This window comes from Nuphar pumila, chromosome 14 (genome assembly GCF_984573655.1).
Source record: "Nuphar pumila chromosome 14, dmNupPumi1.hap1.1, whole genome shotgun sequence".
Lineage (NCBI taxonomy): Eukaryota > Viridiplantae > Streptophyta > Magnoliopsida > Nymphaeales > Nymphaeaceae > Nuphar > Nuphar pumila.
Genome location: NC_143262.1, coordinates 76179934 through 76252022, shown reverse-complemented (window position 1 = coordinate 76252022; position 72089 = coordinate 76179934). Strand labels below are relative to the sequence as shown.

The following is a 72089-nucleotide window of genomic DNA, read 5'->3' as shown; positions in this document are numbered from 1 at the left end:
GCAGGGGATGTTAGTGTATCCAGATCCAAATTCATTTTTGTCAAGCAAGAACTCTTCCCACACGTTGGTAGAGAATCTTCTCATAAAGAGTCTTGTATTACAGGTTTATCTTATATTAAAAAGTCTGTCATGTTTAAGGATTTTCAAATTGAATTCTTGTAATCAATTACTATACAAAGAAGCCTCTTCTCTCTTTGAAAAATATATAGTTGAGTTAAGAAAGAGAGTTATTCGTCCATGTAGGGACGCCCTGGACGAATCAAGTTAAAATCTTGTTCCCACCTGTGTGTGATTCTGGTTCTTCTCCGCCTCTCATGTTAAATAAAGTTTTAACATATTGGTGCAGTGTCAAAGTAGTTTATTTATAAACAATAACGATGGTCGGGAAAGCAGATGAGCGAGTGACCTTCAATTTGCTGTCAATGGTTCGTGGGACTGATAATTAATGGGTTGTTAACTGCGTTCAAGATTGGCAACCATTGGGTACCAGTTGGTTCATCTGCCCCTCAACAAGGAGTGATGCATCAACATGCTCATCCCAGAATGCAAGGCTGGCCTTTGTTCGAACGTAGAACCTGCCATTCGCCCTCCATCTTCACGTCAATGGGGGCTTGGACAAGATGAGGGAGTAAGACATACATGAGGGAAGTCCTTGTCTAGCGGTAATAAAGCCCATACCAGATTTGAGATGATAGTTGCCACATCAATGGACATCCTGTCGGTTCGGGGATTTCCAGTTAGGGTGGCAATCGGGTCGGGTCGATGGGTTGGTGGTTGGGTTAACGGGTTGGCGGGTCAGAATACCTCAACACGAACACGACCCGTTTATTAAACGGGTCGGATGTGGCAAACACGAACACGACTCATTTATTAAACGGGTAACCCAACACGACATAGTTAACCCGTTTAATAAACGGGTCGGGTCGACACAACACAATTACACGACACGGCAACCCGTTTATTAAACGGGTCACCCCGATAACATAGACACAATAACCTACCCGAGTAACCCGAATAACACAATTAGAAACACAAAAAAAAAATACATATTATACTTTTTTTCTGCAAATCTCAATATGAAATTGTACTACCAACATTAACATAAAACATCAACATAAAACTTCAACATAAAGTCATAAACATAAAGACAACATCAACATAATTGTCTTACAAGTTACAACCATACTACAAACATAAACACACAATCATCAAGATAACCATAAATAATTAAATGGGTTGACCCGCCGGCCTAACCCGTTTATTAAATGGGTCAACAGGTTGGCGGGTCAGGTCAGATTTTGCCACCCTTATTTCCAGTCTATGAGTTGGGGGCATGTCTGGTATTTTTCAAATCTTTTTCCCTAATAATTATGAGTTGCTTTAATCAGACTCCTAATTGGGGGAGTAAGGAGGTGGGGTGCTTATTCATGCCTACTCGTTGCCTTTTGCAAGCTCCAAAGGCTATGATTATGAACATGGTTTAACTCAGAAGCCCTTGATTGGGATATTGGCTAAGCCAGCCGTCCTCTATTTATCAAAAAATGTCCCGGTGGGGGCCTATTTAGGACAATATGGAGGCCACATCAGGACCAATGAGAGTTCTTCTAAGCTGGCCCATTCATGGTGTCAATATGGATCTAGTTTGGAGCTTCAAGTTCCTTATTAATATCCAATAAGAATCCTTTGATGACGCAAATTTCGAATGGGTTTCTAATGTCATTTTGGCGGTTCTAATCAGTTGGAGGAAGTCCCAATTCAGTCCAAGAATAATGAGCTGCATTTGTGGGTTGACCTATCGTGTGGTATGTAAGAAGTTTTGGGCGGCACCATACAATCGGATTCAATTTCAGCAGTAGATAACAGTTTTGGACCTATCGTTTGTTTGGAACATGATCTTGAATAATTCCATGGATGAAATTGTACATATCAAACAGGGGACATTGCAACTAAGAAAGGAAATTGAGATTAAGGCGCCTCTGCGGGATTTTGGCCAAAGTGGGCAGAACAAGGGGTTAAACCAGTGTTGTGAGAGGTGTACGCCTCAATACCGGAAGCGTACGCCTCAGAGGTGAAGCGCACGCTCAAGGTATTGAGGCGTTGCAGTGAAGCGTTTCAGGCTTGAAACACACTCTTCACTCATGTGAAGCGCACGCCTCAAGTTGAAACGCACTTCGCTTCTAAGGCATGCACATCATGTTGAATGTCGTCTCCGTCGGGTCTGAGTTTGGATTACCAGCCACCGACAAAGAAGAGCATCGAGCCCCTTAGAGACGGGTTCGTGGGGAGCAATGAAGGATTGGAAAAGTGATTGAGTTGCTTGGAGGAGGAGAGACGGAAGATCGATGCATTCAAATGGGAGTTTCTCTCGATTTCTTTCCCTTTTGGGGTTATGAAAGAACCAAAAAATTTGCATCTTTGTTGGTTTCAGAAATACAAATTGCACACCAGAAGGCCGAGCGTGGCCGCGCAGGCTCCATCGGGAAGCTAGCAATCGGCGCCAATGGTGCTGTTGGGCGGAATCTGGGTGCCCCGTGGCTACTCCTCCCTGGCCGTAAACCACAGCCCTTCTCAATCTGGTTCCCCTCAAAGCTCACTTCAGTTCCCCCCAAGGGCTACCAACTACAACCGAGATGAAGAGGAAGACGACGTCAGCGAGTCAGATATCAAATCCGAGAGCTACAGTTGGAAGGGACGCCTCCACGTTTCCAGATCAGAGGAAACTGAGTGATCGTGCTCTCCTCCACCTCCTTTCCCTCTGAGAAGTCTGACAGACAGAATGTGAAGAGAGACAAAATAACATCAGAAATCGAACGGTCCCGATTCTTAGATAGATCTCCGATCTATCGGTTTTTACCGGATCAACGTTTCTTATTTTCCCTTTCTTTTTCTTTTTTTTCTCTCTCTTCAATTTTTGAGTTATTGGTGAGGTTTTCTGTATCGTGTTCGAGTACATGGAAGAGATAACACACACTTTTTCTTTTTTCAGTTTATGCTTCGATCTCACCGCGGAAACCCTCGTCGACAAGGCCATGGAGTTGGACCATTCCAGCGGAACGTATGGTGGGAACAGGAAGACGACTCCTTTTATGTGTTTGGTGATGAAGATGCTTTAGATCCAGCCGGAGAAGGAAATCGTCGTCGAATTCGTCAAGAACGAAGATTATAAGTAAATGCCCCAACTTGCTTTTTTTTTTTGCTTTGTTCACTTGTTATTATTATTATTTTTCTTTCTTGGGATCTATAGAGGTTTTGCATTTCTTGTTCCATTGATTTTAAGGGTTTTCCTCTTATAGTGAATGGTTGGCTTTGTTTGTCTTCTAATGCAATTGCTAATGGTGAAATGAATGTATAATTGGTGCTTCACCTTCTCTTCTATTCCGAAACAGAAAAAGTGTGGTCCGGTGGCAGGAGCAACGCGCGTGTGTGCGTGCGTGCACCCTCACAGTGAACTCGAATAACTCATCCTTTCATTTTTTTATTCACTTTTGTTTTTTTGGGATTGTTTACCAGTTTATTTACGTGCTTCAAAGAAGAAATTGTCTATTTATTTTTTTACTTATCTTTTTTGGAGCTGTTGGATCGCTTAGCCGGAGGGTTGCCGACAGTGGAGCACTTGCGCTTGAGGGTGGAGTTCGTGGTTCTTGATGGATTTGGAACTTAATTGATCTTGTGAGGACACAATTTATTTTATACTGTCATTTATTATTTATTATTAGTTTTTATTTAAAATTTTCATTATTTTATTAATATTATATATTTTATTATTTTGATCATGAAGCTTACGCTTCAACACCTCGAGGCTTACACCTCGCTTCTTCATAACAAGCTCAACGCCTTGCTTCGCCTCATCGTATTTAACAACCTTGGGTTAAACAAACATTTTTACAATGAAGATTACAATGTGGAACATTAGGGGGTTGGATAGCTTGAAAAAACAAACATTTTTTTGCCAATTGGCTCAAACAAGAAAATTTTGACATGGCATATGCTTATGTGAAATCAAAGTGGAATGGTAGGGAGACCAACTTTTTCGGGCCATTTGGTAAGGGTCTAAATTTGTTCTCTCCATCCAAGGGCCGATCTCGAGGAGGTGGGTGGGGTGTCTACTTATCATGTAGAAAGTATTTCAGTTGATAGTGTCGTCCAAGGAGATTTCTCAATTTCAATGGATTTTGTTAAACAAGGAGTTGCCCAAAAATTCAAGCTTACCATTGTCTATGGGCCGGTCACGAGTCAGCTTAAAAAGACTTTTTGAAGAGAACCGAAAAGCCTTGTAGATCAGTCCTCACTTTCTTGGATAATGATTGGTGATTTCAATGCAACCCTTTCGGCTTAAGATTTCAATAGAACGCATGCATCAACAGGATACATGCAGAAGTTCAATGATTTTGTGATTACAAATGAGTTTTATGATATCAACATGGAAGGGGGACCTTATGCTTGGACTAATAAGCAATGCCCACCAATCATGACAGAGCTTGATAGTTTTTTTGCTCTAAAAAACATTTAAGAATTGTTGTCATGATATGCACTCCATTGACCATGCCCCCCATCATGTTGAATTGGAGTAATGGTTGGCCAAGGAGAAGGGCATTTCGGTTCGAATTATGGTGGCTTAAAGAGTTGGAGTTCATTGATTTGGCATCTACTGGTGGACTGCACAAGATGAGAAATTGGATGCACAATGTATCCTTAAGAAGGTTGACTTTTGTGAGAAGAAATATTATTGCTTGGGCAAAAGAAAAAGGCAAAGCTAAATTCCAAGGGGTGGAAGAGCTCGGAGTGTTGAAAAAGGCTATGGGTGAAGTAGTTGCACGACGGGCATGGTTTGAACCTAGTGCACAAGCATGAACAACTCACCTCAATGGTCTAAGAATGGTGAATCCATCAACCAAGCCGATTGAGACAATGCACACGTATTACTTGGCTCAAAGATGGCGATCACAACACAAGGTACTTCCATGCTTTTGCCTTCCATCGTAGAAGAATTAACCAATTTTCATTTATTATGCATGCTAATGAGCAAGTACAAGGGGATGAACTTTTGGACTACTTCTCTAAATTTTTTTAAGAGAGGTATAATTGTCTTAGCCAAGGTGCCCCTAATTTAGCACAAATGAAATTTTTGACATTGGATGATGTTCAAAAAGATATTCTTATGAGACCTTTCAGCTTTGAGGAGATTCACAATCTTGTATGGTCAATGCCTTCCAGGAAGGCTTTGGACCAAACAGTTTTCCCATTGAATTCTTTTGGGTTTTGTGAGAAGTTGGCAAAAGGGTGATGTATGTTTCCTAATGAGTGATCCAGATTTACGAAGCTTAATTATCACACTAAACAACAAGAGATCTTATAAAAGGTTTGCACTTACTGGTCAAATAGCCTAGAATAAATTGTGATTGTCTTTACCAAGTCATCCCGACTTAGTGCTGATGAATCTAGATCAAGAGGGTTTGTTATGTTTCCATATGCTGTCACTATGACACACTTAGATAAGAGTCCTCGAGAGCCTTGACATCACACCTGATAACACTACAAGAAAAATGTTAATTAGTGACGACAATTTGCGACAGATTGTTTCCATCGCAAATTTGCAACGGATTATCTAGAGAAAACTTGTCATCCCTAAAATTGAAATTAGTTGCGAAAATTAGCAACGAAAAAATCCTGTTTCAAAATTTGTCGCTAATTAGAAACAAAAACATTTCGTCTCAAACTCCATCGCAACTTCACGACGGATGAGTGACAAAATTTTTCCGTCGCTAATTTGCAGTGGTGTTTGAGACAAAATGTTTTCGTCGCTAATCCATCACTACTTTTTTTATATAAAATGGCCCACTAGGGTGCGAAATTCATCCCCTGTGAGCGACGCTCGAACCCTCTCCCTTTCGTTGCCTTTCCCGACCCGCCGCTGCTGACGAGCACAGCTGCCAGCAACAACATTGCCATACTCTCTCCTCTTCTTTAGCTCCCATTTTCCCTGCGGCCACCAAGGACCAGAGCCACCGACAACCGCATTGGTGACCTCTCTGTCACCGTCACCCCCTTTCCCCCTTTCGCCATACCGTAGCTGCCAATGACCTCTTACCATCACCGACAATCCCTCGCACCTCCTCTCACTTGCTCACCATGATTCAGCAAGCCTCTCTCGGCCGACAACCTCTTTTCTCTGGCAACCTAATCGACACGACCCCACCGACCTTCTTCCCTCCTTCTTTCCTCTCTGCTACCACCACCGACTAGCGCGATCAACGAAAATAGTCACCGAACTTCCGTTCCTTCTTCCTTGTATCCTTCGGCCAACTGAAGCCGTTCTCATCGCTTTTGTCGGAACAACCCTCGACAGAACCCTGAAGATAGCGGTTCTCAGGTAAAACCCCCTTTTCTCTTCTTTCTTTGTTTCTCTTTTCTCTTTTGGGTAGACGACAGGGTTGCCTTCTGCATCGCCTTGTCGGCTTGGCAGGGGTTGACCCCTACTGTTTTTCTTGTCATACGAGGGTTGCCTTCTTTCTGACCCGAGCTTGTCAGGCAGGAGCAGTCCCTTGCCTCCCCTTGGCATCGTGTCGGCAGGGGTTTTCTCTTGCGGCATGGTTCTCGGCAAGCTCTCTGCCTCTGCTACATCATGTCAGGCAGGAGTTATACTCCTGCCCCTGCTGCCCTAGCAGGTCGGGAGCAGAACCCCCTGCCTCTGTTGCCCTCAAACTCTGTCACAACTTCGCGACGGACGAGCAACAAAAATTTTCCGTCGCTACTCTGTTGCTAATTTGCGGCGGCAATTAAAACAAAATGTTTCCATCACTACTTTTTGATATAAAGCGACCAACTAGGGCAGCCAATTGGGGCGCAAATTATGCAGGGTTACCCTGCTGGATAGCAGATGTATCCTTTTGCATTGTCGATTCTTATTTTTTTTGTTCTCTTGGTCTGGATTCAATTCTAATGAGTATATATATATATATATTTCATTGGAATTGGGTACCTAGATGTGTGTGCCATCACTGGCTTGATGCACGGGCAACGTGCAACCTTAGAGTGCTGTCCAAACTTATTTTGAACTTGTTAGAGTGTCGCTTTGAGGTTTTTGCAAATCGGGTCACCAAAGTTTGTTTTTGTTTTTATCGCTCATATGCGAGATCATATTTAGATAAGTTGGTCATTGTGTGTGCAGCGGTAGTGTTCTCTCCTTGTGAGAGGGACAAGTAGATTGCATCATGTAGCACTTGCATTGAACTTTTAGGACTTCGAGCTTCATTTTACTTGAGATGGCGTCCACCAAGGCTCTCAGAGTTCTCCCGCAAGCATCAACTCTCAACGTCTGATTGACCCTGCTATTTCTTGGGATGGTGTCTGCCAGCTTCTTCAGGACACAATGCGTGACTTTTTACATGAAGCCATTCCCAACCTTACCCATAATGAGTTGTGCAACTTTTTTTGGGACAGGGGAAATTGTCTGCCTTCAACATGAGCTCCGGTGCCCATCATGTATGTATAACGTTTATTTCAATACATATCTAAAGTTTCATATCATTAGTTTCATGTCGTTAGATTTCAATACGTATATGCCTATAATATTTCATTAGTTTCATTCAACCATGTTACTTTGATTGTCTTAGATTAGGTGCATTGCCTATAATTTATTTCATTATATTTTGTTTATCAATACTAATATTTCGGTTCTCTTGTAGGATGCTGGAGATGATCAACGTAGAGCATAGAGAAGCTGATGGAGGCATGAATAAAGGGGCAGATCGAGACAATGAAGAGGATGATGCTCTGAATCTTGGCGAGGAGTAGCTTCATGTATTGAATTTGTTTCACGTACTTATTGTTTCAAACAAAACTCCTTGTATATGTTCATTTATAACTAATTAGAACTTGACGAGGATTATACTGGGTTATTAAATTTGTTTCACTTATAACTTGTGTTAAATTTGTTTCACCTACTTTGTTTCACCCATTTTGCCCTTCGTACCCATGTCGACATGCGCATCCCCATGTCAACATACGTCGACACCCGGACACTCCATTTTACCTTTCATACATACAAGTTTGTATTCAATTTATAATTTATAATTATATTTTCAGTTTATAACTACATATTTTTAGTATATAATATATATTTTAGATATAGCATATATATTTAAATTATATTCAGTTTATTTTGAATTTATTTTATATTTATATGATATATATAGTTGTGTCCATGTACCCACATTTTTTGGAATTGTTGCAACAAAAGTTATGTGGTTGGGATGGTTGCTAAAGGACATGTGAGTTACTAATGAAGATGCAACACCTTTGTATTGTGACAATCAAAGTTCTATTCACATAGCCAAGAATCCAAAATTTCATGAGAGAAGTGAGCACATTGAGATAAATTGTCACTTCACGCAGACGACCTATTTAGAAGAGAATATTTCCTTGTCATATATTGGGACAACAAGCCAGATTGTAGATTGTTTCACCAAAAGCTTGTCCTTAAAGACATTTCAACCATTCCTCTTCAAACATGGAATGCTTAGGCTCTCATCATCCCAAGTTTGAGGGGAAGTGTTGTGATACGTGTTTCACTGTATCATACTACTATGTGCTACCCTTCTTTGCTCATGTATATATGTTTATTATTGAGTTGCACTTTTGTATTTTATCCTTAGAGCCATAGCCAACCATTTTCGTCCTCTAGTGAAACCAAGAGGGGATGTTTTTTATGTTGTATCCTGTATTCATTTGGAGCTAATGAGGTTTCCCTTGCTTTGTGCCTTCTATTTCTTTCCTTAGCACCTCTTCTTCCTCTTGTGATGGTAGGAAACCGTTCTCAATATTTTGATGTAGGTGAGTAGTTAGTTACAATAATGAGTTTGGTAGTCAAATTCCAGTTGGTAAGTTTCTAGTGTATTGCTTGCAACTAAGTTTTTCACCTTCCACCATATATAATAGAAGTGTCCTTAGAGTTAACTACACTTTCCATGATGCAAAAATCAGACAAGAACTGTATAACATGTAATATCAATTTCTTTAAGGAAGCTCAACTTGAAAAATTGCTTTCTTTTCTTCCTTATTATGGAATATTCTGTTTAGCTGCAACCTTAACAATTGTTTTACAACCTAAAGAATGAAAATTCTAATCTGTTTAATTCTCTCACAGATATGTTTTGTTGCTTTGGATTATAGTAACGTTATCCACCAGCTTGATTGACAAAAGAAGAAAGAATTTGCCATATTACTTTGATTTTTTCTTCAATGGTTCAACTTCATTCTTTTTTCTTTAGCAGACACTTTGGGAGTTTTAGTTTTATTAGAATCATAGTTATCATAAATGTGGCCATTTTGGATTCATGCATGTGTAAATTGTTCTTTCTAGTAATGCATCAAACCACTTATTGTGTATTTTGTCTATATTACTCAATGTGGTCTCTTGTGAAACACTTTGTGCTAGCTTTTAAAAGTCATCTTTGTGTACTAGGGTGGTATGGGCCAACAGTTGTTAACACAAAATTGTTGCCCAAGCCTTGTTGATAATATTTTCATCTATGCCAATAAAAAAAGAATATTTTCATCTATGTAGAGTAAAATGATGATTAAAGTATTTGTGAGATCACTGAAATGCACCGATTGCTATAAATTGTTGCCCAAGCCTTTTTATGTGTACTTTTTATATGTACATAGCTTATATAAATTGTATAATGAGAATTTTTTTCTCGATATTAATATTTCAAACAAAATTGTTTTATTTTTTTAAATTTTGTGATGGATATTATCTGTCACTAATATTCAGCGATAGATTTTCTGACAAAATGGCGATGGTATTTGGCGATGAATAATATCCGTTGCCAATTTAGCGACAGATTAGGGACAAATATTTATCTATCTCAAAAACTGAATCAGTCGATGTTTTGCGATAGAATGTAATCCATCGCTAAATTGGCAACAAAATTTAGAGACAGATACATATTTGTCGTTAAATTTTTATGATGGATTAGCAACAGATATGTATCTATCGCAAAACCAAATCAGTGCTTATTTAGCGACGGACTCACGATGGATCATGACATTCGCTAATCCATCGTGAATTAGCAACAAAAGTAGCGACATATCAGTTCTGTCACTAATTAGCGACCAAGGAATTACGACAGACGCTATCCATCACTAAGCCATCGCTAAATAGTTGAACGATGGATTTATGATGGATTAGCATCGAATAGCGTCCGTCGCTAATTTGCAGAATTCTTATAACGTAAGAGCATCTTATTTTAGTTTTTGGGAAATTAAAATTAAATAGTTCAAACAAATGAGGATGACAATAAACTTCTCATCATCATACATAAGAAGTTCTGCTGCAGTATGAAGGTGGTATGTTGCTTTATCATCTTTCGATTCAGAAGAATCTGCTTCCTTCCCCTTTTTGAAGTCAAAATTTCCAAGATAGAGAATTGCTTCCACTATGCAAAATATAGTATCCTGCATCTTAAAACATTATATCTTTGCTTAGTGGTTGATGGCCGACAAAATTAGGAAATTCATATTAATTGGAAGAATAGAAAGGTGTAGTCCTACTTCCATTAAGAACTCACCTACTCTTCTTGGAGAATTGCTGCCACATCCATGGCATTTCTGGTCTGTAGATACTCCCTAGCATCATTCACATTTGCTACTTCACACCAATTGCTATGAGATAATGAAAATGATAAAGCACAAGAAAGACATTCATTATTGCAATTTGGTAATCAAACAATCCAATAGAACATAAAAAAACACTGCACAACTCAAATGCCTCTCTTCCTAAAGCTCCTGGTAGATAATTGATGGTGCTTATTTCAAAAGATGGTAATCAAAATTAGATAGATAACTTCCAGCCAATTGCTCTAAGTGGATCCCTCTACAAAATCATGTCTAAATTATTGGCCTCAAGATTGCAAAGGGTGTTGGAAAAAATTATATCGCCTAATCAACATGCATTTATTTTGGGTACAAGGTTAAATGAAGGTTATGTCCTAGCTCATGAAGTCGTTTGCACAATTCACTCAACCCATGCATAAACTTTCTTGCTTAAGTTGGATCTCTCCAAAGCGTTTGACACGGTTCGTTGGGATTTTTTTCTCGCTTGTCTAAAAAGGTTAAACTTTGGTGACAAATGGTGCCAATGGATTAAGGAGCTTCTTCGCATCTCAACCATGGACGTATTCATCAATGGCAACCAAAGTACATATTTTAACTTGAAAAGGGGGTTGCTTCAAGGTGACCTAATCTCTCATCTTCTCTTCTTGTTATGGAGGCATTATCTTTCATGCTAGATTCAGGCACCTGAGGAAGCATCTTTGTGGGGGTGGAAGTGACCAGATATCAACACTTCTCCCGCATTCTATTTTCCAACGATATTCTCATCTTCGGTCATGCATGTCAACTCAATATTCATAAGACTTGCTATATTCCTTTTAAGGAATCATATTTGGTGGAAACATTTTCTTTAAAGCTCTTTGGATGCCAACTTAGTGAGTTACCCTTGAAATGTCTTGGCCTCCCTCTTTATCTTGGTGTCTCAAGATAAAGATTTTGGAAGGTAATAAAAGAAAAAGAGTGGTGGTAAAAATAAACTCTTGGGCCGGGTTCAATTTAGCTCTTGAGAGAAGAGTTACACTTATTAAGCATGTCATATCTAGTTACTTGTTACATTATGTATAATTTTTTTCAATCCCACAAAAACTAGGAAGAGGATAAACAGAGCATTCCTAATTTTCCTTTGGTCAGAAATGCGCAAAAAGAAAAAATGCACTTGGCATCTTGGGATCTTGTCACTAGATCTAAGGAGGATGGGGGATTGGGAATTCGAGAAATAGGAAAATGGAATAATGCTCTCTTATTAAAATGGTCGGATCTTAAAGAGACATTTATTTTAAACTTTGAAATTGATGTGCAATATACCTTGAGAGTGATATCTCATTCTGGATGTATCTTCTTCTTTTACTTCAATGAAAAGCTAAATATTTTTCTTTTAAAAAAAATAGAATGTCAATTATCTTGGTCTGTTTAAATGAAAGTCTGCTTGCTTGGGCCTCAGCATAGCACCTCCCTCTAACTGTCATATGGATTTAGGCATGTATAGGGTTGCTCATTTTGCAGGGCTATTCACCAAACTCTGTCAAACTTTAACTTTAGTTGGACCTCCAATAGCATGCTATGCTTGGGAAAAAATTACAGTTACCAAATGTTTCTAAAAATCTCATAAGCTTGCTTTGAAAGTGTGAAAGAATGAGCTTCTTTCATGTTTCTAAAATTTTATGAGAAGCTCATTTATGAAGAATAGGGAACTTGCTCTTTTATAGTTTCATATATATATATATGAAACTGAAATTCCTTGATTTTCATGTCAAAATGATTAGACAATCTTTTAAAAATTTATGTTTTAATTTAAACTTACATATGTGATTGCTATTTTTGGTAAAAATATTGAAAAGATGCATGCAAGTAAAGCATATGTTTTATCATAACCCTTCAACATCTGGCAACCTTCATAGATAAAAATTGAGCTACTAAATTTCCTAGTTACTCCTACGGTTGAAACTTAGTTGTGTTCCTTTATGCTTTTTAAATGGTTCACAGTTCAAGCAATAACACATTTCTTAAATATTTGCTTCTTACTTCATGCATTCGTATTCTCGCACCCACTTAATTTTAGCAACTACTGGGGAAGACCTTGCTTGATTGCCCAACTATTACCAGATTTCAGTATCCAGTGGAAAGAATGGTGGAGTGAGAGGATCTGGGGTCGATAGAAAAGCAAAATCTGTAACTTAAAAGAAGAATGGGGAGTAAGGGAGATTTGTGGACCACAAAAAGGAAATTCTCTCGAACTTGGTGTGGATTCAAGAGCCAATTCTCTGGCTAGGAATTTTATCTAGAGCCAAGTGTCTCAAACTAAGCTCTCAATTTCATTAAGGTGTATATGATACTACAATCAAGGGATCAAGCCTTATTTATAGGATACTAAAGTCACAATGATCTTATTGCCTCCATACAACCCAACAATTCCCTTATATAATTTGCCCAATTTTCTCTTGGATTACATGCTATTTCTCATACAAGTCTCTTACATTTTATTTTCCTATGTCACAAGCCATCCTCCAAGGGTCGGGTTTGAAATTTTGCTGTCATTCCCACCCTCTTTAAATTCACCTTCTCCCATCCTAAGGAAGTGTATGAGTAGGGTTCTTCTATCAATATTGATTCACCTTCAACTTTGTCTCCAACTTCCAACTGCCACTAGCAAGACTGTAGCTGTTGGAAAATATGTTTGGATAGGATCTAAAAAATAACCTATAAACTTTACAAAATTCAAATATGACACATCAATTTAAATATACAAATAAAATTTCTATGACCAATTCAATGTTCTAAATTAGTATATATGATCATAAAGCTTTTTTAGATATTTCAAATTTTAAATAATATATACGTGTAATTAAAAACTTGTAATCATAATTAAGAATTATAAATATGATTTTAAATAAGATCAAACTTATGTAAATAAGCAACTGAATATGCCAAAACAAAAATCATTTGATTGTTTAGCAATTTTGGATATGATATAAGAAGAATTTGCTTTTAGCTTAAAAAGACAAAATTTAGAGAATTGAATAAGCTTTTCAATGCATTAAAAATCACTAAATTCTAATGTATGATTACAAAGTTATGCCTTCTGCAAGCTGGCTATGTCAAGTGATATCCAATTTTGAGTATAATTCGACCCAAATATATGCATAGGATCCAAGCACAAATTTAAATAATTAATATACATAAATTAATAATAACATCAAGATAGAGAAAAAAAAAAGCATACCTTTTACCAGTGAAAAACTCTTAGATTCATGTTGATAGAAAAAGAAATAAAAAAATAAGGTACAAGGCTAGATCAACTTCTCTTCTCCCCCATCGTCTCTCTCTCTCTTCTCCATTGATGCTGATGGTAGAGCACTACCGCCACCTTTTTTCTCGTGTTGATTGGAGAGCACAACCCAACCATAGAGGCAAGCCATCCCCCTCCATGTTTTCGACATTGTAGTGTAGTGGAGATATAATAGAAGGAATGACTGACAATGATAGGCCGACCCTACCCATCTATTCTCTTCTACTTCTTGCTCTTTTCTTTCCCCCCATTCTTTTTCTTATGTTTGATCTTTTTTTTGTTTGGGGCATCCTCAAGAAGGAGGAGAATGAGTTGCAACAAGAGGTTGCAACCTCAGATATATTTTGGAGGTTCGGAAGGATGGTACTTAACATTTGAGGCTTATACCTATCAAAAAATAGTGATTTAAGGTAGGATTCACCCCCCTCTTGTGTTGGCAGCATGTTAAGATGCGTAGCTGCGGGTTTGTCATGAATTATGTGTGTGTTTGATAAAAAAAAATTCATAAGTATCCTCTTGCTATCTTGTGTGTTTGATATATATAAAAAAGTTTTGATATGAATCCTTTTGTTGTCCTGTGTGTTTGATAAAAGAAAAATATGATAAGAATCCTCTTGTTGTCTTGTATTTCTGATTGGAGAAAAAATTCTGTTATGCAATCTCTATTGCTGTCATGGATTTTTTATTTGTAGAAAAAAATTTACTGCCATTTGTTGTCATGGGTTTTTAAGTTGAAAAAAAAAATCCCCAATGTCTGGTATGCAATCCCTAGAAGGGTTCTCAGTTATGACTAAAAAAATCATTTTTATAACTAGATCTTATCTTTCCAATGTCTATGAAAATGCCCATTTTCGAAATCAGAGCGTTGAGATACGATTCGAATAACAGAGGCAGGCCAATAAAAAAATGATTGTTTTCTTGATTTCAATGCATTTTTGAAGGCCTTAGAGATGGAATCCAAATCTGCGCCAAAATTGAGAAACATAACGGTGGTCGTTTATTTTTCAACAACTCCTAGAAAGTGGTAATATGACATACAAATAGAGGGAGAAACAAGAGGTCATCCTTTCAAAGCTACGTTCTTGAAGATGTCAATTTCAATGACTAAGTGAGTGGTCCCATTGTGATTGCCATTTTGTGGATCCCTATATTTTGAAAACCAAAAAAAGGGTTTTATTAAAAAAAAATTTGGATTCGAAAAACCGAATCCAAATATTAGAAACAAGAGGTGTGGGATATGCTCTTAAAGTTGTGCACCTTTTTTCTCCTCTGTTGAGTAGGGATCAACTGCACTAGGAGCTCGAAATCCTCAACGTCAGGCTTTTAGCTTCTGAGTAGTCATACCTAATGTTAGGAAAGTTTTAAAATATTAATGATTTTCTTTACTACCAAAAGTGTTTTGGAAAAGTTTAGTCCCATATCTAAGAGAGAAAAGTTTTTCAAGAGGTTTAAATAGAGAGACTGTTATCTATTCTTTACTTTGGTAAGCCTTGAGTCTTTAGGTGGATTGCTAATGTTGCTGCGCATCGTGTAGCAACGAACGCGCCATTCGCGCACATGCGCGCGTGCGTGCGCAAGGGCACTTGAGGCGCAATGTGGCATTTTGATGGCACACTTTGGACTTCGCACGCTCGCAGCAGTGCGAGGTGCAAATATCCGTTTTGACTTTTCGGTTTTGAGTTGTCTGGATGTTTGAAAAGCTTTAAGTTGCATGTATATCGAGTTAATGTTGCATTGTGACTGTTGGACGGTTTTGGAGGCTTTTGATTGACAATCAAAGGTGGCTGACCGTTCAGGTACCTATTCGTCCTATTTTCAAACCGTCAGATTTATGGCCATTAATCTCATTTATCGCAAAACGTTTTGGCTTCTCTAAAAGTTTATAAATATCTTTTATTTTCGTCTTTTGAAGGAACAAGAATTTTCTGACTCTCCAAATCTTCTTCTTCCTTCTTCTCGATTTGGCTTGCAGAGTACAAGTGTGGTAGAGATCATCTGTTCTTGCAAAGCAGTGACTCTCTGGAGGTTCAAGCCTAGTTGTATCCTGGGAACTCAGTCGCATAAACCCCTTTTCGCTTCTTCGGACTTCCCGAAGTGGGGCGATTGAAGTTCTAAAGATAGCGATCTTAAGAACGTGCCTCTAGGCTTGAGATCTCTTTTCTGAAATCCATTTTTCACAAGGATGAAATAACAATTTTAGAACTTCAATATGGCCTCTGGTTCGACATCCAACTCCATCAATCTACTTAGCCATGACCTTGAAAAACAAGATCGATTTAATGGGTCAAACTTCAAGCGGTGGCAATCAAAGTTCTCTTTCTTGCTGTTCGAGCTGCATATCGACTATGTCCTAAAAAAGCCATGTCCCACTATCGTTGCTGGAGAAGTTGAGACAGAAGAACAAAAGAAATAGCAAGAGAAGTGGCATACTGAAAACTACCGATGCAAAGGGCATATTCTGAACACTTTAGTCGATTCTCTCTTTGACCTGTATTCACCATTGGAGTCGGCTGGAGAGTTGTGGAATGCTCTTGAGATCAAGTACAATGCAAAAGATGCTGGTAACAAAAGGTTTATCGTAGATCAGTATGTTAATTTTTCTATTGTTGATGATGAGCCGATACTTTCTCAAATTCATGAGATGCAAATACTGGCCTATAAGATCAAAGGAGAAGGCATGTATCTTGATGATGACTTTCAAGTTGTTGTCGTCATTGAAAATCTGATGGATTCTTGGAAAGAATATAGGAATCACCTAAAACATAAAAATGAGAAAATCACTTTAGATGGTCTTCTTAAGGACATCCGAATTGAGGAGGAGACTCATCTTCGTGACAAAAAGAATTCGAGTCCTAAAGAAGGTTATCCTAAAGTGAATTTTGTTAGTAACAAGGGTGGCAAAATCATGAAAACCCAAAAAATCAAAAAGAATTTCGTGAAAGGGAAAAAGCCAACTGATAAAAAGAAAATTAGTTGCTATGTTTATGGCAAGTTTGGCCATTTTGCTAGAGAATGCATAGAACGGAAGAGGACTGGTCCTAAGCCAAATGAGTCTGAAGAGAGGCTTGTTGCTGTAATCTCTGAAACCTTTATGGTGGCTGCAAATAAGGACTGGTACCTGGATACTGGAAGCACTATTCATGTGGCAAACAACATGAACTTGTTCAAGTCGTATGATGTAGTGGGGGAGGGATGCAATCTCTTTATGAGAAACTCTTCCTCAACTAAGGTGCTGGGAAAAGGAAGTGTGAAAATTAAGTTCACCTCCGGGAAAGTCCTAACACTTGAGAATGTCCACTATGCTCCAGAAGTTAAGAAAAATTTAATCTCTGCAGATCTACTGTCACGAAATGGCTTTAAGATTGTTATTGAGTCTGGGATTGTAATTGTGACCAAAGGAAAAATCTTTGTAGGAAAAGGGTTTGCCACTGGTGGTATGTTCAAGATGAGCATAAATGAAGCTACTACTTATGTTTATATGGTTGACTCCTATTTTCTTTGTCATTCAAGATTAGGACATATAAATTCTCGTTGTATTCATAATATGAATAACTTTGGACTTTTTCCTTGTCATGTTAGAATAGAACATAAACATAAATGAGAGACATGCATTCAAACTAAGCTAACTAGACTCCCATTTCCTAGTGTAGAAAATAATTATAAATTGCTTGAATTAGTGCATTCTGATGTGTGTATGATGGATAATGTTTTAAGTCGCGGTGGTAATAGGTACTTCATTACCTTTATAAATGATTACTCGAAATTCTGTTATGTTTATTTGATGAAACATAAATTTGAAGCATTTTCCAAATTTCTTCTTTATCTTGCTGAAGTACAAAATAGGTTTAAAATAAATATTGTACATTTAAGAACAGATAGAAGAGGTGAATACTTAGGAGGCGAATTTGATAAATTCTGTGAAGATAATGGTATTATCCATCAAACGTCAACTCCTAGAACTCCTGAACAAAATGAAGTAGCAGAAAGGAAAAACAGAACACTTGTAGAAATGATGAATGCTATGCTGCTTAATACGAGTTTGCATTCCAACTTATGGGGAGAGGCTATACTTTATGCTTGTTATATTCTTAACCGAGTTCCTTATTCCAAATCTGATAAATCACCTTATGAATTGTATTTTGGTAAGAAACCTAATCTTAGTTATTTTCGTGTTTGGGGTTGTTTAGCATATGTTAAAATTTCAGAAAATAAAAAGAAGAAGGTTGGACTTAAAACATTTAAATGTGCATTTGGTGGGTATGCTGAACATAGTAAAGCATATAGATTTCTGGACATTGTTAATGATGTTATTGTAGAATCTAGAGATGCATCTTTTATAGAACATAAAAATGCATTTGATTCTCTTCTTGATGGCAACCGGATTATACTAGATGGGCATCCGGTTAATGACATGATTGAATATTCTAATGATTGTGCTGATGAACCAGAAACTGAAGTTAGACACATTAAACGCATTAGAAAACCAACTAATTTTGTAACACCCCATTTATTTTTAATGAAAATTCTAACAAATTTTTTTTTTTAAACATTTAACTAGATAAATGAAGAGCTACTAAGAACTTCAATCTTATTCCATCATAACAAAGTTTATTACATCAAGTTCAAATATCCAGAAACATTAAACAGAAAAGTAGTAGTGCCATGATCGCCTGACGATGCCGCCGCACTCACTCTGATTGTGCACTTATGTCTTCACTTGAAAGCAGTAAACCATAAAGGAATCAGACTACCACTGTCTGAGTAAGTGATACAGTCCAAAATACATATGTGCAGTGTCATGTGAACAAGTATGTATGAGTTATGATTTAACCAAAATTTAGTATTTATGTAATCATGTTTTTTTTTTAAGTCCATCATGTCTAATGTGGTTGCTGAGTGAGAACTTCTATGATTTCAACTTCCCATGTATTGTTCTACTAGACCCCTATCGGTCTCATTAGTTATCACCACTTTTATTGGTTTGAATCTTCAGTTCATTCTTACCCTGTGGGTACGCACAGGCATTCAACATCGTAGCGGACCGAGATTATACGGGGGTTCATATGACCCGTATAACTAGCCGTACGGATACCCAAAAGGGGCACGGTGCTCGACCGAGAGAGAAGCCCAATTGGCAAGAACTAGCATTGGATGCACCCATAATCTCTTCTGCAGAAGACTCGGACCCACCACCTAGGACACACTGGTAGTCCTGGTCCCCTAACTCCGAGGACTGGGGACCGGGGGAGACGCCTTGCTCTCACAGCACAAAAAAAATGTCCCACGGAGTGTGTACCACCCACTCTCTCCAAAGTGGACCATGGATCCGGTAACATACACTGTGATCCAGTGTACCCAGAATCCGGGAATCCAGTAACATACACCGCCATGGTGTACCCAGAAACCCAATAAGAACTAATAACATATACCCATTTCGGTATACCCAGTTCTCATAAAACTTTTATTCTTTATTTTATCTTATTTATATGTATGGCTAACCTGACGAAGTTTTCTTATGCCAGTTAGCTTATCGGATTCACATGTCTCTCTATTGACATATAATTCTATCTCGAGTTATACTGTGTTCAAGTCATGCTCTACGTCCCCTTACAGGTGAAGGAGCTTTCAAACTCTTCTGGTTCTTACAATCCTGTGCACTCCACCATGATTTACCCACATGAATGGTTCTCATTAAGGAAGTGGCTATTACTAGCTCCTTTCACGTAATACGGTAATGATTAATTCCTTATGCGACATACGGTGGAAAGGAAAAGACAATATATATATATATATATATATATATATATATATATATATATATATATATATATATATATCGTCAACTACGGTTGGTGTAGCACTCCAACCATCCACTTCATCTAAGCCACCGTAACCGGCATGAACGGTCAAATTGATTGATGTGGAAATACCAATAACAATGGATTTAATCCGCTGACTCACCTCTGTGAGTTTTTCAACAAAAGTCGTTGACCACTGTTGGACTCGGTTCTACTGAGCTCAACCATACTAACCACCATTATCCATCCAGAACTACATGCTGCTACAACAATTTTCAGCACCTAAGACAGACCCATTATCGTTTGGGTTAGATTTTGTCGGTCTCAACCCCAACCAACCACCTTGTCGTGGGTTTTATTTTTTTTTTATTTTTTTTTATATAGTGATGTTCTAACACCTGAATTAAGGTATTCTTACTCATTACTATAACTGGAAACCAGTTTACACTTTCCCAATTCAACCTTAATGTACGTAAGGGTGAATGGCTTCCTAAGACTATGGTTTAACCCAAAGAATCATCTTTATATCAACCCAGCTGATCTAAAAAAAAAAAAATTTTGTACTAATATTCACCTACGTGTACCTGTAGTGGTTCAAAAGCCTACCTGCTGTACTGGGATGGATGGTCAGCCAAGCATTCCCATATACGCTGATCCAGGTGGCCCATTACGCTGGACCAAAGTTAATTCCAGTTTTCTCTTTTTTGATGAAAATTCCAGATGTATAAGTTATTTATGCATCGCTCTAGTTGAACGCTAAATCTTTAGCAACTTGGATTAGTAATACCCCAGTGTACAGATTTGATCATTTCCATTTTTTTTTTCATCTATAGGTTGAGACCCCTACGATTTAACATTCAATGCTAACCATCGTTTAGCACAAAAAAAAAATGATTTACATCATCACTACACAAATCGACTGTCATATATCAAAATTTAAATTTATGTATTCATTTCTCAATTCAGCCACTAACAGTCATGGTCTCATGGTTCTCTTATGAGATCGGCCTAACCTAATCATGGTTTAACATAGATCCAAAAATGAGTCTAAGGTTGAGAAAAACTTCCAGAAATTTAATATGCAAACTGAAGTGCGCCGCTGCCTAACCTGATACTTTTGAGTATCGTTTTCCTTGTTAATATACCTTCAGCTGTATTAAAACTAATACAGTCATAGCCACGGTTGAAACACATCCTCTTTTGAAATACCATATTTTTTTTTTCTGTGTGTGTGGCGATTAAACCACGTGCCACCGATATCATCTAACAACCCTGATTGAATTTCCTGTCCACATCTCACGAATGAAATATCCCTCATGCGAGTATGCGTGATATACTGGAATGCATAATATGACTCCAATAACAGCAAAAAAAATGAATTTGACTTAGATGTGTATACACATAAGGAATGTGATAGCTATATCTCCATGGCTACGTAGACGTTAAATAAAAGCACAATCACCCTTACACGCATATGAACCAAACCAATGATTTCCCTATACATAGCATACAAGGTCAAATGGAGTTGTTCTCATGTGTAGCCTAACACGTATATGTTCAAGAATAGGTCAGACCTATCTTAACGATTTATAAAATTTTCGTTCACATACAATATCAATTGGCAAAGCCCATATATAAGAAGGGCCGGTATCACCTACTAGATCCTAAGTCGCTGCACATAGGTAGAAAGACTATGCCCTTCCATGTATAAGTTCAGGAATGAACTAACTTATCTTAATGATTATATATAACCAAATGATTTACATATGAGGTCAAATGACAAAACACACATATATAAAGGGACAATAACACCTACCTCGTGAAGCTGCGTATTCGAAGGTATGGCGCTCTTCCTCCTTCCGGACGTCGGGTACCCACGTGCGAGCTCCTCGCCGGAATCAATGGTGGATGGCGTCAACTCTTGCACGGCTGGCTGGGGAGAATAGGCGTGAGGGAGGGGAAAACCTGAGGTGGGAGATGATGTGTTGGCTAGGGGAAAATTGGAAGGATTTGTGAGAGTAAAGAGAGAAGAACGAATTCCAAGGGCTCTTTTTTTTTTTTTTGTAAGCTCCAGCCCACCATCCGTTCCCAGCCCCTTAAAGTTTCAATTTTCGTAACTTCTCCCAGCCCACCATCCGAATTCCCAGATTTTCTTTCCCTTTTTTTTCCATTTATTATTTGGTTGGGTTTCCCAATTGGGAAAAACGCCCAGCCCTCTTTCCTTGGGCGCCACCCCTTCCCCATTTAAGTCGTCTTAAATGGGAAAGGTGAAACGCCCCTGTTTGTTTAAATTTCAAAAAAAAAAATACGTTAATCGAATTATTGTGCAAAATACACTTTATCATAGGTGCCCTAGGGATTTGAACTGAGATCCTCATCCCAAGGGGTAACGAGCCCCTCCAGTGCACCAGCTTGCTTTTCGTTGCAATACCTTGCAACACCAATGTATTTATCTTCGTAATGCCGAAATGGCCCCATTAAATAATTTTCCTAAAATAAAACGTTATGTCACTCAGGGTGTTTGAACCTGTGACCCCAACTCTGTGAGGCGTCATCCTGCCCAATGCACCAACTCCTCTTTATTGGCACCTTCTTGCAACTAAACTACTTCAATGATGAGTGACGTTTTAAATCGCGTAAGTATGACGTATAAAGTGACGAGCGTACTGTTCATGAAGAACCAAGTCTCGAGAATTATAAATCAAATTCAAAATACCCATGACTAGTAAATCCCCAAATTTGGGACCCAAATGAGAAAAAAAACCTCGTTATTTCATGTGAATTACCGGAAAGCGTGTATAAATCGGGTATGGTTCTGACGATGGCGATATTCGCAAGAGATGATATTTTCGAGATGCGCTTTGTGAATGTAGTTGAAATTGACAATTTGAAACTGGATTTTTTTTTTTTTTAAGTGGGTTTCGACTCCATCCAAGATCTAAATCCCTATATACTGTTCGAATCCGATTGTTGGATCCGTTTGATCCATTTGGATCGACTTTTCATCCTTTTATCGTATCCCTTCCAACAATTTTAACCTTTATTAAATTTGAAAATTGTCAGAAATTTTGCAGGTTTTACAAATTTTGGTTCTGACTTTTACACATTTTTAATTGAGAATGATCCTGTGTCTTTTCAAGAGGCAATGTCTTCTCAAGATGTTGCCTTTTGGAGAGAAGCCATTAATGATTAAATAGAATCAATTATGTCTAATAATGTTTGGAAATTAGTGGATTTACCTGTTGGTTGCAAAACTATTGGCTGCAAATGGATTTTCAAAAAGAAATTAAAAGCTGATGGTACAATTGATAAATTTAAAGCTCGTTTGGTTGCAAAAGGTTTTAAACAAAAAGAAGGTATTGATTATTTTGATACTTTTGCCCCTGTAACCAGAATATCTACTATTAGAATTCTGATTGCCATGACTGTCATATATAAGCTTCAAATTCATCAAATGGACGTGAAAACGACCTTTTTGAATGGAGAATTAGATGAAGAAATATATATGGAGCAACCTGAAGGTTTTGTAGTGCTAGGGCAAGAGCGCAAAGTTTGCAAACTTGAAAAATCCTTATATGGATTAAAGCAAGCCCCTAAGCAATGGCATGAGAAATTTGATAGTTCTCTGGTACATAATGGTTTTAAAATTCATGATGCTGACAAATGTGTTTACAGTAAAGTAGATTGTAACTCAATTATCATTATTTGTTTATATGTTGATGATATGCTTATTTTGGGTTCCAATAGAGAATGCATAAATCAAACAAAAAGATTTTTATCTTCAGTGTTTTGTATGAAAGATTTGGATGTGGCAGATGTTATTTTAGGAATCAAAATTGTAAGAAATAATAATAACATTGCACTATGTCAATCACATTATATTGAGAAAATTCTTACAAAGTATGGATATATGAATAGTTCACCGACATGCACACCATATGATCCAAATATGAAATTGACTCCTAATGTTGGTGCAAGTGTTCAACAATTAAAATATGCCAGTGTTGTAGGTAGCCTTATATATGCAATGAACTGCACAAGGCCTGATATTGCCTATGCAATGAGTAAAGTGTGTAGATACACAAATAATCCTGGTCATCAACACTGGAATGCAGTGAACAAGATTCTTAGATATCTAAAGCATATTTTAGACTATGGAATTCACTATACCGAGTTTCCTGCTGTTATTGAAGGGTATAGTGATGCAAGTTGGAATACCGACTTTGAAGATTTCAAGTCTACGAGTGGTTGGGTTTTTACCCTTGGTGGAGGAGCAGTTGCATGGAGGTCTAAGAAACAGACCTGTATAACTCATTCTATAATGGAATCTGAGTTTATTGCTTTGGCATCTGCTAGTAGAGAAGCTGAATGGCTTAAGAATATGCTAGTGGATATTCCACTAGGTGAGAAGCCTATACCGGCTATTTCAATGTTTTGTGATAGCCAATCAGCTATATGTAAAGCAGGTAATATGAAATACAATAGGAAGTCTAGACATATTAGTCTAAGACACAGTTTTATAAGACAAATGATTGATGACAATATTATTTTATTGAAATATATGAAGTCATGTCAAAATTTGGCAGACCCATTTACGAAAGGCCTTTCGAGAGATGTCATCAATAAAACATCGAGGGGAATGGGAATTAAGCCAATTAAGTCATCACCTAAGGATACCCAACCTAGAGCGTTGGAGATCCCACATGCATAGGTTCAATGGGAAACAAATTGGTGAATGACAGATATTGAACATATTTATGTAAGCCCATTACTGATGTGTGCTCATGAGCTGTAACTAATATGAGGGTTGAGCTAATAGCTCTTAATGAGTTTGTAGGCCTTAAGGCTAGGGTGTGTGTTACAGTACACCTAGACAAACTCACCTATATGAGTGTAAGAATGTGAGCCGTTTCTTATGAGAATTGGCAATTCTCTAGAGCACTCATGAATCCAGGAAAACACAAGGCTCTAAATGTGCCAACATGAAATCCACACAATCGAACTTTTGGAAACCTATGTATGATAGAAAACTCCGTTAACAATATAAGGAGCTAAGTTCAAGGTAAGTCCACTTAGCACCTTGGTTAATTTAGGTTTTCTTTCAAATAGTGGGGGTTCAAGTCAAGCAGACACTCTCTCTGATGCATAAGTTTCTATGCAAGCCAAATATATTTTAAAACTAGTGGGGGATTGTTAGGAAAGTTTTAAAATATTAATGATTTTGTTTACTACCAAAAGTGTTTTGGAAAAGTTTAGTCCCATATCTAAGAGAGAAAAGTTTTTCAAGAGGTTTAAATAGAGAGTCTGTTATCTATTCTTTACTTTGGTAAGACTTGAGTCTTTAGGTGGATTGCGGACGTTGTTGCGCATCGTGCAGCAACAGACGCGCGTGCGCTTGAGGCGCAATGAGGCGTTTTGATGGCATTTTGATGGCGCACCTTGCACTTCGCACGCTTGCAGCGGTGCGAGGTGAAAATATCTGTTTTGACTTTTCAGTTTTGAGTTGTCTGGTCGTTTGAAAAGCTTTAAGTTGCATGTATATCGAGTTAATGTTGCATTGTGACTGTTGGACGGTTTTGGAGGCTTTTGATTGACAATCAAAGGTGGGTGACCGTTCAGGTACCTATTCATCCTATTTTCAAACCGTCATATTTATGGCCATTAATCTCATTTATCGCAAAACGTTTTGGCCTCTCTAAAAGTTTATAAATATCTTCTATTTTCGTCTTTTAAAGGGACAAGAATTTTCTGACTCTCCAAATCTTCTTCTTCCTTCTTCTCGATTTGGCTTGCAGAGTACAAGTGTGGTAGAGATCATCTGTTCTTGCGAAGCAGTGACTCTCTGGAGGTTCAAGCCTAGTTGTATCCTGGGAACTCAATCGCATAAACCCCTTTTCGCTTCTTCGGACTTCCCGGAGTGGGGCGATTGAAGTTCTAAAGATAACGATCATAAGAACGTGCATCTAGGCTTGGGATCTCTTTTCTGAAATCCATTTTTCACAAGGTTGGAATAACACCTAATGCATGAATCCTATGAAAGAAATGAGCTTGATGATGTGAGCCACAACCAAGGCTAAAAAAAGACATGAAAATACTAACAAATATGCAAAAGTTAGAAAAATCATACTTATAATAATGAAATAAATGCACAAAAAAGACCAAATCTCATCTCGGGCTTGATAGCCCTTTTTTATGATGATAACGAGTACAATCAAACTCAGGAAGCCCTTCAGCTAAGCACAGGATCCAAGAGGTTGGGTAAGACACGGGGATGTAGACCTACAGTACGCTAGGTCGGCAAAGCAAGGTTGAATGCATGTGGGCAAAGTCTAGGTGCTAGGTTCTAGAAAGTTAGGTCAGATGGTAGGTGCAACATATTCAGGTACTTAGGTGCTAGATGGCTAGAATAGAGGGGAGGACCTCTATTTATAGTTTTTGTAGCATCCATTTTTGTTAGGCAGCTAATGCACTCATTTTGCTTCATTTTCTCGTTTTGCCCCCATTAGGCCCCTTCAAAAAGTATAGTTTTTGGTATTTTTTCGCACATCTAATACCGTAGATGTGATCTATAGGTGAAAACCGACTTTTGGATCAACATAATCTGACCAATATATAGGCTTTTCTGGTGATCCAAAATCAATGGTTATGAAGGCATCAATTTTCTCAACTCATAAAAATACATTTTTTTGCCAACAAAACATGATCTAAGAGTCTATTCCCACTAAATCTAGCATGCTAAACACATCTAACTGTTCAGATCTATCATAAAACACTTCAAACTATGGGGCCTACTAATGCAAAACGAGAAAAGAGGGCCGAATATTTTCAGTTCTCTCTCTCTCTCTCTCTATATATATATATATATATATATATATATATATATATAGAGAGAGAGAGAGAGAGAGAGAGAGAGAGAGAGAGTAGCTGTCAACGGGATTGACAACCAACCCTGTCCAACCACCCAGTGTTATGCAATCTGTGATTATGGACCACACTAAGGAACCCCGTGCGCAGGTCGCACAAAACTGCATTAGTGGTTGTTGCGACCAGCGCTAAAGACCATCTCAGCGGCAAAAAAAGGAGCATGTTGTCCATCAAGCGCATGATAGATGTCATGCAGGCATTGGCCACCGTTGGCAGCCTCTCTCTCTCTCTATCTATATATATAGAAAAGGAGGTATTATTGAACCCTTTCGCATCGTCGGACGCTCGGTGAATGTCCAATTTACACTAAAAAAAACACAAAAAATGACGTTTAGCCAGTTGTGATTGCTGCCAAAGGCTGTTTTCCAACCCAATTAATGTGAGCTACTGATTGCGCACATCATTAGCAGTGCGCACTCATCTGTTGTAACGTCAAACATTTTGCATGCTCAATGTTGCACCCTTCTCTCTCTCTCTCTCTCTCTCTCTCTCTCTCTCTCTCTATATATATATATATATATATATATATATATATATATATATATATATATATATATATATATATATATATATATATATATATATATATATATATATATAGGGTTAATGTTTGTTACCGTCGGGGACAAAATGTAATATTAATTTTTTTAGTTTTTTTGCGCATCTGACCCTTCAAATGTGATCTATATCAAGTTTAATAGAAACTGACCATTGGATCATATTTTTTGATCTATATGTCAGATTTTAGAAGGGTTGAAAAATCAATGGCTTATAACGTACCAAATTTTCGATCCTAAAAAAACATGTTTTTATATCCAAAAACTTTGATCCAAAAGTTGATTCCTGCTACTTTGATGATCCTAAACTCATCCATAAGGTCAGATTTTGCCAAAACAACCTCCCCCATGAGTTCTGAGTAAGGGTTTAGGGCGTAACGTTGAACTCACAAGTAGTTTGACATTGCGTCAGATGCGTGAGTCGTGGGTCACACACACGATTAGCGGCCGTCACAACTGCTCTAAGAGCCTTATTTCTTCCCAGGCTTTTAACGGAAGTAAAAAACTTTAAAACATGCAATCAGACACGCTGTGTGCGTTCGACGGAAAGGCATTCGACATTACGCCCTTCCATATATATATATGTCAATTTATTAGTATTGTTGCCTCCGAATCTCTTATATGAAGCTATTTTAATCCAATCAAACCTCATGGATAGGTTTAGCATGCTCAAAATAGTGAAAACTGGTTTTGGATAAATTTTTTTTTATCAAAAAGCACAATTTTATGACCGAAGAAAGTATCACACATTGTAGGCAGTTGATTTTTGAAGCCTTATAAAATGCTGCCTAGTTATCATAATTGGATGATTCAAGAGCTGATTCGCACTAAGTGAAACATGTAGATCATGATAAAACAACTAAAAAATGAAAAAAAGGAGGCTGTTGTAGGTATTGGCAATAATATTTGTATATATATGTGGATTTATATTTAATATGGTCAATTATAGGTACAATCTAGTTGGAATCTCTCAATGTAAATTGTTTTGATTCAATCTAACCTCGTAGATGTATTCAACATGCTCAGTTTAGTGCGAAATAATCCTCAGATCATGCATTTTCAATGAGGAAACATTTTTTAGTTGAACAAATTCAGTACATTTACAACAATCAATTTTTGCAATTCCAAAAAAAGAAACCTATATACATGTCAGATTCTGGCATCCAAAAGCCAATTCCCACTAAAAAACTCATGTTGAAGTTCATCACTAGTATCTTGATCATGTAGTTGATGAATCTATTACATTAAAAATGTGATTAAACATACTATTTCATGAACGTAATAAAAATGCACATGAGAGAACAAGGTAGTAGTTTCTTACATGATCCAAAAATAAATCAAAAAATTTGGCCTCATGAATGAGCTCAAGTTCACGCTGACTCTAAAGTGAGATTAAGGGTTGTCTACAAGTCTTTCATATGAAACCAAAATCCATTTATGAAAAAACCCATATATCTCTTTGCAACTTTCTGAAGATACTGAGAAAGCCATATTAACTTATGTTGAAGTTCATCACTAGTATCTCGATCACGTAGTTGATAAATCTATTACATTAAAAATATGATTAAACATATTATTTCATGAACATAATAAAAAATGCACATGAGAGGACAAGGTAGTAGTTTCTTACCTGGTCCAGAAACTAATAAAAAAATTTGGCCTCATGAATGAACTCAAATTCACACTGACCCCTTGAACGCTGACTCTGAAGCAAGATTAAGTGTTGCCGACAAGTCCAAAATTTGTCCCAAACATTAGAAACTTATTTTAAAAAATTGCAAATAACAAGTGAATATAAACAACAATCGTAATCTTAAGCATTTATCATACATTCATTTATTAAATCAGATTTAGCGTACATTCATTTATTAAATTGCAAAAATAACTATTAAAATACTAAACCCTCAAAATCTTTGGCATACATGACAAAAAATAGATTTAGCACACATTCACTCAATAAAGTGCAAAAATCCGATTTAAAATGAAAAACCTATAAAATATAAAGCAAAACCCCCAAAAAAAGCAAAATTAACATTCATTCAATTATTAAATTGCAAAAATAGAGATTAAAATGCAAAACCCTAAAATCTTCTCTAACCAAAAATTAAAATTAGATTTAAAATGCAAAACCCTTAAAACTCCTAATAGCATGCGAGAGAAGAGAAAGCACCTTCGTTGAGGATGCTGGAGAGGACATCAGTGGAAGCGAAGGACACTGTAGAGAGGAGTGCAGTGGTGCCACAGTCAAGATAGAAGCGAGAGAGAGAGGTTTAGGGACTTTGGCCAAGGCAAAGAGGTGCACAAAACCAGCAGGCTTCGGTGGTCTGACGGTCCTCACCTGTTTACCGATTAATTGTTTGCTAGTGTGAAGAGGTTAGAGAGAGAGAGGTGGTGGGGACTTTGGCTGGGGTACCGAGGCACATGAAACCATAGGACATTGGTGGCCAGGTCACAATGCTTAGTTGTTCACCAAGATAAGGAGGTGAGAGAGAGAGAGAAAATGAAAAAAAATTATTTTAATTCAGATTTTTCACTAGTGCACTCACCACAACAAAGCAGTGGATTAGCGACGAACATATTCCGTCGCTAATCCGTCGCTAACCGGCTTAGCGACGGATTAGCAACGACGAGGCGACAGTATGCCTACGTCGCGAATTTTTCGACGCTAACTGGCGACAAAATAAAATCGTCGCTCGGTTCCTCGCTACTTGCGACAGAATAACAAGCGATGTATTCCGTCGCCAATCCGTCGGTACTAAACGACGACCTCGGCTTGGCGACGGCTTTACGTCCGTCGCTAAGCCGTCGCTAGATTTATATGCATAGCGACGACTGTTTCCGTCGCTAGGTTTATATCCATAGCGACAGATGTTTCCGTCGCTAATCCATCTCAAACACAAAAAAAAAATAAAAAATTTATTTGAAAATTAAATATCGAAAACGATACAATTTATATTTCCTGTAAATAAAAAACAAACTACACAAACATTTCCATATAAAAGGAATCTACAAACAATTAATCGGTCCACCTTAAAATTAACAAGTTTAATTATTTACAATTCAACAATTACAATTAGGAAACAAAAAAAATTAGAACTTCTTCAACACAATTCTCTAATCATCGTCAAGATTTTGTGCGTCTTCTTGTTCATTGCCTTTATCTGTCCGTTCAGCTCCGCTACGTTGATTATCACTAGCAGCCTACACAAGAAAAGAACAGTCAGTATTGATAAACAAAATATAATGAAATAAATTACACACTATATGTGATTCTATCACGTGCTCATATGTGTTCTAAGGCAATAATTTTTTTTTATATGTGATTATAGCATGCTCATATGTGCTCTAAGGCAGGCAAAAAACTCTATATGTGATTCTATCATGAATTATATGTGTTTTAAGGCATTAAATTTTTTTTATATGCGATTATATCATGCTCAGATGAGTTCTAAGGCAGCTAGAAAAACTCTATATGTGATTCTACCATTCTCATATGTGCTTTAAGGCAGACAAAAAGCTATATATGTGATTCGATCATGCTCGTATGTGTGCTAAGGCAGTCAAAAAATTGAATATGTGATTATAGCATGCTCATATGTGTTCTAAGGCAGACAAAAAAACTCTATATGTGATTCTATCATGCTCATATGTGTTCTAAGGCAGGCAAAGCAAAAAACTTTATATGTAATTCTATCATGAATGATATATGTACTAAGGCAGTAAAAAAACTCTATATGTGATTTTGGCATGCTCATATGTGTTTTAAAGTAGTCAAAAAACTGAATATGTGATTATAACATGCTCAAATGTGTTCTCAGGCAGTCAAAAAAATGAATATGTGATTATAGCATGCTCATATGTGCTCTAAGGTAGGCAAAAAACTCTATATGTGATTCTATCATGAATTATATGTGTTTTAAGGCATTAAAATTTTTTTATATGCGATTATAGCCTGCTCAGATGAGTTCTAAGGCAGCTAGAAAAACTCTATATGTGATTCTACCATGCTCATATGTGCTTTAAGGCAGACAAAAAGCTATATATGTGATTCGATCATGCTCGTATGTGTGCTAAGGCAGTCAAAAAATTGAATATGTGATTATAGCATGCTCATATGTGTTCTAAGGCAGACATAAAAACTCTATATGTGATTCTATCATGCTCATATGTGCTCTAAGGCAAGCAAAGCAAAAAACTTTATATGTGATTCTATCATGAATGATATATGTTCTAAGACAGTAAAAAAACTCTATATGTGATTTTGGCATGCTTATATGTGTTTTAAAGTAGTCAAAAAACTGAATATGTGATTATAACATGCTCATATGTGTTCTCAGGCAATCAAAAAAATGAATATGTGATTATAACATGCTCATATATGTTCTAAGGCAGTCAAAAAAACTTTATATATGATTCTATCATGCTCATATGTACTCTAAGGCAGACAAAAAACTTTATATGTGATTATAGCATGCTCATATGTGCTCTAAGGCAGGCAAAAAACTCTATATGTGATTCGATTATGCTCATATGTGTTCTAAGGCAGGCAAAAAGTTATATATGTGATTTGATTATGCTCATATGTGTTCTAAGGCAGACAAAAAACTGAATATGTGATTATACCTAAGAGGGACCTGAAATCGAAGATCCCCTGTTCAGAACAAGATTGTTGATCTCATTTTAGAGAAAGGGGGCGACAGTGTCATGGAAGTAGTTATTTAGTGATTCCATAATGATCTGACGTACATCATCACCGAAAAGAATAGTCTGCTGCTTGGAGCTTATGTCGACGCAAGAAGTCAATGAGCCGTAACTGAAAGAAATAATAACTGGTGAAGTATTCATATTACTTCCAAACCCGAACACGCGACCTTTTTTGGGTTCACCTGCTGCAGTCACCCATGCTGTAGGATAAAATGATGGATGCTGAGTAGCGTCATCGCCATATCGCTCTAACATCTGTTGCTCATATGCCTCCTACAAAATAATGTTTAAAGTATTCATTAATAATTAATGATAACATTATGATAACTTTCATATATATTGCAATGATTATTAATAGAATAAATATATACCGTTGTCGTTCTCGCCTTCTCTGATACGAAGACTCCCGTGGTTTTCCGTTTATGTGTTTCAACAAACACGTCCTTATATGGTACAATGCCTCCTTTTTCTGCTTCCTGCGAAGTTAAAGCACAAAAGATTTAGTTCACAAGTTTGCAACAATACTTATAAAATTAATATTATATATTGACGAGTTACCATTTTCTTCAGGTGGCTCCAAAATGTCTTAGATCCACCTGTGTGTAGATGGGCTTCGGGCATTTTCGCTCGATTTTATGCAGCCTTCACAGAGCGATTTCGAAATGCATCTCCCGCCCACTTATCGCATATTTCATCCCAATAATCTCTTCTGATAGTAATAGGGCCATGGCCCTTCCACTGTAGTGGATCATCTATTACGCCAAATGATTTTTTTGCTGCAGTCTTCATAATGTGCAACATGTCTGCAAATCGATTGGCAGCCATCTTCTGCCACACCTTCCTTGCATTATTTTCTTCTACCGTAGTTGCGAAGCGATTCGAAGCCTACAAATATTTTCAGAAAGTTAGTAGACATTATTTAAAAAAATTAAATATGAAACACATTAACTATGAGGAACAACTGTATACCGTGAATGAGGATCACAATCTGTCTAACACCTCATTTGGGTACTCTTTCCATTGAGCAACCGGTCCTGGTAGATGTTGAAGAAGTGAATTCCTAATCTCCCATACTACTTCTTGTGGCTCAAACCTCATGCTGCACATGAATTTTTACACAGTAAATATCAATATAGAATATTTATAAGATATGCAATAATTGAAAACGAAATACCTACAGTCGATTATCGATATACACTATTTGAATGAGTCTTCTTGTGCCAGACTGAGAAGACCCTGCTTCCTGTGTTGGCTCCTAACTTGTGTGGTCAACTAGTGTAGGTGGGTCGTGTATAGGCGAAACATCATCTGTAAAAAAATACGTTAGAAGTTCTCAGAATGCGTATTTGAACTAATCAAGCATCCAATTAGTTAATCAATATACCTATCACAGGAGCCCGTGAAGATGAAGGTTGGGCCTGGCTACTACTGGATGAACGACCACTGTAACCTCCACGAACCATATTCTAACAAATAACATATGTCATACAATACAATCAAATAATTCACATCAAGTATTATAATACATTCAAGTCATTCGCATCAAGTATTACAATAATTCAAATCATTCATATCAGGTACTGCATTGCATTCAAGTCATTCACATCAAGCATTGCAATGCATTCAAATCATTCGCATCAAGTATTACAATGCATTCAAATAATTCAAATCATTCACATCAAGTATTGCAATAATTCAAATCATTCGTTGCATAAATTACAATACATTCAAATAATTTAAATCATTCACATCAAGTATTGCAATGCATTCGAATAATTCGTATCAAGTATTACAATACATTCAAATAATTCAAATCATTCACATCAAGTATTACAATGCATTCAAATAATTCGTATCCAGTATTACAATACATTCAAATAAAATTTTTAATCATTCACATCAAGTGTTGCAATACAACTCATGCATTCGCATCAAGTATTACAATATATTCAAATAATTCAAATCATTCACATCAAGTATTGCAATGCATTCGAATCATTCGTATCAAGTATTACAATACATTCAAATAAAATTTTTACTCATTCACACCAAGTATTGCAATACAACTCATTCATTCACATCAAGTATTACAATACATTCAAATAATTCTAATCATTCACATCAAGTACTGCAATGCATTTAAATAGAGGTTTGTAGTACAAGATTTTTCTCACTAGCTTGAGAATTCTTTCTCGTCACCAGTTTGACTTTCTTCTTCTTCTTCTTCATTGTTTGCCCATCCACTTGGTACATCATTTGGATCACATTCCTCTATGAATGTTTTATCGGCCAATGGAGATATGACATGCATATCATGCGCAACATCGTGACCATAAGCGAAGTCATAGACATCATCTGATTGATAGTAATCGCTGTCTTCAGCTAAATCATCTTCCTGTAACTGATCATACTCGGGGTATAGTTTAGACTTCACCTTACAAACTGCCCACCATTCATTTCTATTTGACTTTTTTATACTCGGATATAAAGTATAATAAACTTGTTGAGCTTGCGAGGCTAATATGAATGGTTCATATGTTCCAAACCTAGATTTATGATTCACCTCCACAATGCTTGAAGCTTTGTCGAGTCTTGTTGCAGTTGGATCAAACCAATGACACTTGAATAAAGTTACCCTGTTATTTATGGCTAAGTAAGTCAACTTCATTATTTCCTCTATAACACCATAGTAATCATATTCATTTTCACCGTAGTTGCTACCCTTGACATACATGCCACTATTTATCGTTGATTTGTTTATACCATAATCATTTGTATGGAATCAATAACCATTTAGGATGTACCCGTTGTAGCATTGCACAACTTTGGTCAGACCATTTTCTAAATCACATATTCCTTGATCTTTAACATCACCATGGCGGACCTACGCACAGACATAAACAATGATTGTGATCACGATCAATTAAGTAACTTAGTGTTGTTTATAAGTACAAAATTTATGTTAGCTTCTTTACCAACTGTTTCAACCACTCCACAAACTTAGTTTCGCGTTCTTTTTGTACTTCTGCATCAGTGAGATGTGAAACTTCTCTTTGCAACTCTAGATCAAATCGTCTGCAAACCACAAATACTTATATTACTGAGCCATGTATCCACATATAGAACATAAAATGATTTATAATTGTGTTACATCTACATATACTTGCTCGATATATGGGTCGATCACTGAGCAATTAAAAAGAATATAGATGTGTGCTGCGTCTGGCTCTCGATCTGTCTATAGCCTTGATTGACAACTACCAAATGCATGCTCAAGTGGTTGAAATATCGACAACTTGTCAGCTACAGTTACTTGTTCTCCATCATCGTTACGGAGCGGACATGTGTAACGTGTTGGAATATGAGGTTCGAAGTACATGGATGAGAAATTTGAAATATCTTCTAAAGTGTACGCCTCACAAATAGAGCCTTCTACTCTTGCTTTATTACGAACCTTTTTTTTAGGTCGAACATGCATCTGACAAGAATATACATTTCAAATTTTAAATATCTGTCATTAAAGAGACAAATATAAAAAAACATATACCTTTCAAATGGGTACATCCATCGATATTGCACAGGGCCACCAACCCTTAGTTCATATGGCAAATGTATGATCAAATGTTCCATAACATCGAAAAATGCTGGCGGAAATATCTTTTCTAGCAGACAAACAGTGGTGATGACAGAGTCCTCGAGATTTTTTACATCTGATACTACGACCTCCGATGCGCACAATGTTCTGAAAAATCTACTCAACTCAGACAATACCCCCCATATAGGTTTGTCTAACATATCATGGAATGCTAGGGGTATCAATCGTTGCATAAAGATATGACAATCATGGCTCTTCAACCCATATAACTGTCCATCGTCAATCTTCACAGCCCGAGCAATGTTAGAGACATATCCATCTGGAAATCTCAGTTGTCTCAACCATTGACATACATGTTTTATTTGATCAGGTCTGAGCACGTACTTTGCCTTTGGTTTCACTACTTTGCCATTATACTCTTTGAGTTACAATTCTGGTCTTTTACATATTAATTTTAAATTCATACGGGCCTTCGGATTATCCTTCGTTTTTCCTTTAACATTCATTACTGTATTGAACACATTATCAAACATATTTTTCTCCACATGCATCACATCCAAATTATGTCGTATCAATAGGGTCGGCCAATACGGTAGTTCCCAAAAAATAGATTTCTTCGTCCAATTGTGATCCTTCCCAAATCCACGAAAGGGTGTAGGACTGCGGGCATCTGTTAATACATCTGGAAAGTATCACAATCTTCTTAGAATCTCTATGCCAGACAATCTTGAGGATGGACCTTCCGTTTCAGTTGTGCCTGCTTTAAACACATGCTTTTGTCGTCGGAATGGATGGTCACTGGGTAGAAATCGACGATGACACTCAAACCAGCAAGGCTTCCTTTCATGCCTCAATCTAAAAGCTTTGAAATCCTCCAAGCAGTACGGACAAGCCAACCTTCCATGTCTGCTCCAACCAGATAGCATACCTTATGCAGGGAAGTCACTAATTGTCCATAAAACATCGACCTTCATGTTGAAATTTTGTTTTTTGTGGGCATCATACGTGGTAACACCGTCATCCCACAATACTTTTAGTTCATCAATCAATGGTCTTAGATATACATCAAGATTTTGGTCAGGTGAGGTCGAACCAGGGATTAACAGAGACAAGAAAAGATTTGGATGTTTCATACACAAGCTTGGTGGAAGGTTGTATGGAGTTACAAATACTGGCCAACATGAGTATGGAGTTGATCTACCCCCAAATGGATTAAATTTATCGGTACATAGACCGAGTCTAACATTTCGCACTTCCATTGCAAAGTTCTGATGAGTACAATCAAAGTGCTTCCAAGCTTCAGCATCAACAAGATGCGTGATCTTGTTTTCATCGTGTCGAACTTTATTTGCATGTCATCTCATGTGTTTAGCTGTCCTTGAAGACACATACAATCGCTGCAATCTAGGAGTGATAGGAAAGTAGCGGAGCGACTTGTATGCAACTTCTTTTGATCTCGTGCTACCATTGCCTCTTGTCTTTGGCTTGAACCGAGGATGCCCACATGACAGACATGATATGTTGTTTTCCTGCTCCTTGAAATACAACATGCAGTGATTTGGACAAGCATCAATCTTTTTGTAACCCATATCTAGAGCGTTGACCATAACTTTCGTACGATAGAAATTTTGTGGCAATTTCTCATCTTTGGGCAACATACTTTTCACAATCATGCACAAACGGTCAAAACATGATTGACTCAAATTATACTCGGACTTCAAATTCATTAGTTGAAGAACTGCAGACAAGATAGTGTGACTCTCACAACCGTTCCAAAGTGGCTCATTAGCATCTCTAAGTAAATCATAAAATCTACTAGCTGCATTGTTTGGTGATTCTTCATCTACGGCGGTTATTACATCACTAGAACTCATAGCAGAACCCAGTTTTGTTCCTGCGGCATCAAATATCAAATTCGTATATGGATTATCGTGCACCATATTCACCCGTGCATCAAAATCGTTTCTAAATTCTTCTCCATGAAACATCCAGTTCTGATAATCACTCACAAAACCCTTCCTGTATAGGTGATGTCTAACGCTATGAGGTTCTACAAATCGATTATTCTTACAAATCTTGCAGGGACACCTAATCTGACCTGTGGGATCCACTGTACTGACACTTGCCATTGCAAATTCAATAAAACTGTCAACACCATCCATATATTCATGCGATAACTCATTATCCACTATCCTACGGTACATCCATTCACAGTTTGCAGTTATTTTTTTTATGAAGTTACGAATAATAGCCTAATGAATTAAAAAAGAACAATCAGAATGCTACGATGAAGAACATATCAAATTTATCATGCAATATATGATGTCATACAATAACAAGAATTTTGATGCATGCATTGATAACTTAATATTTTTATGTGCAAACTATTAATGACACAATACAATCATTTGAAGCATGCTTTCATTATACAATTTCACATGGAAGTCATAATCAAATTGAAAGTAACTACATCCAAGCATGGATACAATGACATCAAACATTGCAATACATTGTAATCATTCATATCAAACAAATGGCAAACATGTACCTACAGCAAACACACTTCAATATCTCACTAACTATTACCATGCCTAGCATGGACTCCGTACTCCAAAAATAAGAACACTTCAATATTCATACATTAAAATCATGCTCAGCATGATCTCCGAACTCCAACAAAGCAACCCTAAATATTAACAACTAAGTGAGTGTGTGAACAATAAAGTGTTACATCTAATAAATTAAATAACATGTGATACGCTTGCATCACTTACTCACCACGGGTATTTACCCGATTTGCATTATTTTTGTCCCTTACTTACCACAAGTGGCTGAGCACGAGCTGGTTTCGTTGAAAAATCTGCACACAAAAAACAATGTTTTAAAATGAAGTCACCACGAAAAAAAACCGAAGCAAATAAAAACATCTTGCATAGGGCTTGAGAAGTCTAGTACCTAATGACCTACCGAAACCGCAGGGGGTCGACCCCCTGTAGGAACACAGGGGGTCGACCCTCTGCCGAAACATAGGGAGTTAACCCTCTGCCGGAATAGCAGGGGGTCGACCCCCTGCCAGAAACCCCAGGGGGTCGACCCGCTGCCGAAAACTGTTTTCGGCAGCGGGTCGACCCCCTACAGGACATGATAGGGGGTCAACCCTCTGCTGGGGTCGACTCCCTGCCATACACGACAGGTGGTCGACCCCCTGCCGTACACGGCAGAGGGTCGACCTGCTGCCGAAAACGACACGGGGTCAACCCTCTGTCGGGGTTGACCCCCTACTGGACATGGCAAGGGGTCGACCCCCTGCTGAAACCGCCAAGGGTCGACCCCCTGCCGAAACCGCAGGGGGTCGACCCCCTACAGGACACGACAGGGGGTCAACCCTCTGCCGGGGTCGACCCCCTACAGGACACGGCAAGGGGTCGACCCCCTGACGGGGTCGAGCGCCTACCGGGGTCGACCCTCTACCAGGGTCGACCCCCTGCCGGACATGACAAGGGTTGACCCCCTGCCGGGGTTGACCCCCGGCCGGACACGGCAGGGGGTCGACCCCCTACCGGGGTCGAGCGCCTGGCGGAGTCGACCCTCTGCCGGAAAACGCAGGGGGTCGACCCCCAATCCATTTAACGGTGGGGCCCAGAAATACCTGCGCTTCCTCCGGGCGGCGGCGGCGGAAGGTTGACGGAGATCGACTTCTGGCGAACGGTGGGGGCTGGCAGAGAGGTCGACGGGATGGATAGGGCGGCTGAAGGAAGAGGGCGGCAGGAGGGAGAGGGCGGCGGGCGGGAGCGGGAGCAGCGAAAGAAGAAAGGAAAAAGAGGGCTCGGATTAGGGGTTATGCGACATTTAGTGACGGCTTAGCGACAGATTAATTCCGTCGCTAAGCCATCGTAATTCAAAACACGAAAAAAGTGACAGAATATATTCTGTCGCCCAGGTCATCGCTATTTAGCGACGGAATATAATCCGTTGCAATTCCGTCGCTAAATGTCGTATTTATTACGACAAAATATTCTCTCGCAAAATCCATCGCTACTTAGCGACGGAATATAATCTGTCGCTATTTTCGTAAATTTCTCCAATTATAGCGACAGATGCATTTCTCTCGTTAATCCGTCGCTAAGTAGCAACAGAATAATGTCGTCGCTAATCAACTATTTTTTTGTAGTGACTTTTTCATTGTGCCAGGAAAAGTTTCTTCACTAGTGCAATGATGTTGCATGCCAGAAAAATAAATTATACTAGCGCAGTACATATAGCGTTAGTATAAGTCAGATTTTCGCTAGCACTAAGAAAAATAGCACCAGTGAAAATGCTCTTTTACTAGAACACTAACGAGAACGCACCAATTGAAGAACATTTTCTTATAGTGTTGGTTCATGGAGTTGTCGTCACTGTACGTTGTTTGGGTGCACTTATATTTGCAAAATCAAGGAGATGGGATGAGAGTTGGTCCTCCTATCTCCCAAATCATGCAACATTCTATAAAAGATGTCAAATCCTAGAGGCTCAAGCTTTTAAATATTCCCAAAAGATGATCTTCAAAGTCCTCTTAGCATTAAATATTTGTTTTTTCCTTCTTGGGTGCTCTTATGTGGTAGCTTGACAGTTGTACTTGAAAATAATATGCCCAATGTAATCAAAATTAGGGGTGTAACGGGGTCGGGTCTTATCAAACCCTATTCTTAATCACGTCTAAAAGTAAGACCCAAAACCCAACCCAATCTCATTCATGTTCGGTTTAAGTTCTGGTTCAGGTACACCTAGAAATGATAGACCCATATGGGTTAATGGGTTTGGGTTTGCATTGGGTCGGGTATAATCAGTTTGGGTCTTTAATAGACATTTTGATTCGGTTCGGTTCAGGTCTAGGTATGGCTGAAAGAAGTAAACCCATGTGGGTTAATGGGTTTGGGTTTGGGTTTCGGATCAGGTCTTGATATAATTGGTATTATAGATCTAATTACTCATCAATTAAAAATTTATGTAAATTAGTGAAGTTAAAAATATATTAAAATTATATGCTAACAAATCAAACCCTTATTCTCAATTTTTACTACTACAAAAAAAAAGTCAAAATCTGAATGTAAAAAAAATGTTTTCATGCCAACCAATTGTTTCAAGTTGAAACAAACAAACCAATGATATATTATATTCAGAATGTATAAATTCAATGAGTTCTCGAGTATTATTTTGGGATTCACTTCAACTGCACAATTTCCGTGAGAGGACAATGGGAAGTATTCACAAAAAAATGAATTAAAGTACGAAATGTAATGCGTATTAATTTTAAGTTTATCAACATCTTTGAATGTTTAATCGAATATATAACATAATATTTACCAATTATTCTAGTTATTTTCTTGTACTCCTCCTTTTATAGTTGGTTTAGGTATGTAGTTGGTTTGGGTACAGGTCAGTTCAGGTTAGGGTGTACAATATGTTTGGGTACAAAGCGGGTTCATGTATATACTCATATCAGTTTGGGTCAGTTTGGTTTTAAAATATGGATAACTATTTGGGTTTGGGTACATAATTGGGTCTGGTCCATTCTAGTTTGGGTCTTCATTTACAATACCAAAGACCAGACCCGTTTTCACTATGGATCTACATTTTGGACCCGACCCAAACCCATGAGTCCACCAATATCGGTTTGGGTCGGGTATAATTGGTTTAGGACATCGGGTCAGGTTGGGTATACCCAACCCAATTACACCCCTGATCCAAAATCCTAAAAAGGACACCCAAACAAATGAAGAATTTGATAAATCATGTAGCTTCCAAATCCTGGTTTTGAAAAGTCCAAGAATTGGCACCTGGGCACCAAATGTTGGTTTCCAAAGTGAGCCTTAGTGTACAAAATAAAGAAAGTTGTTAATGAAGGAATAATCTTGGAATCAACCCTGGTGAGCATCAATCTCTTTTGTGGATAGCTCAGGAATCTGTCTATCAGTTGCCAATGACTCATTTAAAATATGCCTCCTTGTGCAGTTGAAAATATAAATAAAATCTTCAATCATGTCAATTAAGTCGAAAATTGCGGCCAATCCAAAACACTACATTAACTAAATAAACAAAGAAAAAACAAATCAGGAGACCCTTGGTCAAAATCACGAGTTATCCAAAAATAACTTATTAAAGCATATTCAGTTCTCTTTATGTTAAAAGACCTGACAAGGCAGTGAACAGAGAAAGAATTCTCGTATGTTTTCATTCAGCGTGTAGGTGTATATATGTACATCATATATTTACAAGTAAAGTAATAATCAAAAGATAAGGCTGAAATTTAAAATGCTAATTTGAATCCTGCGATAGCCTTGGATTATCAAGGAAGGAAGTAACGGAAATCAGCTCCCAGAATCGCTCCATTCGTGAATCACGTTCAGGATAGCATTTTGAGAGTTACCATTTTTGACACTCCCCCTCAAGTTGGTGCTCCTATGTCGATGAGGGCCAACTTGCGTGTTAGGTGTGCGAATTGCTCTCGTCTAAGGGACTTGGTAAAAATATCGACAATTTGATCATTCGATCGTACGAATGTAGTGCAAATCTCTCCTGCTTGAATTTTTTCTCTAATGAGATGACAATCTATCTCAATGTGTTTGGTCCATTCATGAAAGACTGGATTTGCTGCTATGTGCATTGCTGCTTGATTATCGCAACATAGATTTATTGGTCCTTTATGTCCAATGCCCGTCTTTAAGCCAATACCGGATCTATGTTAATTCACAACATGCTAATGTCGTTGCTCTATACTCTGCTTGGGCTGATGATTTTGATATTGTGGTTTGCTTCTTAGTCTTCCATGATATGGGGCTTTTATCAATCATAACACAGTAATCCGTAGTGGATCGTTGAGTCATTGGGCAAGAAGCCCAATCAGAGTCAGAGAAACCTGTTACATTGACCTTGCTTTGTGATGACATCATGATTCCATGTGATATGGTTCCCTTTAAGTATTTGAGGAGTTTATACATTGCATCTTGGTGGGGAATCCTTGGTTCATTCATGAACTGGCTCAAAATATGGACTAAGTGAACTATATTTGGTCATGTAATGGTCAAATAAATGAGTTTGCCCACTATTCTTCTGTACGACGTAGGGTCTTTGAGAATTACTCCACTTTCATTGTCGAGTTTCAAATTTTGCTCCATGGGAAACTCACATGGTTTTACTCCTGTATATCCAACGCTTTCTAAGATGCCGAGTGCATATTTTCTTTGGGAAAAGAAGATGCCATCCTTGGATTTGGTAACTTCAATTCCTAGAAAATATTTGAGCTTGCCCTGGTCCTTTAATCGAAAATGCTCATTGATGAGTTCTTTTAGCTGTGATATTCCCTGCAAATCATCTCTTGTAATGATGATGTCATCGATATAGATAACTAAGAAAATCCTTCCACTGGCCGTGAATTTTGAGAATAGGGAATAATCGACTTTGGATTGGAGGAAGCCCACACTGACGAGAAAATCTGAAAGTTTGGCAAACCAGTTTCGTGAAGATTGCTTGAGCCCATATATGGATTTATTTAGTCGACATACAACGTTCTCCCCCTGTCGACTATAGCCTAGTGGAAGAGTCATATAGACTTCTTCTTGAAGGTCGCCATGCAGGAAGGCATTGTTGACATCAACTTGGTAAAGATGCCAATTAAAAATAGCAGCAAGGGCTAGAATACAACGAATGGTGGTGACCTTAGCCACAGGAGCAAATGTTTCATTGTAGTCAATTCCTTCTGTTTGTGTATGACCCTTGGCAACGAGGCATGCCTTATAGCGTTCAATAGATCCATCAGAGTGGTACTTGATCTTGTAAACCCATTTGCATCCAATGGGATATTTGTCGGGAGGTAAATTTGTGAGGGTCCAAGTATTGCTTTCTTCTAATGCTCGAATCTCAGCTTGCATGGCGTTTTGCCACTTCTCATCTTGTATGTCTTGGTGGAAGGTGGATGGCTCAAATTTCTTAATTAGGTTAGTGAGAAAACAACGGTGTTTTAAAGAGTACCTATGATCATCCAAACGTGAAACAATCAGATAACATGTTCCTTTTTGTTTGCAGGGAACACCACTCTTGTGATTGTTGTTGGATTCGGGTAAAAGAGCAAGACAATGGTAATCCTTGAGATGAGTAGGTGGGTGATGGTGTCGTGTAGATCGGCGAACAGGTTGAACTGAGGTTGTAGAATGGGTAGGGTCAGGCGCAGACTCAAAATTTGTAGGTTGGATTGGAGGTTCGATGGATGTATGGCTTTGGTTGGTATTGATGCCTGTATTTGGATATGAATTGGAAGCAATTTGTTCATCGAAGGGTAAAGGGAGAACAGTGTGAGATTCATCCATTTGGGACCCATTATTTTCTTGGTATGGAAAATTATTTTCATAAAAGCGAACATCTCAGCTGGTAAAAACGATGTGCTTTTCTAAGTCATACAATTTGTATGCATTTTGGCCAAATGGATAACCTATGAATATGCATTTTCGGGCTCTTTTATCAAACTTATTGGTTTTATGGATATTGTGGGCATAGCAAAGACAATAAAAAATGCAGAGATGTTCATATTTTGGAGGACGATTATATAAAATTTCATAAGGAACCTTGTTTGAAATCTCATTAGTTGGCAAACGGTTGAGAAGAAAAGCTTCAGTCATGATACTTTCTCCCCAAAACTTAATAGATAAGCCGCTTTGAAAAAGAAGAGCACAGGCAGTGTTCAAAAGATCGCGATGTTTGCGTTCTACTACTCCATTTTGTTGGGGTGTGGCAATGCAACTATGTTGACGTTCTATCCCCATTTCATTTAAAAACAACTGCATTTCTTGTGAAAAAAACTCAGTCCCGTTGTCACTTCGTATTTTCTTGATTCGTACTCCAAATTGATTTTCAATAAGGTTCACAAAACTTTTAATGATGAAAAATGTTTTGTCTTTGTATTTTAATAAATAAACCCAAACGGCTCTTGAAAATTCGTCAACGATTGTTAGAAAATAATGAGCACCATTAAGGGATGCGGTCTTATATCCTCCCCATACGTCACAATGAATCAAATCAAAGACTTTAGAGGTAGAAACTCCACTGTTGGGAAATGAAAGTCTAGAATCTTTAGCCAGATGGCAAGCATGACAATTGTCTATATGTTTAAAATGTTCAATGAAATTAGTACCAAGTAGAGAAGTGGTTCTGGAATTTGATGGATGTCTGAGGCGACGATGCCATAATTTGGACTTATCAATGATGGAAGAGTTGATGACTTGATCGGCTTGCTCAAGGATATATAGGCCACCTTGCAATTTACCCGTTCCAATCATAATCGTCAAGTGTTGGTCCTGCAAGGTACAAGAAATATTATTAAATATTGCTTCACATTTGGAGTCAGCACACAACTTGGGTATGGAAATAAGGTTGAATTAAAATTCTGGTACACATAGGACATCTGTGAGGATGAGACTGGGAGTGATAGTTACAGTTTCTGTGTAGGTTACATTGGCACGGGTTCCATTAGAGAGGCCGACAGATGGATGAAGGGATTTTTTTGGTGACTTTATCATTGTCAAGTTATTGTATATGTGGTCGGTGGCTTTGGTGTCCAAAATCCAAAGTTTGTTTGAAACAAGACAACAAGACAAGTTTAGGTTCATACCTGATATATTCGCAAGTAGTTCGGTTTTACCTTGGTTGGCCTTGGTCATGAGTTCAACAATTTGCTTGAGTAGTTCGAGACTTACTTGATTGGTGTTAGACTCACTTGTGGTCTGGTTTGTGTTTGCTGATGTAGTGGCATTAACCTTGGGCCTTGAATGAGCATTAGAAAAATTTATCCTACTTGGGAACCCCACCAAAAAATAACATTTTGCCTTTATATGTCCCAATTTACCACAATGTTCGCATTTCATTCGAGGTTTCCCTCGTCCTCGTCCTTGATGTTCTCTGTAATTGTTTGGCAAAGAAATATTGGCAGCAATAGAGTCCGTTACTGGTGTCACCACACTCAGTTCTTTATGTATTTCTTCCTGTATTAGGAGAGAATAGGCTTTGGCCGTGGTAGGTAGTGGCTCCATCAATAGAATTTGGCTTCGAACTTGATTATAACTTTCATTCAACCCCATTAGGAATTGGATCAGTTGATCACGTTGTTGCAATTCATACACTTTCTTCATAACACTGCAAACACATACGGGCAAGGATGTGTAGGAAGCAAGTTTGTCCCATAATGCTTTGATCTTGCTGTAATATATGACAATCGAATGTTGCCCTTGTTTATAATTCAAAATTTGATGTTGAATCTGGTACACTCGTGGTGCATCAGCTTGAGTGAATCGTTCACTCAATTCGACCCATACTTCGGCCGCAGATTGAGCATAGATGACAGTTGCAGCAGGGTCTTTATCTATGGTGTTTAAAATCCAACATTGAACGAGATTGTTGCATCGATTCCAGGCTGCAACTAAAGGGGCTAGCGAATCTAGTTTTGGGATTGATCCATCGACAAATCCCATTTTGTTTTTGGCGTTTAATGCCATGATCATGGCAATCCGCCATGTGGGGTAATTATCTCTCGTTAAACAATGAGAAACGAGCATGGTACCTGGGCTGTCTGAATGATGGATGTAATATGGGCTATCATTCTCAGCTTCTTTGCTTTGAGGTTGAAGGTATGTCTCGACATCTTCGCCTGCCATGGTGTCCTTGGAAAGTAGTTTGGTAACCGGTTAATAGAAGAAGCAATAGATCTTTGCCTGTAAGTGGCATGATCTCACGACACGACACTCAGAGAGGCTGCAACAACAGAGATGGAGTTGAATCAGAGACGACACTCCAACAGGAATCGCTCGGGTGATCCGTGCAACTGCAGAGATGGTGTCGCGCTGTGCACAAAGTGATTGTCAGGGTTGATATGCTGCTCTGTGAACACACGATGGTCAGCAGATATGCAACGAGAAAATTGTTGTTTTGCTGCCTACACGATGACCGATAGAGAGGGAGGGTTTGCAGCGCCTTGTGATGGTTGTGAATGATGAGAGAAGCAAGGTCAATCAACTTGCTTTGATACCATGTTAAAAGACCTGACAAGGCAGTGAACAGAGAAATAATTCTCATATGTTTTCATTCAGCGTGTAGGTGTATATATGTACATCATATATTTAGAAGTAACAATTAAAAGATAAGGATGAAATTTAAAATGCTAATTTGAATCCTACGATAGCCTTGGATTATCAAGGAAGAAGTAACGGAAATCAGCTCCCAGAATCGCTCCATCCGAGAATCACGTCCAGGATAGCATTTTGAGAGTTACCATTTTTGACACTTTAAGATCACACTATTTTCAAATTATTGAAGGATAAACTCTATTTTCAAATTATTGAAGGATGAACTATCTTCAATGATGACAAAATAATATACATCTCTTAATGGCATTATAACCTGGTTTTACATTAGGCAACTAACTTTTCCCTTAGGAGAGAGGAGAGGGATGAAGCCAACCTAGCTATCTATGTGTATTCCTATGAAATGACTTTTGAATTGTAAAATTTACCTATACCCCCATATTGCTAGGCTTGACTACTGTTGTAGCAATTTCTAAGAAGAGGGACAATGATATATGTTCAACTCACAAAATCTGGTAACAACTGGGCAGCAAAACGCTTCCTGCTTTGGATGGTGTTGTTGTTTTTGGCATTAGTTGAATGTGCTGCTGCTGTAGGATTCAAACTGAAAAAATCACTAGAGGCTTCACTCCCCAGCTCATGCCTCCTCCCCAAAGCCAGATTTTGACTAGAAAGATAGGCTTGTTGTGTCTCAGATAGAGACAGCGAGTCACTGTGAGGAAGGCCTATAGTGAGAGAGACCCCGTTACCAGATATCCTAGGTGCAAAATTCTCATGACTGTATCTCCCAATGTCACCAATTTGGTATGAACCGAAACCCCCTCGATGGTCAGTGGCAGCAGCGGCAACAGCTGCAGAAAGAGCATAACAATCTCTGCAATGCTGATTGTTTCCACCGAATCTGCTCGTGTTCGTCCCCTCGGTGCCGCCGGCATCTACATTGACATTCATAGATGGAAAGGGATTTAAATCTTGAAGCCTATTGCTTCTGATCTTCTTTGGAGGGGCCGGGTTGAGTGGTTCATTGTCAAGGAGGGTCTGAGCATCAGACGAAGAGGAGAGCCCAATTAGGCCGAACCCAGTTAGGTTTTTAAGGTTTCGAAGGCTTGAGCTGGCAGTGGCTGCAGTGGAAATACATGGTGGAGAAGCTCTGGTCTCAGTGGTGCCGGAGTCTTGGTTTGTGCTCTTGGGTTTTTTGTTCATTGTTTGAGCTGCAGTGATGGGGCTTTCTGTTGTATTACACTTCATGGCTGCAAACTCCTCGTTGATCTCACTCTTGCTGGTCTTTTCCTCCAAGTTGTTCTCGTTTTCATGTTCCTTGACCTCTTCCATGTACATTTCTTCAACCATTGGTTTCCATAGCCTAACTCTTGCATTGATGAACCAGTTTGAGACCTGCAGTGATAAAAATATTTGGTGCTCAATGTAACTTTTTTTTTTACCCCAACAGGCCTTCTAGAGAGAGAAAGTACCTGACTTATAGTTAGGCCTGTTTGTTTGGCAAGCACATGCTTGTCTGCATCTTTGGGGTATCTGCCCATAAGGTAGAAAAGGTTAACAAAAGTCAGCTGATTGATAATTAAATTATTACCAGAAGACAAATTCAGAACTTGCAATATTTAAGAAACCCTGCCAGTCAAGGGACAAGAAGACATGCTTCATACAGAAACAAACAAAGCAGAACATATCTTCACGCTTTCAAGGAATCTGTGATACTTTAATATTGAAAAGGTTACAATTATGTGACACGGGAAAATTGAATAACATAAAAAAACTATGGAACAATTTGCGAAACGGCCCCTAACTTTTTCTGTATTAAATGATGGGCGTTTGTTTGGTAGAACAGAACATGAAAGTCTGACAGAAAATGATGATGCATGGCATCACAAATGCAAGGCTAAAGCTTCCTTCCTAACCAAGTTTAACCCATGCAAAAGGGAATATATATATATATATATATATATATATATATATATATATATATATATATATATATATATATATATATATATATATATATATATATATGGTCAGGTGATTAATGAAATATGCTTAATGATATGTGTTTAATGGGTTTTTCTGCTCTTTGTTGTTTTTTTGGCAGTTTTGAACCCATAAATGTGTTGGGAGAAATCCACACCTGATTATGTGTTTTTGATGAAAAAAAAAATATTTGGAGCCTAAAAAATTTACAAAGATTTTAAACCCTTGATTTTTTGAACCTTATACCAATCCACCTGTGTTGGAATCGAACACTTCAAGAACTGATCCCTATAAAATCAAGTACATGGATCACAGTATGGTTAGAATTTAAAAATAAAATAAAAAACTTGAAAAACCCATTAAGGACGCATCAGTAAGCACCTACCCCATATATATATATATATCTATATATATATGACACTCCTCAGCACTCTGCTGTGTTAAAAAGACCCTTTTGAAGAGCCGCTAAATGATAAAAATCCATGGAGGCCTTTAGCGGCGCTTCAAAAGGATAGCTAAAAGCTCTTTACACACAGCAGCAAGCGCTGCTAAAGGCTCTTTACACACAGCAGCACGCCGGTGTGTAAAGGGACTCTAACCTTTACCGATGCTTCAAAAGCAGCACCACTAAATGTCCTTTTTAACATAGGCGGGCACTGAGTGTCCATCACCTGTGCATGGTGTGCGTCCATTTGTGTCAGGCAGCTACCAATTATATATATATATATATATATATATATATATATATATATATATAGTATGGCTCAGCTGCTGAATCAATAGCTACTTAACTGCAGCTTAATCACACTGACCATCCATCATGTGCATTGATGGATGGTTAGGGTGCAAAAAATGAAAAAAATGCTGTAACACCCCAAAACACGCAAAATGAGGTATTGGCAACTCTAAAAACCACCACTAAAGGTTCAAGAGATGCGCGCAGCATTAGAAATTTCTAATACCATGCGTGTCCCTTTGGGGCTTTAGCGGTGCTTTCAAAGCGCCGCTAATAGCCTTTTCTGCCATTTTTTGATTATTTTTTTCTGTTTTTGCAAAAAAAATGTTGAGCATCCATTCTGCGCATGATGAATGCTCAGCAACATCAAGTAGGTGTCGAAGCACCTATTGATTCAGCAGCTACACTCTATTCTGTACGTATATTTATAAAGAGCGAGAGAAGCTAAATGGGTTTTCCAAACTTTTTCTTATTATTTTGGAAGATTTTAAGAAATGCATCTAAACTTTATGCGATAATAAAAAACAACTAAGTTTTCAATATTGTTAAAAGAACGAGTAGACATTGTCATGGTTAATTAAAAAAACCCTCAAGGGTTTACTTCCATTGTTGCAATTAAATGTGCGCTATAACTACCAACATTTAGGCACCAAACTTTAGGTGTGCTTTTGAATTTTTTTCTAAAATAACAGATATTGTTTTAAGTAGAAAACAATGATTTTATCCTATTAACTCAACTGGGGTCTGTGATAACCCAGGTTAAATCAAAGAAAATGTTTTTTAAATTAACCCAGAATAAATCTAGGTATGTTTTTAATAAAATTAAAAACATTGGTGTGCTTTTTATTATTGCAAAAACTTTAAGTGTCTTTGAAAATTTTCTATTATTTTTTAAATTTTATCATACAGGTGCAATCTACATGCTTGATTTTAGGGATCAGCTCTTGAAGTGCTACATGATACGTGCTAAATGGGTTTTTCTACCATTTCTGTATTTTTTTCACAGTTCTGACACCATAAATGTGTTGGACATGATCGATTTATGAGGAATCCACACCTGGATCATGTGTTTTCAATTTAAAAAATGATATTTGGAGCCTTAAAAATTTACAAAGATTTTGGACTGTTGATTTTTTTAACCTTATAAAAACACACCCATGTCTCAGAATAGAACACTTCAAGAGTTGATCCCTACTACAAAATCAAGTAAATAGATCACATCTGTACCATCAGAATTTAAAAATAAAATGAAAAACCTTAAAAACTCATTTAGCATGTATCATTTAACACCTATCATTTCACACCTACCCATTACCATATATATATATATATATATATATATATATATATATATATATATATATATATATATATATATATATATAGAGAGAGAGAGAGAGAGAGAGAGAGAGAGAGAGAGAGGTTCGCTACACTCCTTTGTAACACAACTTAGAAAATCTATTTTTTTCCTTTCTTTTATAAATCTAATCCTATAGATATGATATATATGGTTTTCTTTGTGCGAACAGACATTTGAATCGCTAGATTCTGCCATGGATGTGGGGTTTTCTAGCAATCTAAAAATCAAATGCATAAAAAAAATTGACTTGTAAAAACATATTTTTTGTTAAAAACCATGATACATGATACATAGGTCAACTCTCAACAAATCAACCATGTTGAACACATCTACCGTGTCAACTTAAGTAAAAAAAACTTGCATTACAAGATTCCAAATAGATTATATGTACAAACAATTTTAGCATATATATATATATATACAAACATGAGGGTGACTCTTTTTCAGCAAGATAAAATCTCGTCACTATTAATAACACAATAACGGTAACATTTTTGTCGTCGTTAATTGATAGGTAATAGCAGTGACATAAATATCGCATCATTATTACTCTACTACGGTCATGAATCTCACCTCTATTAGCTTATCAATAATGGCAAGCTGGATATCTCTTGGAATGCCTTGCTCTTACACACGTCTCGTCATTAAAGATATATGTATAATGGCGAGATTTTCAGGCCATTAGATATTGTCGTTAAAATACTTTACGATGAGATATGGATCTCACCATTATAGGGTTTTACTCTATAATGACAACAATTATGTCATTGTTATAAGTTTTACTCTAAAACGATGACAATTATGTTGCCGTTATAGAGTGATGTCTATAAAAGGGGCGCGATGAGCTCTTTTTATATTTCTCCCTCTCTCTCTGTTCTCTCTCTCTCTCTCATCCTTCTACTTGCTTGACCACTGTCAGACCAATGACTGCCTCCACCATCGACACTGACCCTTCTCGTGACCCCACAATCTCTCTCTCTCTCTCCAGTGTGGCCCATCCTTCGTTTGGCACCGTCACCACCATCGTCAAGCTAGGTGGACCTCCGACAACCTCTTCTTCCTCTTTTACACTTCTACCACTGGGCTAGGTCTTCTTCTCCCTCTTTATTTCTTTTCATTTTTTTTAAGTCATAAATGAGTGCTTGTTTTGATTTTATGGGTTAGAATTGTTTTTTTTTAATTGGCATAATGCATGAGGTTTTTTAGGATTTAGGTTATTGATTTAGTTTATTTTTTAAACAACATGAATGTTTAATTAGGTTTTTAGGGTTTATTGTATTTTTTTATTATCATTAGGCATGTAATGAATGTTTGATTTTCATTAGAATGTTTGATCTTACAAGCATAAGGTAAATGTTCATCATGGGTTGTTTTAGTTTTTCATTCTATCAATCAACAAAATTTGTTGTGGGAAAATTGCTTTATCATTCACTGTAATTGCTTATTATTTGTGTGCATTAGCACTTAGAATTGGGCTCTTGATAAGGCTAGTTAGCAATGCTATTCAGCTCACTTTTGTCTCACATTTATCGGTCCACTGGCAGAAAGGTTATATTTTGCCCAATGAAGCTTATATGACCAAAGCACGAATTGTATTTTTGGAAACTTTTGTTGGAGCAAGTACTGTAGATCCCTGTGCCTGTTAGAACTTGAGGGGGGTGTGAACTTTTTTCTCTTTTAAGCATCTTCTTGACATGAGAGATTTTGGTATATATCAATATGTGTGTGCATATTTTTTTATCAATATGTTGTCTGCATTTATAGACTGGTTCAAGGGATGGATCGGATGTGAGTTTCCAAGAATTATTTTGGAGGGTGAAATTTGAAAAAAAAAATGCAGAATACATCGGATGCATACCAGTTATGAGAGCCTTTGCTTGCAGAGACCATCCTTTGATATAGAAGGGATTGATGCAGTGGATGGTACAATCTCATACATGATCACCCTATTGTGAGTCCCATTTATTTGACTGGTAGATCATGTATCTTCACTAGGTTATGGGGATAAAATGCCATTCTTTTTTATTAGAAAAGAAAGGAAGCAAATCAAATTTTCTTTGATATAAATAGAGCAACATGAGTTTTTAACCAATTTTTTTTGTTTTGCAACATTTGCTTCTTGACTTGTTTATAATTGGTTTGCCATTGTTGTAACTATCATCAACATCTCTCACTTGTTTTTCTTTGGTGTTTTCCGTGCCATAAACAAGATAAAAAATTGATTTAGTTTATGTTAAAAGGGTTTTAAGTGAAGCAACTAAGAATCTTTTGAAGGGACCAACTCCCTAGCTGGACTAGATTCCAACATAAATCCTATGATGAACGTTGTTTGATCTCCAATGGTGTTCGAATGGTTGGTATCTATGGCATTAGAGGAATATGGAAGACCACTACTGCTAAGGCTATATACAACAGATCATCCACTAAATTTGAAACTAGTTGCTTTATTTCAAACATCAAAGAAGTATAAAAAAATAATAATGGTCATGTTTCCCATCTACATCACTAAGAAGTTGATATTTACTTGAATGCTATATCTTTCAAATCAACTTGCTGAATTTATGTAGCCTCTTTTCAATGTTACTAGTTGTCATTGGGATTTTTTTCAAGACTTGATGAACCTTGATGTTTTAGTTGCAAACTTGGTCTATTTTTTTTATCAAATTTTGACATGATTTTACGTTCAATATTTTTGAAAAATTAGAGAATGACTGTACTTAGTGGTTTAGTTGAATGTTTTTTTGTTTAATTAATTAGCATAAATGATCTCTCTACACTCTGATTATATATATATATATATATATATATATATATATATATATATATATATATATATATAATCACACTAATCCAAGATTCTCTTGTTGAATATAATAGGGTCGCCCTCTATGAATATGGATCAATCATGGATACATATTTATGACATAAGTTCTGAACCTTATACATCTGAAATTGATCGATTTCTTGAAGCGTCATGTACTCATGTTAATTTCGTTAGTAGGATGTGATGCTTATACCGGGACTGTAATAATAACAAATTTAAAGTTTTACGACTGATCAAACTACACTTGATTGGACGTGATTTCAGTCCAAAATATATTCAGTCTCATGTGAGTGTGGCCCAAACCCACATAAATATAGTGCATATACATCATGATGAGCGCAAAGATACGACATAGGTTAATGATTGGGTCGAAGAATGTTGGATGATGTTATTATGTGGATAACATTGGATCCAGCTCCAAATGATGATGGTAAATGCAAGCCCCTTCAAGACTTAATAGGTGATGCCCAAAGTGATCTATATGTAGGTTGTACAAAGTTAACAAAATTAGCTTTCATTCTCAAGTTGTTACATTTCAAAACAATAAACAATCGAAGTAACAAATCATTCAACATGTTGAATGAGGCGTTGTTCGAGTGAAAAAGATTACCAAACTTTTATTACGAGGCAAATAAATTTATGAATTACATTGACTGTGATTACGTAAATATAGATGCATGCATGAATGACTGTGTACTTTTCTGAGAGGAGCATGCGAAGAACAAAATATGCCCAAAGTGTAATGCTTTAAGATCAAATATGAGGTAACACAAGACCTGACGTGCAAGTGATGAGAACATATTAATTCATCCATCAAATTCTATAGTGTAGAAGGAGTTTGATAAAGAAAATATATCATTCGTGGTGGAACCTCACAATGTTCGTCTCAGCTTGGCAAGCAACGATTTCAATCCATTAGAAAATATGAGTCAATCATATAACATGTGGCTCATAGTATTATTGTTGTAAAATTTACCAATATGTTTGTGTATGAAAAATTATTTCATACATCTTTCTCTACTCATCTATAGACCAAAGGCACTTGAAAATGACATAGATGAGCATTCATTAATCAAAGATTTATAAGAGTTATTGGATAAAGGCATTAGCACCTATGACACATCAACTAAAGAGATATTTCAGATGCGAGTGGCAGGAATCTGGACTATCAATATTTTTTTATTATATGCAAACTTATCAGGGTGGTCTTTGAAGGGAAAGCTTGTGTGTCCAGTTTGCAATATCGATACAGGGTCAGATAACTGGAAGTTTGACAGGAAGAAGTGTTAGATGGCACACCATCGATTATTACCATACGATCACCCATAACATCATCAAAAGAAGGAGTTTGACAATAAAGTGAAGCCTAGAGTACCACCAAATGAATTATCTAGAGCTAAATTGAAGGTACATTTAAGTAATGTTATTGTTGATTTCAAAAAAGTATGGGTTGATGGAAAAAGAAAAGAACATGATGACAACCAATGATATCTAAATTAAACAAAACATATATATTTTTGACTATCATATTAGTCATCAGTGAAGCTAAGACACAACTTAGATGTGATGCATGTTGAGAAAAACATATGTGATAATATTGTATATACATTTCTCGATGTCAAGGAAAAAATAAAGGATAACAAAATTGCAACTTATTGGCCATTGAATTTTGAAGCCTTATATATAAAAACATGCCTACATGTTGCAATTGAACAATCTAAGAGTTGATTCTCACTAAAAAAGGAAAGAATACATATCACATTTATAAGGTCAAATTTATGAAAAATGATAAAAAAAATAAAAAGCATTTATATGTAGAAGTGTCTGTAGAAAACATAGTCCTCAAATAAATTATATATACAGGGTAAGTACAATATGTATACCAACAAAATATGTAAATTTGTATGCATAAAGATTTTTATAGTTTTTTTATTTTTTTTTAAAATTTCACTATACGAATGCGATCTAGATGCTTGGTCTTATAAAAACAAACTCTTAAATCATCTGATTATGATATATAAGAAAGATCTTTTAAGGCTTGAAAATCAATGGCTCTGAATTTTCGTAAATATTCAAGCATACAAAATCATTTTTCTTGATCCGATTACGATGATCCAATAGTCGATTTCAAGCAAATGGACCACACCAAATGCATATGCGAGGTTAGATTTGCAAAAACCTTATGAAAAACTCGGTTCATACTAGTTTACATATTTTGCTGGTTTATATATTCCAGTTTTTTTATATATATGGGATAGTGTTTGCTACCCACGTGAGTCACCTCCTAGTTAGAACTCATAGGTGAAGGTTGTTTTGACCAAATCTGACATCATAGACATGTTTAGCAAGGTCAAAATAGTATAAATCAATTCTTGAGTCATAGTTTTTAGGCATAAAACATGTTTTTTTGAGGTTTGAAAATTTGGTACATTGTAGGTCCGTAATTTTTCAACCCTCATAAAATAAGACATATATGTTTAAAAAATGTAACCTAAAGGTTAGTTTCTACTAAACTTAATATGTAGTTCACATCTGAAAAATCAGATGTGTAAAAAAACTAAAAAACTGAAAATATTATATTTTTTCACTAAGGGGTTCCTTACCCATGACACTAAAAGAAAAACTCTAATTAGCGACGAATTTTTTTCATCACAAATTTACAACGGATTAGCTAGAGAAAACTATCCGTCGCTAACATTCAAATTATTTGCGAAATTAGCGACAGAAAAAATTCTGTCGGGAATCCATTGCGAATTAGCGATGGATTCACGATGGAACAATTCTGTCTCAAACTCCGTCACAACTTCGCGATGGCTCAGCAACAAATTTTTTTTATCACTACTTCGTCGCATATTTGCGACGACGTTTGCGATAGAATTTTGCCGTCGCAAATTCGTCACTAAATTTTCCGTAAATCACTAATGCGAGCCCCTTTTCCCTTTCTGTTTCATTAGTCGCCCGCCCACCACCCGTCTGCCTCCCGTCGCTAGGTGACCTCCCATCGCCCACCCAACCGGTGACCTCCCGTCGCCCGCCCGATCGACAACCTCATCGATCTCCCGTTGCCTGCTCGACGCCCATCGACCTCCCGATGACCTCTTCTCTCTTTCCCCTCCTGTTCTCTCTCTCTCTCTCTCTCTCTCTCTCTCTCTCTCTCTCTCTCTCTCTCTCTCTCTCTCTCTCGTTGCGCCTCCTATGGGTTTTCTGGTGAGCCTCGTTCGTAGGTAACCCTTCCCCTTTCCCCTATGGTGTAGCCGCCCCCTTCCTCCTATGGTTGCCGGAGAGCCAGAAGAGGTCCAACGGCCTCTGCTGGGCCCTCCCCACCCCTGTGTAGTCGGTGGGGGCTGGCAAAGGCCCTGATCGCCTCTGCTAGGCCCTCCCCTTGCTCTTGATCTCTTTGGCAGAACAAAGGGATCTGCCCCTGTCCTCTTTTTCTCTGGCATGACAGGGGGCTTCGCCTCTGTCCTTTTGAATGCCGACAGGCCCCCCTTGTCCTCTTGACTTTGCTGACAAGTCCCCCCTTGTCCACTGCTGGAGAATAATCCATAGGAGGAGAAGCCCCCTTCCCTTTTGTTTTCCCTGGTAGGGGGTGGCTTCGCCCCCTGTCCTCGATAATTTCAACAGGGGGCAAAGCCCCCCTACCCCTTGGCTTTTTTGCTCGACAGGGGGCAGATCCCTCTGCCGAGAAATTTTGCCTTGGAAGGGGGCGAGACCCCCCTGCCTCATGATTGATACGGGAGGGGACGAGACCTCCCTGCCTTGACCTTACTGCCAGCAGGGGCAGCACCCCTGTCTATCTCGCTTTTACCAAAGGGCTGCGTCTCCCTGTTCGGGCTCGTTTCTGACAGGGGGCGTCACCCTCCTTGTTATCGGGTAATAAACTTCATTTTAACACAATGTCTCTTGCAGATTTCTCAACGGATCCCGCTTGTGCCCCGCGACCCGTGGTAAGTAAGTGGCAAAAGCAATGTAAATCGGGTAAATACCCGTAGTGAGTAAGTGATGCATGTGCATCACATGTTATTTAATTTCTTGGATGCAACACTTTTATGTTCATACACTCGCTTAGTTGTAGATATCTAAGACTGCTTTGATGGAGTTCGAAAATCATGCTGAGCATGATTTTAATATATGAAAATAGAAGTGTTCTTATTTTTGGAGTTTGGATTCCATGCTAGTGATGGTAGTAGTTAGCGGAATATTGGAGTGTGTTTGTTGCAGGTACATGTTTGACATTGTTTTGATATGAATGATTTGAATGTATTGCAATGTTTGATGTGATTGTATCCATGCTTGCATGAAGTTACTTTCAATTTGATTATGACTTTCATGTGAAATTGTATCATGAAAACATGCTTGAAATGAATGTATCGTGTTATGAATGAGTTTGCACTTGAAAATGAATGATAAGTTATCAATGCTTCAAACATGCTTGAAATGAATTGTTTTGCACATGAAAATATTAAGTTATCAATGCATGCATCATAGTTCTTGTGATTATATATATATATATATATATATATATATATATATATATATATATATATATATATATATATATATATATATATATATATATATATATGTGTGTGTGTGTGTGTGTGTGTGTGATATATCAAATCATTACATCTACCACGAATGCATGATGAATTTGATATTTTCTTCATCATAGCATTCTGATGATCCTCTTTTAACTAGTTAGGATATTATCCGTAACATCATACGATAAAATGACTACAAACCGTGAATAGATGTACCGTAGGATAGTTGACAATGAGGTATCGTTGAATATATGGATATTGTTGATAGTTTTATTGAATTTGCAACGGCAAGTGTCAGTACAGTGGATTCGACAGGTCGAATTAGGTGCCCCTGCACGATGTGTAAGAATAATCAATTTGTAGAACCTTATGACGTTAGACATCACCTCTACAGGAAGGGTTTTATGACTGATTATCAGAATTGAACATTTCATGGTGAAAAATTTAAGAACAATTTTGATGCATGGGTGGATGTGGTGCATGATAATTCATATATGGATTTGATATTTGATGTCGCAGGACCAGAATTGGGTTCTGCCATGGGTCCCAGTGATGTACCAACTGAGGTAAAGGACGAAGCACCAAATGATGCAGCTAGTAGATTTTATGATTTACTTAGAGATGCTGATGAGCTACTTTGGAATGATTCTAAGAGTCACACTATCTTGTCTGCAGTTCTTCAACTACTGAATCTGAAGTCTGAGTTTAATTTGAGTCAATCATGTTTTGATCGTATGTATTCTATTATGAAGAGTATGTTGCCTAAAGATGAGAAATTGCCACAAAATTTATATCGTGCAAAGGTTATGGTCAATGCTCTAGGTATGGGGTATCAAAAGATAGATGCTTGTCCAAATCACTGCATGTTGTATTTCAAAGATCAGGAAAATAGTAGATCATGCTCGTCATGTAGGCATCCTCGGTTCATGACAAAGACAAGATGCAATGGTAGCACAAGGTCAAAAGAAGTGTCATACAAGTTTCTCTACTACTTTCCTCTCACTCCTAGATTACAATGATTGTATATGTCTTCGAGGACAACTAAACACATGAGATGACATGCAAATAAAGTTTGACATGATAAAGACAAAATCATGCATCTTGTTGACGCGGAAGCTTGGAAGAACTTTGATCGTACTCATCAGACCTTCATAATGGAAGTGAGAAATGTTAAGCTCAATTTATATATTGATGGATTTAATCCATTTGGGGGTAGATAAACTCCATACTCATGTTGGCTAGTATTTGTAACCCCATACAACCTTTCTCCAAGCTTGTGTATGAAACGTCAAAATCTTTTCTTGTCTTTATTGATCCTTGGTCTGACCTCTCTAGGCCAAAATCTTGATGTATATTTAAGGCCATTGATTGATGAACTGAAAGTACTATGGGATGATGGTGTTCTCACGTATGATGCCCACAAAAAACAAAACTTCAATATGAAGGTTGTTGCTCTATGGACAATCAGTGACTTCTCTGATATGATATGTTATCTGGTTAGAGCACACATGGGAGGTTGACATGTCCGTACTGCATGGAGGATACAAAATCTTTTAGATTAATGCATGGAAGAAAGCTATGCTGGTTTGATTATCACCATCGATTTCTACCCAGCGACCATCCGTTCCGACGACAAAAGAATGTGTTTTGAGCAGGCACAACTGAAATGAAAGGTCCACCCATAAGGTTGTCTGGCATAGAAAGTTTAAGAAGATTGTGATACTTTCCATATGGACTGACAGATGCCCGTAGCCCGACGCCCTTCCTTGGATTTGAGAAGGATCACAATTGGACAAAGAAATCTATATTTTAGGAACTACCATATTGGTCAACCTTGTTGATACAACATAATTTGGATGTGATGCATGTGGAGAAAAATGTGTTTGATAATGTGTTCAATACGGTAATGAATGTGAAAGGAAAAACGAAGGATAATCTGAAGGCCCGCATGGATTTAAAAGTAATACATAAAAGACCAGAATTGGAACTCAAAAAGTACAATGACAAAGTACTGAAACCAAAGGCAAGGTACGTGCTTGGACCAGATCAAGTAAAATATGTATGTCAATGGTTGAGACAGTTGAGATTTTCAGATGGATACGTCTCTAACATTGTGCAGGTTGTAAAGATAGACAAGAAACAATTATATGGGTTGAAGAGCCATGATTATCATGTCATTATGCAACGGTTGATACCCCTAGCATTACATGATATGTTAGACAAATAAATATGGGGGGTATTGTCCGAGTTGAGTGGATTTTTTAGAACATTGTGCACATCGAAAGTCGTAGTATCTGAGGTAAAGAATCTCGAGGATTCTGTCGTCACTACTATTTGTCAGCTAGAGAAGATATTTTTGTTAGCATTTTTTGATGTTATGAAACATGTCATCATACATTTGTTATATGAACTAAGGGTTGGTGGTCCTATGCAATATCAGTGGATGTACCCATTTAAAAGGTGTATATATTTTTATATTTTTCTCTTTAATGCTATTGAAAAATTTATTATAATCTGAAACCTATATTGTTGACAGATGCATGTTTGACCTAAAAAAAAGGTTCAGAATAAAGTAAGAGTAACAGACTCTATTTGTGAGGCATACACTTTAGAAGAGATTTTAAAATTTTCATCTATGTACTTTGAACCTCACATTCCAACACGTTACACATGCCCACCTCGTAGTGATGATGGAGAACAATTTACTGTAGCTGACAAACTGTCGATATTTCAACCACTTGGGCATGCCTTTGGCAGTTGCCGATCAAGACTCTTAGAAGATCGAGAGCAAGACGCAGAACAAATCTATATCATTTTTAATTGCTCAGCAATCGACCTATACATCGAGTAAGTATACTTAATATGCAACACTAAGTTCTATACGTGCGTACATAGTTCGGTAATATAAGTATTTGTTAAGTGCTGGCGATTTGATCTAGAGTTGCGAAGAGAACTCTCATATCTCACTGATACAGAAGTACAAAAAGAATATGAAAATAAGTTTGTGGCATGGTTGAAAGAGTTGGTAAGAATGATGACATATATTCTTTTCGTGTAAACAATAATAAGTTACTTAATTGGTCGTGATCACAATCATTGTTTATGCTTGTAGGTCCTCCATGGTGATGTTAAAGATCAAGGAATATGTGATTTACAAAATGGTCTGACCAAAGTTATGCAATGTTACAACGGGTACATCGTAAATGGTTATCGATTCCATACAAAAGACTATGGTGTAAACAAGTCAACAATGAATAGTGGCGTGTGTGTCAAGGGTAGCAGTTACAGTGAAAATGAACATGACTACTATAATGTAATAGAAGAAATAATGGAGTTGACTTACTTAGGCATAAATAATAAGGTAACTTTATTCAAGTGTCATTGGTTTTGATCCCACAACAACAAGAGTCGACAAAGTCTCAGACATTGTGGAGGTGAATCATAAATCAATGTTTGGAACATATGAACCATTCATATTAGCTTCGCAAGCTCAACAAGTTTACTATACTTCATATCCGAGTATAAAAAAATCAGATAGAAATGAATGATGGGTAGTTTGAAAGGTAAAGTCTAAACTATACCCCGAGTATGATCAGTTACAGAAAGAGAAGTTAATTGAAGAGAGTGATTACTATCAATTAGATGATATGTATGACTTCTCTTATGGTCACGATGTCGCGCATGATATGCATATCATATCTCCATTAGTCGATGACACATGCATGGAAGAATGTGATCCAAATGATATACCAAGTGGATGGGCACCCAATGAAGAAGAAGAAGAAAAAGATGACGAAGAAGAGGAGGAGAAAGAAGAAGAATATGAAAGTCAAACAAGTGATGAGGAAGAATTCTTGAGCTAGTGAAATACATACCTTTATTTGATGTGAATGATTTGAATGTATTGAAATGTATTGCAATGATTTGAATGTATTGCAATGTTTGAATATATTGCATGAAGCTAATTTTGATTTGATTATGTATCTTCGATAGGTATAGAGTTATGATTTGAATGTATTGAAATGTATTGTAATGACTTGAATGACTTAAATGTATTGCAATGTTTGAATGTATTGCATGAATATAATTTCGATTTGATTATGTATCTTCGATAGGTATAGAGTTATGATTTGAATGTATTGCAATGACTTGAATGATTTGAATATCTTGCATGAAGTTATTTTCGATTTGATTATGTATCCATGATGATATAAAGTTGTGTAACTGATCAAATTGTATTGCAAGGTAAGGATAAGTTATCCATAATTATCAAGTGATGTCATATCTTATGTTTTAATGTATTGCAATATTTGATGTGAATGATTTGAATGTATTAAAATGTATTATAATGATTTGAAGGTATTGCAATATTTGAATGTATTGCATGATATTTTTTATTTGTTAGAATATGGTTTGTGGAGGTTACAGTGGTCGAGCACCCAGTGGTAGCCAGTCCCAGTCTTCATCTTCACGGGTTGCTTTGATAGGTATATCATTTAACTAATTGTATACTTGATTAGTTTAAATGCACATTGTGTGAATTTCTAACTCATTTTTCTATAGATGATGATTTGCCTGCACATGACCCACCTACACCAGTTGTTCATACAAGTCACGAGACAACGCTGGATACAAGGTCTTCTTAGTCTGACATACGACGACTCATTCAAATAGTATATATCGATAATCGACCATAAGTATTTTATTTTTACTTATCCTATACTTATCTTATAAATATTATATATTGATAATTAATGTGTACCAATTCATGTGTAGCGCGATGTTCGAGCCATAAGAGGTAATGCGAGAGATTAGACATTCACTAGTTCAATATCTACCAGGACTGGTCGCTCAATGGAAAGAGTACCCGAAGGAGGTGTTGGACAGATTGTGGTTCTCATTCATGGTATACAATTATTTCACATAGTTAATGCGTTTCATATTTAATTTTTTGTTGTAGTCATGTCTATCAACTTTCTGAAATTATTTATAGGCTTCAAATCACTTCACGACTACGATGGAGGAGCAAGACACGAGAAAGGTGTGACAGAAGGTGGTTGCTAGTCGATTTGCAGACATGCTGCACAATATGAAGACTGCAGCAAGAAAAACATCTGACGGGATAGATGATCCACTGCAATAGAAGGGCCATGACCCTTCTACTATCAGGTCAGATATTTGGGATGCAATGTGTGACAAGTGGGCGGGGCATGAATTTTAAAACCGCTCAGCGAAGGCTGCACAAAACCGAGCGAAGATGCCTGATGCCCATCTACACAGGTAGATCTAGGACTTTTGGGAGCCACCTGAAGAAAATGGTAACTCATCAATATATATTGTCAATTTTATAAGTATTGTTGCATACTTGTTAAATAATTTTTTTATCATTTAACTTCACAAGAAGCAGAAAAGGGAGGCATTGTACCATATAAGGATGTATTTGTTGAAACACATAAACGTAAGACCAAGAGAGAGTTCGTATTAGAGAAGGCAAAAATGACAATAGTATATATTTATTATATTAATAAACATTATAATATACAAGTTATCATAAACATTGTAATTCCTAATTATTAATCCATATTGTAATCATTACTTTGTAGGAGTCATACGAGCAACAAATGGTAGAACGATATGACGATGACTCTACTCAGCATCTGCCTTTTGATCCTGCAGCATGGGTGACTGTAACAAGTGAACCCAAAAAGGGTCGTGTGTTCGGGTTTGAGAGTAATATGAATACCTCACCAGTCGTTGCCTCCTCCAGTCACGGTTCTCAGACTTCTCCCGTCAGCATCAGCTCCAAGCATCGGACTGACCTGCCTAATTCTTGGGATGATGTCTGCCAGCTTGTTAAGGACACAATGCATGACTATTTACATGAAACATTTTTTGACGTTATCCGTAATGAGTTGTGCAACTTTTTTTGAGACAGGGGAACTTCGTCTGCAGGTGCCTCTCATGTATGAAAGTTTCATGTGATTTGTTTCATGTCGTTAGATTTCAAGCTAGTATATGCATGATTAGAACACATATTTGCATAATTGAATCATTATGAATTTTTTATGTCAGCCTTAGAACACATCTGAATTCTGTTAATATCCTTCACTTTATTGCTAGCTAGATTATGTGTAATTCACTCATGTTACTTTGATTGCCTTAACTTAGGTGCATCACATATAATTTATTTCATTATATTTTGTTTATCAATACTAACCTTTCTTTTCTCTTATAGGATGATAGCGATAATAAACGTAGAAGAGCTGAAGGGGCAGATTGAGACAATGAAGAAGATGACGCACAGAATCTTGGCGATGATTAGATTCATGTGTTGAATTTGTTATACCTTCTTGTTGTTTCAAAAGAAAATCTTTGTAAATGTTCACTTCTAAATAATTAGAACTTTGCGAGGATTATAGTGGATCAATAAATTGTTTTAGAGGATTATACTTATTAAGGATTAAGCAAAAGACATGCAAAAGTTTGTTTTGTAGAATCATTTAGGACAATGTAGCCCATAAATTGTTTAGGAGCTACTCATCTATCTCTTATATATATATATATATATATATATATATATATATATATATATATATATATATATATATATATATATTATAACCCGTAATAGTGGATGAGCAAATCGTCCATATATCTGCCTCTATCTGCACGGATCAGGTGCAGAAACATCATATTTTGCCTAAAGAATTAATTATGGTTGTGATTGTTACTAATTCTCTTTTTATGCAAAAAATCTAATAGTCGTTCAACATTACAAGTTTTCTTATATATAGAGAGATAGAAAAGTGGTAGTTGTCTGACCACTTTCGTGCTTCATGGAAATGAACGTTGCACGTCTATCATGCGCACATGATGGATGTTCAATGCCCACCCATGTTAAAAAGGGACCTTTACCCGTGCTTTTGGTCTCATCTGATATTTGACCTTTGGTAGCATTTTTGAAGTCCACTAAAGGGTGTTTTTAACATGGATGCATAGGGATGGCAGTGGACCGGGGGGAAAGCGGGGCCCCGCCTCGCCCCGTTTGGACCGGGGATGAAGGGTATGAAACGGGGATAGAGGCGGGGGTGGAGGATAAAATCCATCCCCGCCGCGGAGGCGGGGCGGGGGTGGACGTGCACTTTTCCTCGCCCCGCCTAATCCCCGCCCCGACTACTTTTCCCCGCAATATCCCCGCCCCGCCCCACCTCATCGCCGTTTGGAACGGGGATGAAGGGTATGAAACGGGGATGGAGGATAAAATCCATCCCCGCCGTGGAGGCGGAGCGGGGGTGGAGGATAAATTTTTGAGGCGGGGCGGGGGTGGAAACCTTGTCCCCCGCCCCGCCCCGCCCCACTGCCATCCCTATGGATGCATGTTGAGCATCTATCACGCGTGAGTGATGGAAGCTCAGCGCGTCTATTTTTTGTCATGGACATAGGCCGTTAAGCAGCTACCACTCTCTCTCTTTAGACCATTAGGTGCTAAATGATACATCTTAAATGGGTTTTTCTGCTCTTTTGGTGTTTTTTTCAAAGACCAAGATCAATATATATATATATATAGAGAGAGAGAGAGAGAGTTGGTTAGGTGCTAAATGATATGTGTTAAATGGGTTTTTCTGCCCTTTTAGTGTTTTTTTAAGTTCAACACTGCAAATGTGTTGGGCATGGTCCATTTACGAGGAATCCACACTTGGATCATGTGTTTTCAATGAAAAAAATGATATTTGTAGCTTCAAAATTTTATAAAGATTTTAGACAGTTGATTTTTTGAACCTTATAAAAACCCACTTATACGTTGGAATTGAACACTTCAAGAGCTGATCCCTATGAAATCAAGTACATAGATAACATTTGTACAGTCAGAATTTATAAATAAAATGCAAAAAGACTGAAAAACCACCAAACGTGTGAGCAGCTACCATGAGTAATGCACTGGTTCTACGTCGTTTTCTCGTTCTACCCCCATTAGGCCCCTTCAAAATTCATAGTTTTTTGGTATTTTTTTTATAACTGACACCATAAATGTGATTGCCATGTTTTGTTTAGTGGGAAGAGGCTTTTGGATCAGGGAAATCTAACATGTATACTGTTTTTTTTTATGATCCAAAATCAATGGCTATGAAGGCATCAATTTTTCCCAACTCATAAATATATATCTTTTTGTCAAAAAAACATGATTCTAGAGGTCGATTCCCACTAAATGGAGCATGCTATAAAACACATCCAACAGTTAAGATATATCATAAAACACTTCAAACTATGGGGCCTAACCGGGCAAAACTAAAAACTGACACCTTTTGGTGTTTTTTTGTCTAATATGTTCAATTCTCTCTCTCTTTCTCTCTCTCTCTCTCTCTCTCTCTCTCTCTCTCTCTCTCTATATATATATATATATATATATATATATATATATATATATATATATATATATATATATATATATATATATATATATAAAAAGGAAAAGTGAAATTTGGTTACCAGCAAAACATGTTTGCTAGTTTCAACCAATAGCGGTCATTCTATTTGGGAATCGAACAACTCCATTCTTTCCCTTTCCGGCCAATTCAAACCCCTCCCTCAGGAAAGCAGATCAGGTCAGACTGAACATGAGCGTTTTTTCTCATGCTGACATCGTGGCCATCCGATTTGTATTTTAAAAAGCTCAAAAGTCAACAAAACCACATGGCATCCATCCAAAATGTAAACAGACGGCCACGATGTCGGCATGAGCAAAAACGCTCATGTTCAGGATGACCTGATCTGCTTCCCTCCCTCCCACCCATCCCAGCCCAGCCTGACTCCCTTTTTTTCCCTCTCCCCTGTCCCTCTCACTCCCCTTTCTCTGTGGAGCATAACCACCATCGAACACCACCAACGGTTGACCGATCCACCACCAACGTTCCTCCTCCCTTCTTTCAGAGGACCACCACCACCTTCTTACCCCGATCTCCCTCCTTTGCTCACCTTTCTTCCTCCCTTGTTACCATCACCTTCTCACCCGATCTCCCTCTTTCATTCACCTTTTTTTCCTCTCTTGTTACCACCACCTTCTTCACCCGATCTCTCTCTTCTATTCACCTTTCTTCCTCTCTTCTATGTATCACTTTATCTCCTTCTGCTGGTGATGCTTCTTGAAGGTGGTGGTCCTCGGAAGCACAACACAGAAAAATAGGAGGGAGAGGGAGAAGGGAGTCCGACTGGTAAGAGAGAGAGAGGGGGTTTGGGTTTGGGGAAAGGAGAAAGAACTTTATTGGACTTGGAGGGCCACTGTTGGTTCAACCAGCAAACATGTTTTGCCGATAAACATATTCCAGTTTTCATCTCTCTCTCTCTTAGAGAGAGAGAGAGAGAGAGAGAGAGAGAGAGAGAGAGAGCATTGGGTTACAATAGAATGGAGTACTCACGGGTGAAGGAAGTGTTCGAAGAGCCAAGCTCTAAGCACTGAAACTGATCTCTCGGGAAGTCCCCTCTGTGGCCTCCACGCATTGTGCTGCACCTTGCCCAGCTGCTGAAGCGCCCTCTGCTGCCTGAGCTGATGATCAACGTACCTGAGTCTCGACCATTCCGCCTTCCGGCCTCCGAGTCCGTCATTTTCTTCTCCCAAACTCTTCCTTGTTTCCCTGATATGCGCGGAAATGGCATCACGTAGGCACCTGAACTGCCTGGAGATGGTTTGCAATGCGAGGGCAGTGTATGTTTTTGCAGCACCAGCTCCGGCTGCTGCCTCAAAGGATGAAACCACCATCTGCATCTGATCGTGGTAATGTTTGTACCTCTGGTCCACCTAACATATATATCAAAAGCCATCACAAGAGATTCTGCGGGGATAGATTTTATTGAATATATAAAAATGGAAAAATCAAGCGAAAGTTTCATTGATGAGAAAGAGAACAAGTATTTAGTAGAATATGGGAATAACTTTTATTAAATCTGGAACAGATAAAAAGTATGGAACTGTGTAATCTAGTAGGAAATAATTATAAATTAGAAATATATGGGGTTGCTAACCATGGAAACAAATCATAAATAACATATGGCTGAAGGAAGAAGATTGAATTGGTAGTAAAGAAACTGTATGGAGAAATTGAGAATCTGGGTTGAGCTAATTTTCATTGAAAATGGCAGAAATAGACCATAAATTTGGTTAGATCAGAATTCTTGGATTTTAGAAAACAGAGACCCCAGTATTCATTCTATTTTTTTTTTGTTTAAGGAAAATAAGAAATTTCGGTAAAGTTAGGAAGAAACATCCCAATACAAGTAGTGAGTAAGCATTTTGAATATTAGGTATCTGCGTTATTAGTTAACTTTAGAGTACCGTGTATATTGAAAGAAGAAAAATAAGGATCATCAGAAATCTTTCTCCGGTCTCTTTCTTGCCTTGAAGTTTATGATCCATTATTCAGAAAAATAGAGCTCTTCAACGCATTTCACAAAGTGGTGAATTTCCACTTTGAGATGATTATACTTCAAACTATTTTTCTCAAAATTCTTTCCAAATTATTCAAACCCTTTTTATCCAAAAAATAAAAAAAGGAAAGAAATTCATTGTCTATAATATTTCCAACCAACAGTATCCGACCATCAAATTTCTCTGAAAAAAAAGAAAGTGAACAGTATTTCACTTTTTAATGCATGGTTGCCTTCTCTCTTTACTTTGTACCATACATCATTATTGTTCTTTTTGTTATCATCGCCATCATCATCGTTATCACCGTCATAGTCATCACCATCACCACCACCATCATCATTATTATTATTATTTAGCGGTAGTAGCAGTACTTCACAAAACGAATAGGCGATTGAGTTTTCAAACCAATTTCAGCTGAAAAAGAACAACAATAATAGCAACCATAAATCTCTGTGTTACATATTTTTGTTTCTTACTCAAACCAACCAATTATCAAAACCATTTTCAGAAACAAGAACAGAAAGGAATAAATTTTGGAAGTCACTATTAGTTATGTAATTCAGTTTTGTTACTACTGGAATTATTCGAGTTTCACACACTTCCCATTAGAAAAGAATGAAACCAAATTAAGAAAACCCATTATTTCCAATTTTTCATGAAAAGGAAAAAATATAAATAAAACCCATCTCCTCCTTATGAGTAAATAATTAAATAAAATACTCCAAAAACGATACTCCGTACTTACTTCCTCCAGCATGGTGACCAGCTTAGCCTTCTTCATCTGAAGCTCCTGTCTCTCTGCAAAGGTTAGGTCACTCCATTGCTTGCCCCCCACCTCTTCCGCAACCACAGCCGTCGATTCCCTCTTGGCCTTGCCTTCCGTTGCCGTTGATTTACCATCTCCCTCGCTCTTCAACCCCCTTCCCATATTCACCACCTCATCCAGCAGTTGCTGTGCAGCCTTCAAATACTTGGACCCCATAAGAATACTATGCAACCCACCTTCCCACTTCACAGTCCCCTCTTCTCCCCCTTCCTCACCTCCCCCGCCGGCAGCATCCGGCAGCATGATCGTTGCTGCCGCATCGGATTGGAAACTGTTAGATGTCGCCATGAATTGCACTGGCGATGACGATAGGCTCAGTGACAATCCACCTTGCTGCTCCCGTTGCGGACCAACTGGTGAAGGGATTTCACTGATTGATTGGTGGCCGGAATTGTTTGCGATTCCCGGAATGTGATGTGGATTACTGACAGAAGCAGTGGTCGTGGGGCTGGTCTGATCGATCGACTGGACGAACGACAATTCATTCCCGCTGTTCCTCCATAGACTGTACTGCCTGAGATTGGGGACCATGAAGCCGGAATTCATTCCACTTGGTTGGTTGCCAATTGATGGTTGAGCTGTCACCGGAAGCGGGACGCCGATAAATTGCTGTTGGTTCCCTGTCAATGGATTTCCGGCATTTTGGTTGATCAAAACTACATTTCCTGGTGATGATGCTTCCGGTAATCCGACGTAACCCGGGTTCATCAGATACAGTGTCTGCATATTATCTACAGCCTGAATGCCTGCAGTGTTTGCGGAGAAGTATGTTGCCATGATCTCTGAAATCGACAGAACCCAATCAGTTATTTTCTCGCAGCAAATCAATCACCAGATGAATAAAGAACGCCGTCAGGCTGTCAGGTCATCATGGATGCATCATTCTTTCTTCCTGACACCCATGATACTGAAAGGGATATGCTGGTTCTTTGATTATGAAAGGCATGAGATCATCTCTTGTCTAGCCAATTTCTATCAGAACCACTTTTGGTGTAAAAAAACCTGCGAAAAAGGGAGAAAGAGTTACGCAAGAAGGATGAAGGAAAAGATGGGAAAACATGATTCTTTTCTTTTTCCTCTTTTCTTCTAGAATTTTACTATCACTGTCTTTCTACACGTTCTTTCATTTTCAGGTTGGTTAGTTATAGCGACCCCAAATAGGATGAATTGGAAAAATAGGCAAAAAAAAAAAAATGAAAATCATGACTGACACGCCAAGGGATGTCAGAAGGGATACCTACATCCAGAACAAAAAGAGCAAGATGAGGACTTATGAAATTGAAAAGGCCTTATTATTACTATACCAATAAAATAAATAGGATAACACCAATCTTCATCAATCATCATGTTGGCATTGTTTAATTTCAATCCAATCTACTCTGGTCGTTTTCCATTGGTGGAGCACAGGTATCAAAGATGGGATCAGGCAACCAACCGGATTGAATTCTATGATTTGACCTTCTCTCTCATCATTAGCTGCAGGCCGTCACACGCGAGCACATCTGTTCATAGAAGATGATAGATCAACAAAGAGAGAGAGAGAGAGAGACTAAAAGATCACTCTTGTGTCAGAGGGTGTCTCAAAGGACGAGGAAACGTCTATTTCTATACAAGAAATGGGGTGAATTTTTAGAAAATTTATAATAAAACCTTCATTGTCACGGCCATCAAAATCATGCTTTTAGTTTGAGAAATCATATGACGTATATTGAATTGAGTATTTTTGTGTGCTATTTTCTGGTGGGATAAATTGAAATTGAACACTCGCAACCACCACCACAATACCAACAACAATAGTAGTTGTGCTTGTTCTCATTAAATAAATAAATAGTAGTTTTGAGAATTAGTAACATTACAGTATATATTCAATCCGAAAAACTTCAAAGTATGGAAGAAAAAAGAAAACGCAACTTCAATCTAAAGCAAAGAAAACCGTTAAAAAATAAAATTTCCAATCCTCTGTTTCTTTAACATTAACAGAATCCAAATCTTAACGACACAAACTTTGCAATACCAAAAACTCTTTTTGAGACCTTTCTTTATCCCCTTCTCTAACTTCCTGTTTCTCTCTCAACTTTGTTATCACGTGAAAGAGACCATCAACGGAAAGCAGTGCAGACTTCGTCCCCACTAGGGGAAATTCAATAGTAAAATTGGAAAGATAACAAACACGAAAGTGATCATCCCAATTTCGCTTTCGCTACCCGAACCTATTAATATATGGCCTCTATCATACCTTTGCACCCTTTACTGGAAGATAACAATTAAAGAGAGAAAAGCTAAGGTTTCGCACTCAGCCAGAGAGAGAGATTGAGATTTCCTCTTTGTGCTGGGTCAGAGAGAGAGAGAGAGAGAGAGAGAGAGAGAGAGATTTCCTCTTTGTGCTGGGTGAGATGGATGTATTGTAAAAAAATGGGCAGCTTCGGGATTTTACACAGTCGGGTGTGGTGATCATAGTTCTGCAGGACTTTTCAGTACAGCAGGTCTCCAGATCCAATGCCGTTTTCACTGTGTACGTAATAAACGAATCTCCTAATTTTTCTTCCCATTTTTTATTTTATTCGAACTTTTTACAATTATTTTGAATAATTTTTAACACTATTTTTGAAGTAGGGTCACCATATGAACCGAATTTTTCATGTTTTTGTATTCTTTTTACTTTTTTTTTAAAAGCCAAGCTGGGGTTAGGCAAACCTTTACTAGAACAACAGCCGCCCCATGTGGCAGAGGGATTCGATCCTGGGCCTTCAGCTTGACACAGGACTCCGCTTACCACATGGGATACCACCTCGGTGGTTTGTATTCTTTTTACT

At 37.6% G+C, this 72089-nt stretch overlaps 2 protein-coding genes across 2 annotated transcripts; both read right to left on the bottom strand.

Moving 5' to 3' along the window:
* Positions 1-46814: 46814 nt before the first annotated feature.
* Positions 46815-67817, bottom strand: LOC149817011 (BEL1-like homeodomain protein 1). Its single transcript, XM_089986856.1, has 3 exons — positions 67444-67817; positions 48059-48119; positions 46815-47981 (listed from the first exon to the last, which is right to left on the bottom strand). The coding sequence occupies exons 1-3, from the start codon at positions 67788-67790 to the stop codon at positions 47085-47087; spliced, it is 1305 nt and encodes a 434-aa protein (XP_089842982.1). The 5' UTR covers positions 67791-67817; the 3' UTR covers positions 46815-47084.
* A 1032-nt stretch (positions 67818-68849) lies between these two features.
* On the bottom strand, positions 68850-70053 carry LOC149817010 (uncharacterized). The gene is made up of 2 exons (XM_089987004.1): positions 69196-70053; positions 68850-68864 (listed from the first exon to the last, which is right to left on the bottom strand). Exons 1-2 carry the CDS (start codon positions 70051-70053, stop codon positions 68850-68852), a joined length of 873 nt encoding a protein of 290 aa, XP_089843130.1.
* Between the last annotated feature and the right edge of the window lie 2036 nt (positions 70054-72089).

Coding starts and splice junctions, on each gene's coding strand:
- LOC149817011 (XM_089986856.1), bottom strand. CDS start 67,790: ATGCAGATGGTGGTTTCATCCTTTGAGGCAGCAGCCGGAGCTGGTGCT. Junction 48,120..67,443: donor TTCGAACACTTCCTTCACCC/GTGAGTACTCCA, acceptor CCTTATGGGCAG/ATACCCCAAAGATGCAGACA. Junction 47,982..48,058: donor CAGGCCTAACTATAAGTCAG/GTACTTTCTCTC, acceptor TTATCACTGCAG/GTCTCAAACTGGTTCATCAA.
- LOC149817010 (XM_089987004.1), bottom strand. CDS start 70,053: ATGGCAACATACTTCTCCGCAAACACTGCAGGCATTCAGGCTGTAGAT.